Source organism: Herpailurus yagouaroundi, unplaced genomic scaffold (assembly GCF_014898765.1).
Source record: "Herpailurus yagouaroundi ecotype Mexico unplaced genomic scaffold, PumYag 182, whole genome shotgun sequence".
Lineage (NCBI taxonomy): Eukaryota > Metazoa > Chordata > Mammalia > Carnivora > Felidae > Herpailurus > Herpailurus yagouaroundi.
In genome coordinates, this window is record NW_024412413.1 from 60,398,431 (window position 1) to 60,470,519 (window position 72,089).

Genomic DNA, 72,089 nt, shown 5'->3' on the forward strand with positions numbered 1-72,089 from the left:
TTTCAGTCTAGTGCATGTTGCTGTCCAGTTCTCCCAGCACCATTTGTTAAAGAGACTGTCTTTTTTCCATTGGATATTCTTCCCTGCTTTGTCAGACATGAGTTGGCCATACTTTTGTGGGTCCAATTCTGGAGTCGCTATTCTATTCCATTGGTCTATGTGTCTGTTTTTGTGCCAATACCATGCTATCTTGATGATTACAGCTTTGTAGTAGAGGCTAAAGTCTGGGATTGTGATGCCTCCTGTTTTGGCTTCTTCTTCAAAATTACTTTGGCTATTTGGGGCCTTTTGTGGTTCCATATGAATTTTAGGATTGCTTGTTCTAGCTTCCAGAAGAATGCTGGTGCAATTTTGATTGGGATTGCATTGAATGTATAGATAGCTTTGGGTAGTATTGACATTTTGACAATATTTATTCTTCCAACCCAGGAGCACGGGATGTTTTGCCATTTCTTTATGTCTTCTTCAATTTCCTTCATAAGCTTTCTATAGTTTTCAGCATACAGATCTTTTACATCTTTGGTTAGGTTTATGCCTCGGTATTTTATGTTTCTTGGTGCAATTGTGAATAGGATCAGTTTCTTTATTTGTCTTTCTGTTGCTCCCTTATTAGTGTATAAGAATGCAACTGATTTCTGTACATTGATTTTGTATCCTGCAACTTTGCTGAATTCATGTATCAGTTCTAGCAGACTTTTGGTGGAGTCTGTCGGGTTTCCCATGTATAATATCATGTCGTCTGCAAAAAGTGAAAGCTTGACTTCATCTTTGCCAGTTTTGATGCCTTTGATTTCCTTTTGTTGTCTGATTGCTGATGCTAGCACTTCCAACACTATGTTAAACAACAGCAGTGAGAGTGGACATCCCTGTCATGTTCCCCCTGATCTCAGGGGGAAAGCTCTCAGTTTTTCCCCATTGAGGATGATATATGGCTTTTATGATGTTTAAGTATGTTCCTTCTATCCCGACTTTCTCAAGGGTTTTTATTAAGAAAGGATGCTGAATTTTGTCAAATGTTTTTTCTGCATCGATTGACAGGATCATATGGTTCTTATCTTTTCTTTTATTAATGTAATGTATCACATTGATTTGCGAATGTTGAACGAGCCCTGCATCCCAGGGATGAATCCCACTAGATCATGGTGAATAATTCTTTTTATAAGCTGTTGAATTCGATTTGCTAGTATCTTATTGAGAATTTTTGGATCCATATTCATCAGGGATATTGGCCTGTAGTTCTCTTTTTTTTTTACTGTAGTTCTCTTTTTTTACTGGGTCTCTGTCTGGTTTAGGAATCAAAGTAATACTGGCTTCATAGAATGAGTCTGGAAGTTTTCCTTCCCTTTCTATTTCTTGGAACAGCTTGAGAAGGATAGATATTATCTCTGCTTTAAACGTCTGGTAGAATTCCCCTGGGAAGCCATCTGGTCCTGGACTCTTATTTGTTGGGAGATTTTTGATAACTGATTCAATTTATTCACTGGTTATGGGTCTGTTCAAGTTTTGTCTTTCTTCCTGTTTGAGTTTTGGAAATGTGTGGGTGTTTAGGAATGTGTCCATTTCTTCCAGGCTGTCCAGTTTGTTGGCATATAATTTTTCATAGTATTTCCTGATAATTGGTTGTATTTCTGAGGGATTGGTTGTAATAATTCTAATTTCATTCATGATTTTATCTATTTGGGTCATCTCCATTTTCTTTTTGAGAAGCCTGGCTAGAGGTTTATCAGTTTTGTTTATTTTTTCAAAAAACCAACTGTTGGTTTATTGATCTGCTCTATAGTTTTTTTAGATTCTATATTATTTCTGCTCTAATCTTTATTATTTCTCTTCTTCTGCTGGGTTTGGTGTGTCTTTGCTGTTCTGCTTCTATTTCCTTTAGGTGTGCTGTTATATGTTGTATTTGGGATTTTTCTTGTTTCTTGAGATAGGCCTGGATTGCAATGTATTTTCCTCTCAGGACTGCCTTTGCTGCATCCCAAAGTGTTGGATTGTTGTATTTTCATTTTCATTTGTTTCCATATGTTTCTTAATTTCTTGTCTAATTGCCCGGTTGACCCATTCATTCTTTAGTAGGGTGTTCTTTAACCTCCATGCTTTTGGAGGTTTTCCAGACTTTTTTCTGTGGTTGATTTCAAGCTTCATAGCATTGTGGTCTGAAAGTGTGCATGGTATGATCTCAATTCTTTTATATGTATGAAGGGCTGTTTCGTGACCCAGTATGTGATCTATCTTGGAGAACGTTCCATATGCAGTCGAGAAGAAAGTATATTCTGTTGCTTTGGGATGCAAGTTCTAAATATATCTGTCAAGTCCATCTGATCCAATGTATCATTCAGGGCCCTTGTTTCTTTATTGACCGTGTGTCTAGATGATCTATCCATTGTTGTAATTGGGGTGTTAAAGTCCCCTGCAATTACCACATTCTTATCAATAAGGTTGCTTATGTTTGTGAGTAATTGTTTTATATATTTGGGGGCTCCTGTATTCAGCACATAGACATTTATAATTGTTAGCTCTTCCTGATGGATAGTCCCTGTAATGATTATATAATGCCCTTCTTCATCCCTTGTTACAGCCTTTAATTTAAAGTAGTTTGTCTGATATAAGTATGGCTACTCCAGCTTTCTTTTGACTTCCAGTAGCATGATAGATAGTTCTTCATCCCCCCACTTTCAATCTGAAGGTGTCCTCAGGTCTAAAATGAGTCTCTTGTAGACAGTGAATAGATGGGTCTTGTTTTTTTATCCATTCTAATACCCTATGTCTTTTTGTTGGAGCATTTAGTCCATTTACATTCAGTGTTATTATAGAAAGATATGGGTTTAGAGTCATTGTGATGTCTGTAGGTTTCATGCTTGTAGTGATGTCTCTGGTACTTTGTGGTCCTTGCAACATTTCACTCACAGAATACCCCTTAGGATCTCTTGTAGGACTGGTTTAGTGTGATGAATTCCTTCAGTTTTTGTTTGTTTGGGAAGACCTTTATCTCTCCTTCTATTCTGAATGACAGACTTGCCGGATAAAGGATTCTTGGCTGCATATTTTTTCTCTTCATCACATTGAAGATTTCCTGCCATTCCTTTCTGGCCTGCCAAGTTTCAGTAGATAGGTCTGTCACTAGTCTTATCAGTCTCCCTTTATATGTTAGAGTGTGTTTATCCCTAGCTGCTTTCAGAATTTTCTCTTTATCCTTGTATTTTGCCATTTTCACTGTATGTCATGCAGAAGGTCGATTCAAGTTACGTCTGAAGGAAGTTCTCTCTGCCTCTTGGATTTTAATGCCTTTTTCCTTCCCCAGATCAGGGAAGTTCTCAGCTATGATTCATTCAAGTACACCTTCAGCCCCTCTCTCTCTCTCTTCCTCTTCTGTAATTCCTATTATATGGATATTGTTGCGTTTGAATGCATCACTTAGTTCTCTAATTCTCCCCTCATACTCCTGGCTTTTTTCATCTCTCTTTCTCAGCTTCCTCTTTCCCCATAATTTTATCTTCTAATTCACCTATTCTCTCCTCTCCCTCTTCAATCTGAGCTGTGGTCGCCTCCATTTTATTTTGCACCTCATTTATAGCATTTTTTAGCTCCTCCTGACTCTTTCTTAGTCCCTTGATTTCTGTAGCAATAGATTCTCTGCTGTCCTCTATACTTTTTTCAAGCCCAGCGATTAATTTTATGACTATTCTTTTAAATTCATGTTCCGTTATATTGGTTAAATCGTTTCTGATCAATTTGTTAGCTGTCGCTACTTCCCGGAGTTTCTTTTGAGGAGAATTCTTCCATTTTGTCATTTTGGATAGTCCCTGAGGTGGCGTGGAACTGCAGGGCACTTCCCCTGTGCTGTCTGGAGTAACTTGTATTGGTGGGTGGGGCCATAGTCAGACCTGATGTCTGTCCCCAGCCCAACACTGGGGCCACAGTCAGACTGATGTGTACCTTATCTTCCCTTCTCTGAGGGGCCGGACTCACTGTGGAGTGGTGTGGCCCCTGTCTGGGCTACTTGCACACTGCCAGACTTGTGGTGCTGCTTCAGTGGGGTCTGGCATATTAGCCGGGGTGGATCCACAAGGTGCACAGGGGTGGGAGGGGCAGGCTCAGCTACCTTGCTGTAGGTCCGCTGTGGGAGGGGCCCTGCAGCACTGGGAGGGAGGCTGATCCTTCCGAGGGATGGATCCACAGAAGCACAGTGTTGGGTGTTTGCAAGGTGCAAGCAAGTTCCATGAGGGGAACTGGTTCCCTTTGGGATTTCGGCTGGGGGATGGGAGAGGGAGATGGTGCTGGCCAGCGCTTTGTTCCCTGCCGAGCTGAGCTCTGTCTTCCAGGGCTCAACACCTCTCCCTCCCAGTGTTCTCTCACCCTCCACTCTCTGAGCAGAGCTGTTGACTTATAACATTCTAGATGTTAAGTCCCACTGCTTGTCAGAACTCATGCAGTCTGGCCCCTCTGCTTTTGCAAGACAGACTTTGGGATTCCGCCTTGCCTGGCAGGCTGCCCCTTCACCGCTCGGGTTCCCTCCCGCCAGTCCGTGTAGCACCCACTGCCTCTCTGCCCTTCCTCCCCTCTTCTGTGGGCCTCTTATCTTTGCTTGGCTCTGGAGAGTCCATGCTGTTAGTCTTCTGGTGGTTTTCTGGGTTATTTAGGCAGATGTGGGTGGAATCTAAGTGATCAGCAGAATGAGGTGAGTCCAGCGTCCTGCTACACTGCCATCATCTATCCCATAATATTCTCTTATTATTGTTTGTATTTCTGCAGTGTTGGTTGTGATCTCTCCTCTTTCATTCTTGATTTTATTTATTTGGGTCCTTTCATTTTTTTAAAAAATCAAACTGGCCCTGGGTTTATCAATTTTGTTAATTCTTCCAAAGAACCAGCTCCTGGTTTCATTGATCTTTCTACTTTTTTTCCCCTTGGTTTCGATAGCATTGATTTTTGCTGTAATCTTTATTATTTACTGTCTTCTTCTGGTTTTGGGTTTTATTTGCTGTTCTTTTTCCAGCTCTTGAGGTGTAAAATTAGGTTGTGTATCTCAGACCTTTCTTCCTTCTTTAGGAAGGTCTGGATTGCTATATACTTCCCTCTTATGACCACCTTTGCTATGTCCCAAAGGTTTTGGGCTGTGGTGTTATCATTTTCTTTGGCCTCCATGTACTTTTTAATTTCATCTTTAATTTCCTGGGTAGCCCATTGATTCTTTAGTAGGATGTTCTTTTGTCTTCAAGTATTTGTTATCTATCCAAATTTTTTCTTGTGGTTGATTTTGAGTTTCATAGCATTGTGGTCTGAAAATATGCATGGTATGATCTTGATCTTTTTATACTTATTGAGGGCTGATTTATGTCCCAGCATGTGATCTATCCTGGAGAATGTTCCATGTGCACTCGAGAAGAATGTGTATTCTGCTGCTTTAGGATAAATGTTCTGAATATAACTGTTAAGTCCATCTGGTGCAGTGTCTCATTCAAAGCCATTGTTTTCTTGTTGATTTTCTGTTTAGATGATCTGTGCATTGCTGTAAGTGGGATGGTGAAGTCCCCTACTATTATGGTATTACTCTCAATGAGTTTCTTTATATTTGTGATTAATTGATTTATATATTTGGGTGCTCTCTTGTTTGGTGCATAAATGTTTACAATTGTTAGTTCTTCTTGGTGGATAGACCCCTTAATTATGATATAATGCCCTTCTTTATCTCTTTTTACAGTCTTTATTTAAAAATCTAGGTTGTCTGATATAAGTATGGCTAGTCCGGCTGTCTTTTGGTGACCAGTAGCATGATAGATGGTTCTCCATCCCCTTATTTTTAATATGAAGGTGTCTTTAAGTCTAAAATGCGTCTCTTGTAAACAGCATATAGATGGATTTTGTGTTCTTATTCATTCTGTTACCCTATAACCTTTGATTGGAGCATTTAGACCATTGACATTAGAGTGAGTACTGAAAGATATGACTTTATTGCCATTATGTTGCTTGTATAGTTGGAGTTTCTGGTGGTGTTCTCTGGTTTTTTCTAGTCTTTGTTGCTCTTGGTCTTTTTTTTTTTTCCATCTTTTCTCCCCTCAGAGAGTCCCCCTTAAAATTTCTGGCAGGGCTAGTTTAGTGGTCATGAACTCCTTTAATTTTTATTTGTCTGAGAAACTTTTTATTTCTCCTTCTGTTTTGAATGACAGCCTTGCTGGATAAAGAATTCTTGGCTGCATATTTTTCTGATTCAGCACATTGAATATATCCTGCTACTCCTTTCTGGCCTGCCAAGTTTCTGTGGATAGGTCTGCTGTGAACCTGATCTGTCTTCCCTTATAGGTTAAGGACATTTTTTTCCCTTGCTGCTTTCATGATTCTCTCCTTGCCTGAGCATTTTGTGAATTTGACTATGATATGCCTTGTTCATGGTCAGTTTTTGTTGAATCTAATAGGAACCCTTTGTGCTTCCTGGATTTTGATGTTTTTTTCTTTCCTCAGGTTAGCAAGTTTTTCTGCTACAACTTGCTCACATAAATTTTCTACCCCTTTTTCTCTCTCTTCATCTTCTGGGACCCCTATGATTCTGATGTTACTCCTTTTTAATGAGTCACTAAGTTCTCTAATTTTTATTTCGTGCTTTTTTGCCTTAGTCTCCCTCTTTTTTTCTGCTTCATTATTTTTCATAGATTTATCCTCTGTCTCATTGATTTGCTGCTCTGCCTCATCCATCCTTGTTGCCATAGCACCATTCGAGAATGCAGCTCAGTTATAACATTTTTTATTTCTCCCTGACTAGCTTTTACTTCTTTCATCTCCACAGACAGGGATTCTAATCTGTTTTCAACCCCATCTAGTATTATTATTGTGATTCTAAATTCTGGTTCAGACATCTTGCTTGTATCTGTGTCAAGTCCCTGGCTGTCATTTTTTCTTGTTCTTTCTTTTGGGGTGAATTCCTTCATTTCATCATTTTGGAGGAAGAAAAGGAATTAATAAAGTAAAAAAAATTAAAATTAAAAAACTAAAAACAACACAAAGAAATGAAATAACGGATGCTAGATCCTAGGTGTGTTTTGGTCTGGTTGTTGAAAGAAGCTTGATAGATTAGAGAAAAAAAGAAAAAGAAAAAAAGAAGAAAGCAAAAAAAGGAAAACGTTTGAAAATTTGAAAAATGAACACAATAAAATAGAATTAAATGAATGATGAAAGTAAAATAGAATTTTAAACATTTACAAAAATAAAAAAATGTAGTAGAAAATAATTAAAGAAAAATCTTTTTATAAAAATGAAAATAAAAACAGTTTTTTTCTTTCTGTATCCAAGTATAAGAAAATAAAAAGGAAAAGAAATTGAATAAAAGGAACAGTGAACAGAATGAAGTATGATTGAAATTACATCTGGTTTCCCATAGAAGTCAAGCTATGAAGCACTTTATCTCCATAAACTAAGCAGGTGGAGAGACGTGTTTGTGAAGAGCCCTCTTGGCCCATTTGGGCGGGGTTTAGTGTAATGGCTCTGTCCTCCACTAGATGGGCTGCTTAGCATACTGGGGCGAATTGCTGTGGCTTGTGTAGGTGTGTATGCACATGTGTGGGAGGGTGAAAATGGCGTCACCCAGCTACCCAGTCTAGTATCAGAACTTTGTGCTCTCCACGACTGGCAGCCAAGCACCCCCACCTTTGTCTCTGGCTTCCCTACACTCCCTGCTTCTACACTGTCTGTGACCAAGCCATCAGTCTGCGTGGTGGCACCTGTCTCCTGAGTTTTATCCCAAATGGGGCTGTGTTTCCTGACCCCTCACTTCTGAGGACTGCAGCTTTGACATGCTCAGACCTTCAGGGGGAGAGTTGCGCTGAGCAATGGCCAGGTGCCAGCCCACTTCCGGGAAAGTTCGTGAGACTGTGCTGCTGCTGATGCCCAGAGACTGCAGCTGGGTGCCAGCCCGCCCCAGAAAAAGTTTGCATGATCTTCTAGCTGCAGAATTTCAGGGTTTATGGAAAATCACAACACACATCTGGCACCAAGCTTTACACTTAATGTCCTTGTTCCAACACCAGCAAATGTGGTTGTTATTTGGGGTCCGCTGGGACCTTTGCCTTGGGGTTGCTGCATGGCCTCTACCAAAAGTCCTCCCAGCAGGGGAACCGCTTCTCCCCAAGTGGCCCAAGGACCCCTCAGACCTTTCTCTTTGCTCCTGGGGGTTCACCCTTCCCACAGAGCACCACCAGGTACCAAGCTGTGGAGTTTTAGACTACACTCTCCCTGTTTATGGAGTCTTACTGGAATTTAAACCCTCTCCTTTCTGCTTTCTCGTTTAGTCTCTGTGGCTCTTTCTACTTTCCCACTTTCTCTCCAACTGCTTTTTTTTGGGGGGGGGGTGCTTTTCCCATACTCTCCCCCCATCTCTGCTTTTTCTCCCCAAGAAAAAACAGCTCCCTGCCCTCTGTGGCTTCTCTCTCCTCCAGTTCACCTCTCCATGCTGCATACCTGCTGAGTTCTGTGGTTCAGGTTGTGTAGATTGTTGTGTTAATCCTCAAATCAGTTTTCTAGGTGTGCAAGATGGTTTAGTGTTGATCTGGCTGCATTTCAGGGATGAGAGATGAAAAAAAACCTTACATGCTGTTCTGCTGGCCCCTCCCTTGTTTTTCTTTTCAGAATTACTTTGGCTACTTGGGGCCTTTTGTGGTTCCACACACATTTTAGGATGGTTTGTACTAGCTCTAAGAAACAATGCTGTTGGTATTTTGATAACGATTGTATTAAATGTGTAGATTGTTTTGGGTAGTATAGAAATTTTAACAATGTTTTTCCAATCCATGAGCATGGAATGCCTTTCCATTTCTTTGTATCCTCTTTGATATCTTTCATAAGTCTTGTATAGTTTTCAGAGTACAGATCTTTTACCTCTTTAATTAGGTTTATATTTAAGGTCTTACTGTTTTTAGTGCAATTGTATATGGGATTTATTTCTTGATTTCTTTTTCTGCTGCTTTGTTATTGTTGTATAGAAATGCAGCAGTTTTATGCATGTTGATTTTGTACCCTGCAACCCTGCTGAATTCATGTATTAGTTGTAGCAATGTTTTGGTGGATTCATTTGGGTTTTCTACATACAGTATCATGTCATTTGCAAATAGTGAAAATTTGACTTCTTCGTTGTTGATTTGTATGCCCTCTGTATTTTACAAAGATTTTTTTTGGAAAAAGTTTATTTATTTAGAGAGAGGGAGAGAGAGAGGCAGAGAGAGAGAGAATCCCAAGAAGGCTCCACATTTTCAGTGCAGAGCCTGATATGGGGTTGAATCTCACTAACTGTGAGATCATGAACTGAGCCAAAGTTGGATGTTTAACCAACTGAGCCACCCAGGTGCCCCAACCTTTATTTCTTTTTCTTGTCTGATTATGGAGGAGAAGACTTCAAGTACTGTGTTAAATAGTAATGGTGAGAGTGGGCATCCTTGTCTTGTTCCTGATGGTAGGGGAAATGCTCTCAGTTTTCCCCCATTGAGGATGATATTAGCTGTGGGTCTGTATGTTAGCTGTATATGGCCTTTATGATGTTGAGGTATGTTCCATCTATCCCTAGTTTATTTAGGGTTTTTAAAAATTTTTTAACATTTATTTATTTTTGAAATAGAGACAAATAGAATGTGAGCAGAGAATGGTCAGAGAGAGGGAGACACAGAATCTGAAGCAGGCTCCAGGCTCTGAGCTGTCAACACAGAACCTGATGCAGGGCTCGAAGTCATGAATTATGAGATCATGACCTGAGTTGATGTCAGATGCCCAACCAACAGAGCCACCCAGGTGCCCCTGCCACCTATGTCTTTGTCAAGAATGGATGCTATTTTTGTAAAATGCTTTTTCTGCATCTATTTACAGGATCATATGGTTCTTATCCTTTCTTTTATTAATATGGTGTATCATGTTGATTGATTTGTGAATATTGAACCAGCCCTGCAACCCAGGAATAAATCTCACTTGTTCATGGTGAATAATTCTTTTCATGTACTGTTGAATTCAATTTGCTAGTGTCTTGGTGATAATTGGCTTTGTTCATTTTTAAAAAAATGTTTATTTTTGAGAAAGAGAGCATGAGCAGAGAAGGGGCAGAGAGAGAGAGAGAGAGAGGGGGACCCAGGATACAAATCAGGCTCCACACTGACAGTATCTCGAATGTGGGGCTCAAACTTATGAACCATGAGATCATGACCGAGCAGAAGTTGGAGGCTCAACTGACTAGCTTTGTTCATTAAAAAAAATGTATTTACTCTTTTTTGTTCCAGTTGGGTAAATGCTGCTGATCTGTCTCTAGTTCACTGATTGTATCTTCAGTCATGAGGTCATCCAGTGAGTATTCAAAATTTCTGTTATTGTGTTTAAAGTTTTATAATTTCTGTTTGGTTCCTTTCAATAACTTTAATTTCTTTTTGAGAGTTTCTGTGTTTTCATTTATTTAAGAGAAACCACAATTAAGAGAAGCATTTTTATAATGGGTGCTTTAAAATCCATATGAGATAATTCTGAAATTTGATTCATCCCAGTGTTGGCATCTATTAATTGTCTTTTTCATTCAAATTGTGGTATTTCTGGTTCTTTGTGTGATGAGCAATTTTGGATTGTATTTTTGATATTTTATTATAATATTCTGAACCCTACATACTATTTTATTTATTTATTTTATCAGCAGTTGGTCTCTTTGATGAGGTGAAGCACAAGGGCATGTGATTGCTTATGTTCACCCTCTTGCTGAGCCCTGCCAACACCATCCTGAAAAAAGTGAACACTCTACTCATGCTGCCTCATTGCAGATGGGTAGGGTGGAGTGGAAGTTCAGCTTCCTTCTCAGCCTTGATGACACCTTCACACTGAAAGTAGGGTGCTGATTCACACTGTCTTTTTGCCTTTAAGTGGAACTGTACAGTTAACCCCATCACTAGACCCTGCTATCATCAGGGAGAGGCAAACAGAGATCTGACTCATACCACTTTGTTGCTGCAGAGTCGGGCTTCCTAGTTCCATGCTAATCTTTGCTGGCCGGGGAAGTGGGTGAGTGGGGAGGCCAACTAGCCCATCTCACACCACTTCATTCCATATCATTGATGGTAGATAGAGGTGGAGGGTCAGCTCTCCACTGGGCCCTGCTCACACAGGGAAGAAAAAGAAGAGCTCACACTACCTCTGCCTCACACAACATCATTCTGACTTGTTAATGCCAGATGGGAGTGGAGGCTTAGCTCCCCACTGGCTTCACACTGTAGAGGGCCAGAGTGTTGACTAGTCTTATTTAGTACTGCCTCATTCAGTCTTGTTGCTCTCAGGTGGGTGTGGAGTTTCAGTTCCCCTTGGACCCCAATGACAGAAAGGGTGGAAGAAAGTAGAATGTAGCTTCAAATGACACCACCTCCAGGTGGGAGTGGAGGCTGGCTCAACACTGGACCTGCTGATACTACTCTGCAGAGGGAGTTGAAGCATTCCCTATTTCCACTGGATGAGAATGAAAGATCAGCTTCCCATTCAGCCCACTGACAGCATCCTGCCTGGGAAAGCAGAGTGAGATGCTTTCATTGTGTAGGGGATGGATGATCTACTCCACTTTTGGCCCTGCTGATACTATCTGATGGAGGAATTAGAGAACCACCTGCTACAGCCAGTTATGAGATGGAAGATAGCTATCTTCTGAGACCAGCCAACATTGCTAGGTGTGGGAAATCATTGCAATACCACTTATGCAGGGTGGGAAGGCGGAATCGAAAATCAACTCCCTGTCTGGTTCTGCTGAAGCTGCAAAGGTTGGGGTGTGTATTTTTTCTGTTGGTGTTTCACTGGAGTAGGGAAGCTATTCCCCAGTGGTTCTCCATTGTTAGCTCATCTTTCTCCTGGTCCTTTGGTTAGGAGAAATAGCCTTTTTGGGGAGTTTTTATATTTTTGTGCCTGTTGATGGTTCTGGATTGAAAGCTTCTTAAGTTCTCTATCTGGGATATATGAGAGTTGATAGAAAACCCAGGAGTCTCACTGGCATGTTGTTCCTCAGTTCTTGAGGTCCCTAGGTAGTCTTCCTTCTTTCACAGCCTTCTTATGCTTGCTTGTGTTCTCTCCAGGTTTTTTAGTTGTAATATCTGTGAGGAATGCTTCTACTTCATCTTTGCTGGAACCAGAAATAATAATCTTTAGTTTTTTAGGATACCTTAATTGAATATAGATTCTAAGGTGGCAGTTTATTATGTATGTATGTATGTATGTATGTATACTTATTTATGTTGAGGTATGATTAACATACAAAAATGTTATATGTATGTAATGTATTCATCTTGATGAGTTTGAAGTATATACTGTGAAAAGTCACCATGAACAGTGCAATAAGCCTAACTGTCACCTCTAAAAGTATCCTTCTCTCCCTGTTTTTATTTTTTTGCTTGTGATAAGAGTATTTAACATAAGAACTACTCTTTTAACAAATTTTTAAATGTTGTTCACTATTGGTACTATACTGTATAGTAGATCTCTAGGACTAATTCATTTCCTACAACATGAAACCATTTACCCTTAAATTTTTTTTTAATGTTTATTTATTTTTGAGAGAGACGGAGACAGGATGCGAGTGGGTTATGGGCAGAGAGAGAGGGAGACACAGAATCCAAAGCAGGCTCCATGCTCCGAGCTGTCAGCACAGAGCCTGACGTGGGGTTTGAACTCCTGAGCTGTGAGATAATGACCTGAGCCGAAGTCGGACTCTCAACTGACTGAGCCACCCAGGTGCCCCCATTACTCTTTAATAAACACTCCCCCAAATCTCCCTCCTCCCAGTCTCTGGGTTTGTTTTCCTTTTTCAAGGTTGCTTTGGCTCTTTGGGGTCTTTTGTGGTTCCATTCAAATTTTAGGAATGATTGTTCTCGCTCTGAGAAAAATGTTGTTGGTATTTTGATAGGGATTGCATTAAATGGGTAGATTGCTTTGGGTAGTTTAGACATTTTTTTTTTTTTGAGAGAGAAAGGGGGTGCACATGAGTGAGGGGCAGAGAGAGAGAGAGAGAGAGAGAGAGAGAGAGAGAGAGAGAGAACAGAGAGAGAGACAAGTGGGGCTCACCCAAAGCAGGGCTCATGTTTTTTGCCCAAAGCAGGACTCAAGCTAACCCAAAGTGGGGCTCAAACTCATGTGTCATGATGATTGATTTGTGAGTATTGAACCACACTTGCAACCCAGGAATAAATCTCCCTTGATTGTGGTGAATGATTTTTTGTAATGTATTGTTGGATTTGGTGTGCTAGAATTTTGCAAATAGATTCGTCAGAGATTTTGGCCTGTAATTCCCTTTTCCCGTAGTTTTTTTTTTATCTGTTTTTGGAATTAGGGTAATGCTGGCTTCATAGAATGATTTGGAATTTTTCCTTCCTCTTGTATTTTTTGGAATAGTTTGAGAAGAATTAGGTATTAATTTTTCTTTAAACATTTGGTACATTTTTGGTGCATTTGCCTTTGAAGCCATTTGGTGCTGGGCTTCTGTTTGTTTGGAGTTTTTTGATTACTGATTCAATTTTGTTGCTGGTTATTGGTCTGTTCAGGTTTTCTATTTCTTTTTGTTTCACTTTTGGTAGTATATATGTTTCTAGGAACTTGTCCATTTCTTCTAGGTTGTCCAATTTGTTGGCATGTAGTTTTTTACAATATTCTCTCTTTTAAAGTTTTTTTTATTGTTTATTATTTTTGAGAGAGAGAGAGAGAGAGAGAGAGAGAGAGAGAGAGAGAGAGAATGTCTGACAGCAAGCAGGGAAGGGGCAGAGAGAGAGGGAGACACAGAATCGGAAGCAGGCTCCAGGCTCTAAGCTCTCAGGACAGAACCTGATGTGGGGCTCGAACTCACAGACTGCGAGATCATGACCTGAGCTGTAGTCAGCCACCCAACCAACTGAGCCACCCAGGCGCCCCTACAATATTCTCTTATAATTGTATTTCTGTGGTGTTGGTTATGATTTCTCCTCTCTTATTTATGATTTATATATTTGGGTCCTTCCTCTTTTCTTTTTGATGAGTCACGCTAGAAGTTATCAATTTTATTAATTTTTTCAAAGAACTAGTTCCCTTTTTGATTTGTTCTATTATATTTTTTAGTTTCTATATCATTTATTTCTGCTCTAATCTTTATTATTTCCTTGCTTCTTCTGTCTTTAGGCTTCATTTGTTTTTCTTTTCTAGCTCCTTTAGGAGTAAGGTTAGGTGGTTTATTTGATACTTTTCTTGCTTCCTGAGTTAGACCTGTATTAGTATATACTTCCCTCTTAGGACCACTTTTGCCGCATCCCAAAGGTTTTGGACTGTTTTGTTTTCATTTTCATTTGTTTCCATGTATTCTTGTCATTTATTTTTTTATTTCCTTGTTGATTCATTCATTGTTTAGTAACATGTTGTTTAACTTCCATGTATTTGTGGTCTTTCCAGATTTTTTCTTGTGGTTGACTTCTAGTGTCATAGTGTTGTGGTCAAAAAAGGTGCATGGTATGACTTCATTCTTTTTGTATTTGTTGAGCCTAATATGTGACCTAATATGTGATCTTATGGAGAATGTTCCATGTGTATTCTGAAAAATGTGTGCTCTGTGGAAGCATCCCATGCTCATGGATTGGAAGAGCAAACATTGTTAAAATGTCTATACTGCCCAAAGCAATCTACACATTTAATGCAATATCTGTCAAAATACCAACAGCATTTTCTCAGAACTAGAAGAAACAACCCCAAAATTTGTATGGAGCCACAAAAGACTCTGAATGGCCAGAGAAACTTTGAAAAAGAAAATAAAACTGGAGGCATCACAATTTTGAATTTCAAGCTATCTTATAAATCATCAAGATGGTATGGTACTGGCACAAAAACAGACACATAGATATATGGAACAGAATAGAAATCCAAAAATGGACTCACAACTCTATGGCCAACTAATCTTTGACAAAACAGGAAAGAATATCCAATGGAAAAAAGACACTCTCTTCAGCAAATGGTGTTGGGGAAACTGGACAGCAGCATGCAGAAGGATGAAACTGGACCACTTTCTTACACCATACACCACTTTCTTATGCCATACACAAAAATAAAATTAAAATGGATGAAAGACCATAACACAAAGGATCTTTAGACATTAGCCAGACATATATCTGGTGGCTACATGAAGGCATGAAGGGAGTGCGTGTGGTTTCAAGGAATGTCAGGGAGTTACAGCAAGTGTTGTGTATAAGCTGTTTTTTGGGGGATCATGGAGCTCTGTATTTCATAATGCTATTGCATTCAATAGCCTTGAGATCAGAACATTGCTGACATTTTATCTATTACCCCATTCACCCTCTAGGACTTACAATACACTGTCTAGAAATAACTCCACGGCATTTTCTGTCAACTTTTTTTTAAAAAAAGCTTTTATTTTAATTCCAGTTAGTTAATATAAAGTGTTATATTAGTTTCAGGTGGTGTAGAATACAGTAATTCAACACCTCCATACATCACTCTGTGCTCATCACAAGTGCATTTCTTTTCTTTTTAAAAATTTTTTTTAACGTTTTATTTATTTTTGAGACAGGGAGAGACAGAGCATGAACAGGGGAGGGTCAGAGAGAGGGAGACACAGAATCTGAAACAGACTCCAGGCTCTGAGCTGTCAGCACAGAGCCCAACACGGGGCTCGAACTCACGGACCGCGAGATCATGACCTGAGCTGAAGTCGGCCGATTAATCGACTGAGCCACCCAGGCGCCCTGTCACAAGTGCATTTCTTAATCCCCATCACCTATTTAACCCATCCCTCCACCCACCTCCTCTGGTAGCCATTGGTCTGTTCTCTATGGTTAAGAGTCTGTGTCTTGATTTTTCCCTCCCTTCCTTCCTTCCTTCCTTCCTTCCTTCCTTCCTTCCTTCCTTCCTTCCCCCTTTGCTTGTTTGTTTTGTTTCTTAAATTCCACATATGGGTGAAATCATTGGTATTTGTCTTTCTCTGACTGACTTATGTTGCTTAGCTCCAGCTATGTCATTGCAAATGACAAGATTTCATTCTTTTTAATGGCTGAATAAATGTTCTCTTGTGTGTGTGTGTGTGTGTGTGTGTGTGTGTGTGTGTGTGTGTGTATCACACATCTTCTTTATCCATTCATCAATTGATGGATACTTGGGCTGTTTCCATATCTTGGCTATTGTAAATAATGGTGCTATAAACATAGGGGTGCATGTATTCCTTTTTTTAAAGTTCATTTATTTATTTTTGAGAGAGAGAGAGAGGAAGAAAGAGAGGACACAAGCAGGGAAGGGACAGAGAGAGAGGAAGAGAGAGTAAATGCTGTTATCTCAGCACAGAGCCCAATGGGGGGCTTGAACCCATGAACTGCAAGATCATGACCTGAGCCAAAACCAAGAGTCAGACATTTAACTGACTGAGCCCCCCAGACATCCCTATATTTATTCCTTTTATTCAGTGTTCTTGTATTCTTTGGGTAAATACCCAGGAGTGCAATTGTTGGATCATAAGGTAGTTCTATTTTTAACTTTTTGAGGAATCTCCATGCTGTTTTCCACAGCAGCCACACCACTGTGGAATTTCCACTAATGGTGCATAAGTGTTCCCTTTTCTCCATATCCTTGCCAAGACTTGTTGTTTCTTGTGTTTTTGATTTTAGCCATTCTGACAAGTGAAAGATGATATCTCATTGTAGTTTTGATGTGCCTTTTTTTTTTTCTTTGAAGATTCCTTATTTTGCCTTAATTTTTGAAAGATATTTTCACTGGGCATAGAATTCTAGGTCAATAGAATTCTTCCCAGTATTTTAAAGCTGCCATACCATTGTCTTCCGGGTGGAATAATTTCTTTTGAGAAATCTACTGAAATTCTCATGCTTGTTTTTTTTAATGAGTAGTTTGTTTTTTCTTGGAATGATTTCATCAAATATTCTTATTTTGGTTTTTGTAAGTTTTATATGATATATCTAAGTGTGTGCGTGTGTGTGGGAGAGAGAGGGGGCAGGGAGAGAGATGTTTGTGTGTATCATTCATCCTGATATTCTGCAATGGGTTCTCTGGTTTTCTTGGGTCTGTGTTTTGTTTTCTTTCATTACGATTGGAAAATTACCTGACATCACTTCAGATATTTCTTTCTGCCCAATTTTCTCTTTTCTTTTGGGAGTTCTATTGCACATATTTTTGAGTTTTTTATATTGTCCTATTGCTCTGAAATGGTCTACTTTTTTTCCCATACTTTTTTCTCTTTGTACTTAATTTGGATAATTTCTGTTGACTTGTATTCACTTTCACTGATTCTTTCCTAAACTGTGTCCAGTAGGCTTATGAACCCATTACAGAGTTTTTTATTTTTGTTCACGTATATGTTAGTGCTAGCGTTCCATTATGCTAAACACACACACACACACACACACACACACACACACACACACACAAACTTTCTCTCTGTTAAAGTTTCCCAACTGTTCATGCGTGTTGTCCACTTTGCTCATTAAATCTTTTAACAGAGCAATTGTAATTATTTTATAGTCCTTGACTAATAATTCTAACATACGTGTCATCTCAGAGTTAGGTTCAAAATTGTGTTTTGATAATGAGTTCCTTCTTGATTTTTTTGTGTGCATTATAATTTAAAAAATGTTTACTTATTTATTTTTGGGGGGGGGGTAGGGACAGAGAGAGAGGGAGGCAGAATCCCAAGCAGGTACTCTTCTGTCAGTGCAGAGTACATCATGGGGCTCGAATGAACCACAAAATCATGATCTGAGCCAAAATCAAGAGTTGGACGCATAACTGACTGAGCCATTCAGGTGCCCTTGTATTGTAATCTTTGATTGCATGTTGGACATTACATGTAGACAAATAGTAGAGACTGAGATAAATAGTATTTATATAGAGAAGTGGAGAAATGGGTGTGTATTTTATTCTGTAAAGATAATGATAGGTTTATTCATCCTAGTCAGGAGTTGAACTGAATTTAGTTTTTGTTGTTGCTATCAATAATTTCAGTGCACCATAATCTTCAAAATCCTTCCATTATGGGCTTGTAATATCTTGTGTATAGTGTGGTGGCTCAGTTGCTAAATTCACTGATGTTGATCTGGAAAAATGTCTCAGAGAAGGAGAATGCAGTGGCAGATGTGATGATGTAGGCATTTGAAAAATACAGGGAAATAAATGCCTACAAAGATGGTAGAGTTGATTGGTTACTGCCAAGTTATATTGATGCCTTGATGAGGGATAATGAGAGTTAAGGGATGTTAACAAGCAGTTAGTGGCTATGAATGAGAGCCAGAGGGTCTACTTATGTTGTAAATTACAAAGAGGCCCTTATCTCCTGTAGTTGAAGGGCAGACATAGTTGAGTGACATGTTGATCTACTTGTTAGAAGTATAGAACTCCAGAGACATTTCAATGCTCATCCAAGGCAGATCAGTTATGAAACTCAAGTCCCTAATGGGGAAAACATGGGTATTGGAAACATGGAAAAGGCACATATGGATGAATGCTTGTGAGGATTTTGACTTTGTTGCTTGCTATTAACAATTTGGATTTGTAGAGGTGGCCCACTCTTCCCTACCAAGAGTTAGCTGAAAGATGCTTCTGAGGCCTCTCTCTTATAAGGCACCAGATGCTTCTTCCTCAGTTCTTCTCCTGGATGCCAGGCTGGTAACTAGTATTATCCATCTGAGGACATACTGGGCTTGGCGAAGGAGGGAAGAACATATACACTAGAAAAATTGAAAGAGTTGGCTAGCTTGTACTGCCAGAAGTCAGAAAAGTGTCTTTGGGATTCGATTTTGGTCAGGGTCCCAGAATATAATACTGGCTGAGGAAGAATTTAGTGACATCCTCAAGATGTGGGATTTTGCATCTTAGCAACAACCCCATTTCACTGCTGGGGTGGCTTTTAGAACCTGAAAAAGTGATTTCCAACAACACTGAGTGATGTGGAAATACCTGACTTTCCCTGAAGGATGGTAATGGAAGGAATAAAAAGGCTGAAGGAGGTAAGCATAATGGAATGATGTAAGAGCATTAGATTCACTAGATTTGTTCTACAGGAGGGTCAATAGGATACATTCACTGAGGACATAAGGAATATGCTGCTGAGAGGGACATCAGCATCACTAAAAGTTCAATAATGACACTCATTCACTAGGGATGATAGTAGGACAGATGGTCACAGAGTTGGACTTGTTAATTTTCATGGTGATAATGGGCCCTTAGGAGTAGAGGCCATGTGGCTCTACTTGACTGCCAGAAGCATTTACCAGAAGGATTGGCAGAGTAAGAGGGGCAGCCAAGGGACTTGAACTGCAGGAAGTTGTGGAGATAGTTAATAGACCATAGTATCCTAAAGCCTCCCTAAGTAGCATCTGTAACTCTTCCAACTTCCTCAGTCTCATCTACAAATGTACAGTAAAACCTTGGATTGAGAGGAACTTGTTCTGTGAGTGTTATACAAGATGGACAAACATTTCTAATAAATTTTAACTTGATAAATGAGCAATGTCTTGCAATATGAGTAGTATGTGATGCAGAATGTCACATGATCACAACTGAGCCAATGGTTCTTCTCTCTCTCTCTCACTGCGGGATGGTGGGTGATCATCTCCCATGCTTGGATGCTCAGTCTCAGGCCACAGTGTTGGGTAGAAATCAGTGATTTTATAGAACTTTGGAAGGTTCCCACAACTGGCATCTGACTTTTGCTTCCAACTGTTGCATCGTGAGCAACAGCAAGAGGTTATGGAGGAGATCTTGTCTGCAGAGGAGGAGAAAAAGTTGGGGGAATCCCTCACTTCAAATGAGATTAGAAAGATGTGTAAAATGTGGGAAACAGTGAAAAATTTTGTAGAAAAGCACCACCCGAATAAGACCGTAGCAGTGTGAGTGATGAATCTGTTTAATGACAATGCAATATCACTTTTCAACGAAATCTTCAAAAGGAGGCGAAGCAAGTGTCATTGGATAGCTTCTAAAGCTGCATGAAAAGTAAAAGATTCCATTGAGCCAAAAGGTACCAGTGATTCTGTTAGTGATAGTGAAAGTTGTCCTACACAATAGCCCTCCTTTCTCTTGTCTCCCTCATACCAGCCATGAGGGTTTTCAAAGGCAAATTCAGGTTAATTTGTTTATTTTTCTTTATATTTTGTATTTTCTTGATTATTTTGTATTATATTACATTACAGTATTGTAAGAATTTTTATGAATATTTTTGGGTTATAGAACGAATCATCTGAGTTTCCCTTATTTCTTATGGGGAAATTCACCTCGATATACAAGTACTTTGGATTGCAAGCATGTTTCTAGAATGAATTATGCTCAAAAACCAAGGATTTACTGTGTTCTTTAAAAGTCAGGCATACTTTGCCACACTCCAGCTTCTATAGATTTTAATCATTGTCAACATGGCCTGAGATAATCTCTTCGTCTGATTTTTCCTTTAAATGGAATCCAAATCTTTCTGATTTCAGCTCTCAAATGAGTCAGAAATGTCTTTATGAATGATCATGAAATTCCATGCTGTCCTTTACAGTAGGAAGTATTTTCTATAGGAGATGCCAGAAAGAGGCAACCTTTAAGAGCTGCCAGAGGGAGAAACTTCAGAAAGCAAATAGTTGAAAACCTAAGAAAGATGATCTGAAGTATAATTGTGTGTGTGTGTGTGACATCATGAATAATATTTTCTGGGAAGTATGGAGGAATTTCTGAAAAAATGGGCTTACAACTTTTTGATAGTGATTGGTAAGACTAATAGCTTTTCATGGGAAAACAGACTTAAACATTCAGCTGATCACCCGATTTATGATAAGCAAAATAATTTTTAATCAGATTGTTCTTTTTTATATGTAGTCCAAAAATATTATTTTCCTAATTTCCCCTCTTATTTCCCCCTAATATTTCCCCTTAATTTCCCCCTTATATGTACCAGAAAAAGGATCTTTGAATATCTTTCTCTTGCTTGCAAATTTAAAACAAAATTTTGATGCATGCTCACAATCGATTCATATGAGAAATTACTTTAAAAGAGATATCAGGGGCGCCTGGGTGGCTCAGTCAGTTAAGCATCTGACTTTGGTTCAGGTCATGATCTCACAGTTCATGAGTTCGAGCCATGCATCGGGCTCTCTGCTGTCAGCACCGAGCCTGCCTTGGATCCTCTGTCCCCCTCTTTCTTTGCCCCTCCCCCATTTGCACTCTTTCTCTCTCAAAAATAAATAAAAACATTAAAAAAGAGATATCAGAAGCTCAAGTTATCAGTTGGAGTACCTTCAAGAATTTCATTCAAAATTTCTATTGATTTTGAGGCCATTAAAATGAATAAAGATGCACTATTTTTCTGGTCACATCCTTGAAGGCTTGTTTTACTTGTTTGTTCCTTAAGGTGTAAATGAATGGGTTCAATAAAGGAGCAACCGAAGTATTGAGCACAGCTACCCCCTTATTGAAGGCAACTCCTTCTTTAGCTGAGGGTTTTATGTACATGAAGATGCAGCTGCCATAAGAGAGGGAGATGACAATCATGTGGGAAGAACACGTGGAAAAAGCCTTTTTCCTTTGCTGAGCTGAGGGGATCTTGAGAATGGTCCAGATGATGTTTGTGTAGGAGAGAATCACCAGCACCAGAGTGACCACCAAGGTCACAACTGCTAAGATAAAGTCAACCAGCTCCAGGAATCTTGTGTCTGAGCAAGATATTTCTAGGAGGGGTCCATAGTCACAGTAATAATGATTCAGCATGTTGGAGGCACAGAAATCCAGCTGACTGGTCAGGATGATTGGGGATATGATGATTAGGAATCCAGCCAACCAAGAGCAGAGGACCAGCTGGATGCAGACTGTGCTGCTCATAATGGTCATGTAATGCAGGGGTTTGCATATGGCCACATAGCGGTCAAAGGACATGGCAGCCAGAAGGTAAAACTCTGTGGCTCCGAAGAAGATGGCAAAGAAATACTGAGTGAAGCAGCCAGCAAAGCTGATGCTCTTGTTTCCAGTTGTGATGCTGAACAGCAGCCTGGGAGTAAAAGTGGTTGTAAAGGAAATTTCTAAGAAGGAGAAATTCCGGAGGAAGAAATACATGGGAGTCTGGAGGTGGGAATCCAGTAGAGTAAGGGTGATGATTGTCAGGTTTCCAATGATGCTGAATACGTAGGTGAGGAAGAGAAATATAAAGATTACAAGTTGGATCTCCGGGATGTCTGATAGTCCCAGCAGAATGAATTCTGTCAGAAAGGTTTGGTTTTTCATTGCTAACCTTTGCTGCCTGTGAAGCTGAGAAGGAGATAAATGAGTGATGAGAAAGACAAGAAATCTCAGAAATATTGAGTGAGAATGTGGATTTACTATGGAATTTGTTCATGGGAAATTCTTTTGTCCACCTGACCCAAAGAGAATGTTTGTTTCAATCTAGCCCTTCACAAAATTTGCTAAAGTTCCCATATAGGAGGGTTTATTTCTAAGACCCTTTCCTTAGAACAACACATGGCCACTTGGTCTTAATGCATGCTCTGCATTTTAATTTTTATTCTCTTAATCTTACTTTTCCTTTCATATCTATGCAACTCCTTTCCTATTATAGAACAGCCTTAATGCTTTAGCTGTTTGCTTCATTTGCTGTCCTCTCCCACATATTTGGCACCCGTCCTATCCTTTTGCTATCCTTTTGCTCTGCCTGATAACAATCCCCAAACCTCCAATGCAGGAGTGAATAGCTCTTTTTACATGTCCTGGCTTTTGTGCCTGGCAGCAGGGCTTGAGAAAGCTTTGGAATTTTGAGTTCTTTTCTGTATGAGTCCCTTTCTCCTAGTTTTAACTGACAGGAGAGAGATAACAGCTAATAATTCCAATAAAACTTGCTTGAACTCCTTTAAATATTCAGGGAGGAATGTTTATCTGCATATGGATCCCTTCTTATGCTCTTTCACTCTCTAAGACATAGATGCAACTCTGGTATAGAAAACTAGGGAAGAGTCAGCCTGGTTCCTTACAGATTAATGAGGATTCCTCCGAGGAAATAACTTGCTAGATGCAAGGATCCTTTTGGGCATTTCCCTTTTGTTGTGATCTTCCAGATTCCCAGAAACTAAGGAATATCAAAGTGTCTTCTGAACTGGGTGCTTATCTGGAACAGATTCACAGTGGAGCCTATCCATGAACTTGGACCATTGTTATCATTGGACTATAAGGTCCAGAAAATGTCATGTTCTGACTGGGAGGCTCAGGCTTTTGTTCACCAGCCTTTGGTCTTTGAAGAATTTCTCCATATTGTCATTAAAAAACTTACATTCATATTTCACATAAATGCCAGCACAAGTGTACATATTTAATTGTTCAAAGATGTTCATTTTATCACTGTAGTAGTGAAAAGCTATAAATAATAAAAATTCCACCAACGGGTGAATGGCTAAGTAAATTATGATCATTCCTATTTGGAATAAAATGGGAAATTTGATTTGTACTGGCTTGGATATGATTACAATATATTCCTAGTGAAATAAACAGGTTGGTATTCATTATATATAGTGTGATTTTTATCAGTGTAGGGAACTGGAAATTTATATGTATATTTCTAAGTGCACGGAAATAATCTGGAAGAATACCAAATGGTCAATGATAGTTATTTCTGGAATGCTACTGCACAAAGGGTGGAAGATTTTCCCTTTTACGTTATACCCATTTTGGTCATTAACATTTTTTAAAAAACAAGATTTTTTAAAAAGTAGGCTCCATGCCACCCAGGCACCCCTAAAAAACAAGATTTTTAATGTTAGAAAACAAAAGTAGAAATCATAATCAGATTTTCTAATCCATCACCACAGCCGGTAACATTGATGACTGTGGATGTACTCACTTTTTTTTTTTTTTAATTTTTTTTTTCAACGTTTATTTATTTTTGGGATAGAGAGAGACAGAGCATGAACGGGGGAGGGGCAGAGAGAGAGGGAGACACAGAATTGGAAACAGGCTCCAGGCTCTGAGCCATCAGCCCAGAGCCTGACGCGGGGCTCGAACTCACGGACCGCGAGATCGTGACCTGGCTGAAGTCGGACGCTTAACCAACTGCGCCACCCAGGCGCCCCAATGTACTCACTTTTGATACTCAGGAAAGATGATGAGGGATTTTACCTCTCGATGCTATGAATCAAAATTGAGATGTCAGATGTGGATGAAAAAGTAGAATAAAACGTAACATACTTTCTTTTCTAATGCTGATCCATGCTGTGTTTTCTTGCAAAGTATACAAGCTTCTTGAGCACTGGTTTGAAAAGAAATAGTTTCTAGCTCTCACTTGCTACTGCTCTTTCTACAGTTGATTCAAATTAGAATTGGATCCATAATTCTTGAAAATGCTGCCTTATATAAGCTAATGGAAATCTTTATTCTTCAAAGTCTCATTTTCTCCATTTTGTCTAAAGACTTGTGGATTTCTTTGTGATTTTATACCAGTTTGAGTGATACACACTTTATCTACTTTACTCAGCAGAGACATTAAGGGATAAATTATGCCCTGGGGACCCAGGTCTAGAAAATTTTAGTTAGTCCTTAGAAGAAATAATGTTGGGGATTAACATTTGACAGGTAACTGGGGATGATATTCCCAACAGACTCATGAGGAAGTTGCCACAAGAGTGTCATTTACAGGATAAAAGCCTTGTGGGAACTGAAACGATAATGATGATAACAATAGTTTAAAAAAATGCAACAATGTCAGTTTTTTGAGTGGTTTACTTGAGCTGGGCAGGTTTGTAGCAACTTCCATTCCTCTTATTTTATGCTTACAACAACATTTGAGGCAGTAGCTATTATTAAGCTCTCAGGTCACCTACTTTAGTAGGTATGTGATCTTCAGCAAGTTACCTAGCCTGTGTCTCAGTTGCTTCATCTCTAAAATGGCGGTAAGAATAGTATCTATATCATAAATTTGTCATATGAACTAATAAATGTGTAAATGTATGTAGAGTGCTTAGAAAAGTGCTTGGAATATGATAAATATAAGACGAGTTACTATTATTGCTATTACTGTTTTGTCCATTTTGTAGATGAGGGAATTAAATATCCAGAAGTTATGTAACTTTCCCAAAGTCACATAGCAGGTACCTTGAATTATTGGGATTTGAGAACAGGTATGTCTAATTCTGCAGCATGCTCCATTTTTCTTCAGGAGCATGAGGCATGTAGAAGTAGCGTTTGCTTCCTATTGTCAGTGGTATTAATATATTGCCATAGGGAAAGCTCAGGATTTATTTCAGAACAACCTCTTTCCTTCTTGTGTTGGACTATTGTTCTTGATTTCTGTTTTCTGACAGAAGGCAGGATACTCTACATCCCTCTACCTTTTCTCCATGGGATTGAACTTTCCTTCATGGCCCCTCACCATTTCCTTTTGGATTCTGCATTGCTAAGCTCCTTCTGTCCATATATAGTCAGTCCATCAATTATTATTATTTTTTTTTAAATTTTTTTTTCAACGTTTATTTATTTTTGGGACAGAGAGAGACAGAGCATGAACGGGGGAGGGGCAGAGAGAGAGGGAGACACAGAATCGGAAGCAGGCTCCAGGCTCTGAGCCATCAGCCCAGAGCCCGACGCGGGGCTCGAACTCACGGACCGCGAGATCGTGACCTGGCTGAAGTCGGACGCTTAACCGACTGCGCCACCCAGGCGTCCCAGTCCATCAATTATTTACATGGCAATGTCAATAGCAGACTGATCTCCAAGGACCATGTAGTCTGTGAGAGGCCCATGGTATTGTGTTAAGTAGGACTTTGGCTAAGAGACCAGTGGTACTGAAGTTTCTTTTTGCATTTGGGGAGAAGAAAGTTTCTGTTTTCAGGGTTCGTCTGGGGTAAATCTGTGATTTTATGAAGTTTTCCTTTAGTTCTTTATGGTGAACAATTTTTTTAAAATATAGTTTTTAGTCTTAGGTAGAGAGACCTAAGGATAGCTGTTGCAAATACCAAGTTGAGACTGATAATGTGTAATTGACCAAGAGTCTTACATCACTCAGACTCTTGGTAGGGAAGATAAAACAAGCCTATGGGCATGGCTGAAGGACAAAGATGTATCAACCAAGACAGGTGATATATTGGAAATGGATGATGAAGAGGAGGAAAGGATGAGAAGGTAAAGAAAACCAAGATGGTGTAAATTTGTGAAAGAAGAGATAAATGCAGTCCAGTCAGAAGCCTACAAAGAGAGATTATTTTATATTCATTATGTGGGATCAATTCCTCCCATCTCACCCTCCCCTAAGAGAATCTTTCTTGGGCTTATCCTAGAAAGTGCCGCTGTTTGACCAGCAATAATTGGAGCTTTGTTGACATGAGGCTTGAGCTGCCACAATTAGAAGCTCTGTCCTGGGCATTTATACACGGGCTACAGTGTCTGAGTTTGCTGAGGGCAATTGAACTGGAAGAAGAGTTAGACTTCATGGGCAGGTATAAAAGGCCATGTGAGAGTGGACAAATGATCAGGAAGCTAGTTTATGGTGCAAGAAGTGGGTACAGAGCAATAATGAAATAGAGATAGAAATAAAGATGGTAGAGATGGAGATAGAGATGGAGGGGGGCAGGAGAGAGGGAGAGAAGGCAACTGATGGCATCCTAGAATTTGTTATGTTTGGCTGTACCTGGTGAATTTGGCCTCTTTGAGATGCCACTGCAACCATTTCTTATGCTTCTTTGAGAGAGTTTCTTCTGTTTATATCCTAATGAACTTAACTACCAAAAAGTTTGAGAAATTCTGAATATGAGAGCCAGGGTAGCAAGAACACCGGGTGTGTATGCTGGGGATCTAAAAGGAAGTATTTGGTTGCTTTGAAAAATGATGAAATTGTGCCACTTGCAGCAACGTGGATGGAACTGGAAGTTATTATGCTGAGTGAAATAAGTCACTCAGAGAAAGACAGATATCATATGTTTTCACTCATATGTGGATCTTGATAAAGGTAACCAAAGACCATTAGGGAAGGGAAGGGGAAAAAATAGTTATAAACAGAGAGGGAAGGAGGCAAACCATTAAGAGACTCTTAAATACAGAGAACAATCTGAAGAGTTGATGGCGTGGTGGGTGGAGGAGAGGGGAAAATGGGTGATAGGCATTGAGGAGGGCACTTGTTGGGATGAACACTGGGTGTTGTATGTAAGTGATGAACCATGGGAATCTACCCCAAAAACCAAGAGCACAATTTACACACTGTATGTTAGCCAATTTGACAATAAATTAAAAAATTAAAAAATAAAAACCATTTCAAATGGAAATACAAAAAAAAAAAGAAAATTGAAGGATTTCCTTCGATTTATGGCTGAATAATATTCCATTATATATATTTTATATATATACACACACACACATATAGGTATATATATATATACCTATTTATCACATTTTCATTATCCATGCATTTGTTGACAGACACTCGGTTATTTCCATATCTTGCTTATTATGAGTAATGCCACAGTAGTGCACATATTTCTTCAAGATCCTGATTTCAATTATTTGGATATATACCTAGAAGTGGGATTATGGGATCATATGGTAGTTCTATTTATTTTATTTTTATTTTATTATTATTTTTTTTAAAGTATGTAAATTTAGTTTTATTTTTTATTTTTTATTTTTTAAAAATATATGAAATTTATTGTCAAATTGGTTTCCATACAACACCCAGTGCTCATCCCAAAAAGTGCCCTCCTCAATACCCATCACCCACCCTCCCCTCCCTCCCACCCGCCATCAACCCTCAGTTTGTTCTCAGTTTTTAAGAGACTCTTACGCTTTGGCTCTCTCGCACTCTAACCTCTTTTTTTTTTTCCTTCCCCTCCCCCATGGGTTTCTGTTAAGTTTCTCAGGATCCACATAAGAGTGAACACATATGGTATCTGTCTTTCTCTGTATGGCTTATTTCACTTAGCATAACACTCTCCAGTTCCATCCACATTGCTACAAAGGGCCATATTTCATTCTTTCTCATGGCCACGTAGTACTCCATTGTGTATATAAACCACAATTTCTTTATCCATTCATCAGTTGATGGACATTTAGGCTCCTTCCATAATTTGGCTATTGTTGAGAGTGCTGCTATAAACATTGGGGTACAAGTGCCCCTGTGCATCAGTACTCCTGTATCCCTTGGGTAAATTCCTAGCAGTGCTATTGTTGGGTCATAGAGTAGGTCTATTTTTAGTTTTTTGAGGAACCTTCACACTGTTTTCCAGAGCAGCTGCACCAGTTTGCATTCCCACCAACAGTGCAAGAGGGTTCCCGTTTCTCCACATCCTCGCCAGCATCTATAGTCTCCTGATTTGTTCATTTTGGCCACTCTGACTGGCGTGAGGTGATATCTGAGTGTGGTTTTGATTTGTATTTCCCTGATGAGGAGTGACGTTGAGCATCTTTTCATGTGCCTGCTGGCCATCCGGATGTCTTCTTTAGAGAAGTGTCTATTCATGTTTTCTGCCCATTTCTTCACTGGATTATTTGTTTTTCGGGTGTGGAGTTTGGTGAGCTCTTTATAGATTTTGGATACTAGCCCTTTGTCCGATATGTCATTTGCAAATATCTTTTCCCATTCCGTTGGTTGCCTTTTAGTTTTGTTGGTTGTTTCCTTTGCTGTGCAGAAGCTTTTTATGTTCATTAGGTCCCAGTAGTTCGTTTTTGCTTTTAATTCCCTTGCCTTTGGGGATGTGTCAAGTAAGAGATTGCTACGGCTGAGGTCAGAGAGGTCTTTTCCTGTTTTATCCTCTAGGGTTTTGATGGTTTCCTGTCTCACATTCGGGTCCTTTACCCATTTTGAGTTTATTTTTGTGAATGGTGTGAGAAAGTGGTCTAGTTTCAGTCTTCTGCATGTTGCTGTCCAGTTCTCCCAGCACCATTTGTTAAAGAGACTGTCTTTTTTCCATTGGATAGTCTTTCCTGCTTTGTCAAAGATTAGTTGGCCATTCTTTTGTGCGTCTAGTTCTGGGGTTTCTATTCTATTCCATTGGTCTATGTGTCTGTTTTTGTGCCAATACCATGCTGTCTTGATGATGACAGCTTTGTAGTAGAGGCTAAAGTCTGGGATTGTGATGCCTCCTGCTTTGGTCTTCTTCAAAATTACTTTGGCTATTCGGGGCCTTTTGTGGTTCCATATGAATTTTAGGATTGCTTGTTCTAGCTTCCAGAAGAATGCTGGTGCAATTTTGATTGGGATTGCATTGAATGTATAGATAGCTTTGGGTAGTATTGACATTTTGACAATATTTATTCTTCCAACCCAGGAGCACGGAATGTTTTGCCATTTCTTTATGTCTTCTTCAATTTCCTTCATAAGCTTTCTATAGTTTTCAGCATACAGATCTTTTACATCTTTGGTTAGGTTTATGCCTCGGTATTTTATGTTTCTTGGTGCAATTGTGAATGGGATCAGTTTCTTTATTTGTCTTTCTGTTGCTTCATTGTTAGTGTATAAGAATGCAACTGATTTCTGTACATTGATTTTGTATCCTGCAACTTTGCTGAATTCATGTATCAGTTCTAGCAGAGTTCTGGTGGAGTCTATCGGATTTTCCATGTACAATATCATGTCATCTGCAAAAAGTGAAAGCTTGACTTCATCTTTGCCAATTTTGATGCATTTGATTTCCTTTTGTTGTCTGATTGCTGATGCTAGCACTTCCAACACTATGTTAAACAAGAGCGGTGAGAGTGGACATCCCTGTTGTGTTCCTGATCTCAGGGAAAAAGCTCTCAGTTTTTCCCCATTGAGGATGATGTTAGCTGTGGGCTTTTCATAAATGGCTTTTATGATGTTTAAGTATGTTCCTTCTATCTCGACTTTCTCAAGGGTTTTTATTAAGAAAGGATACTGAATTTTGTCAAATGTTTTTTCTGCATCGATTGACAGGATCATATGGTTCTTATCATTTCTTTTATTAATGTGATGTATCACATTGATTGATTTGCGAATGTTGAACGAGACCTGCATCCCAGGAATGAATCCCACTTGAAAATGGTGAATAATTCTTTTTATTCTGTTGAGCTCGATTTCCTAGTATCTTCCTGAGAATTTTTACATCCATATTCATCAGGGATATTGGCCTGTAGTTCTCTTTTTTTATTGGGTTTCTGTCTGGTTTAGGAATCAAAGTAATACTGGCTTTGTAGAATGAGTCTGGAAGTTTTCCTTCCCTTTTTATTTTTTGGAACAGCTTGAGAAGGATAGGTATTATTTCTGCTTTAAAGGTCTGGTAGAACTCCCCTGGGAAGCCATCTGGTCCTGGACTCTTATTTGTTGGGAGATTTTTGTTAATTGAATCAATTTCTTCGCTGGTTGTGGGTCTGTTCAAGCTTTCTATTTCCTCCTGATTGAGTTTTGGAAGTGTGTGTGTGTTTAGGTTTTTGTCCATTTCTTCCAGGTTGTCCAGTTTGTTGGCATACAATTTTTCATAGTATTCCCTGGTAATTGCTTATATTTCTGAGGGATTGGTTGTAATAATTCTAATTTCATTCATGATTTTATCTATTTGGGTCATCTCTATTTTCTTTTTGAGAAGCCTGGCTAGAGGTTTGTCAATTTTGTTTATTTTTTCAAAAAACCAACTCTTGGTTTCATTGATCTGCTCGATAGTTTTTTTAGGTTCTATATTGTTTATTTCTGCTCTAATCTTTATTATTTCTCTTCTTCTGCTGGGTTTAGGGTGTCTTTGCTGTTCTGCTTCTATTTCCTTTAGGTGTGCTGTTAGATTTTGTATTTGGGATTTTTCTTGTTTCTTGAGATAGGCCTGGATTGCGATGTATTTTCCTCTCAGGACTGCTTCGCTGCATCCCAAAGCATTTGGATTGTTGTATTTTCATTTTCGTTTGTTTCCATATATATATATTTTTTTAATTTTTATTTTTTTCAACGTTTATTTATTTTTGGAACAGAGAGAGACAGAGCATGAACGGGGGAGGGGCAGAGAGAGAGGGAGACACAGAATCGGAAACAGGCTCCAGGCTCTGAGCCATCAGCCCAGAGCCTGACGCGGGGCTCGAACTCGGGGACCGCGACATCGTGACCTGGCTGAAGTCGGACGCTTAACTGACTGCGCCACCCAGGCGCCCCTCCATATATTTTTTAATTTCTTCTCTAATTGCCTGGTTGACCCATTCATTCTTTAGTAGGGTGTTCCTTAACCTCCATGCTTTTGGAGGTTTTCCAGACTTTTTCCTGTGGTTGATTTCAAGCTTCATAGCATTGTGGTCTGAAAGTGTGCATGGTATGATCTCAGTTCTTTTATATGTATGAAGGGCTGTTTTGTGACCCAGTATGTGATCTATCTTGGAGAACGTTCCATGTGCAGTCGAGAAGAAAGTATATTCTGTTGCTTTGGGATGCAGAGTTCTAAATATATCTGTCAAGTCCATCTGATCCAATGTATCATTCAGGGCCCTTGTTTCTTTATTGACCGTGTGTCTAGATGATCTATCCATTGTTGTAATTGGGGTGTTAAAGTCCCCTGCAATTACCACATTCTTATCAGTAAGGTTGCTTATGTTTGTGAGTAATTGTTTTATATATTTGGGGGCTCCCATATTCGGTGCATAGACATTTATAATTGTTAGCTCTCCCTGATGGATAGACCCTGCGGTTATTATATAATGCCCTTCTTCATCTCTTGTTACAGCCTTTAATTTAAAGTCTAGTTTGTCTGATATAAGTATGGCCACTCCATCTTTCTTTTGACTTCCAGTAGCATGATAGATAGTTCTCCATCCCCTCACTTTCAATCTGAAGGTGTCCTCAGGTCTAAAATGAGTCTCTTGTAGATAGCAAATAGATGGGTCTTGTTTTTTTATCCATTCTGATACCCTATGTCTTTTGGATGGAGCATTTAGTCCATTTATATTCAGTGTTATTATAGAAAGATATGAGTTTCGAGTCATTGTGATGTCCATAGGTTTCATGCTTGTAGCGATGTCTCTGGTACTTTGTCTCACAGGATCCCCCTTAGGATCTCTTGTAGAGCCGGTTTAGTGGTGACAAATTCCTTCAGTTTTTGTTTGTTTGGGAAACCTTTATTTCTCCTTCTATTCTAAATGACAGATTTGCTGGATAAAGGCTTCTCGGCTGCATATTTTTTCTGTTTATCACATTGAAGGTTTCCTGCCATTCCTTTCTGGCCTGCCAAGTTTCAGTAGAGAGATCCGTCACGAGTCTTATCGGTCTCCCTTTATATGTTAGAGCATGTTTATCCCTAGCTGCTTTCAGAATTTTCTCTTTATCCTTGTATTTGCCAGATTCACTATGATATGTCGTGCAGAAGATTGATTCAAGTTATGTCTGAAGGGAGTTCTCTGTGCCTCTTGGATTTCAATGCCTTTTTCCTTCCCCAGATCAGGGAAGTTCTCAGCTATTATTTCTTCAAGTACCCCTTCAGCACCTTTCCCTCTCTCTTCCTCCTCTGGAATACAAATTATGTGTAGATTATTTCTTTTTAGTGCATCACTTGGTTCTCTAATTTCCCCCCACATACTCCTGGATTTATTTATCTCTCTTTTTCTCAGCTTCCTCTTTTTCCATAATTTTATCTTCCAGTTCACCTATTCTCTCCTTTGCCTCTTCAATCCGAGCTGTGGTTGTCTCCATTTTATTTTGCAGCTCATTTATAGCATTTTTTAGCTCCTCCTGGCTGTTCCTTAGTCCCTTGATCTCTGTAGTAATAGATTCTTTGCTGTCCTGTATACTGTTTTCAAGCCCAGCAATTAATTTTATGACTATTATTGTAGATTCACTTTCTGTTATATTGTTTAAATCCTTTTTGATCAGTTCATTAGCTGTCGTTATTTCCTGGAGATTCTTTTGAGGGGAATTCTTCCATTTCATCATTTTGGATAGTCCCTGGTGGTGCGGAACTGCGGGGCACTTCCCCTGTGCTGTCTTGAATAACTTGTGTTGGTGGGTGGGGCCGCATTCAGACCTGATGTCTGTCCCCAGCCCCCCGTTGGGGCCACAATCAGACTGGGGTGCACCTTCTCTTCCTCTCTCTTAGGGGCGGGATTCACTGTGGGGTGGCATTGCCCGTCTCGGCTACTTGCACACTGCCAGGCTTGTGGTGCTCGGGATCTGGCATATTAGCTGGGGTGGATCGGCAAGGTGCACAGGGATGGGGGGGGAAGGCTCAGCTCACTTTTCCTTTGGTGATCTGCTTCAGGAGGTGCCCTGCTCCACCAGGAGTGAGTCAGACCCGCCTCCGCTGGAGGGATGGATCCGCAGAAGCATAGCCTTGGGTGTTTGTGCCGTGCAAGCAAGTTCCCTGACAGGAACTGGTTCCCTTTGGGATTTTGGCTGGAGGATGGGTGAGGGCGATGGTGCTGGCTCTGGCGAGCACCTTTGTTCCCTGCCAAGCTGAGCTCTGTTGTCTGGGGCTCAACAACTCTCCCTCCCGTTGTCCTCTAGCCCTGCTCTCTGAGCAGAGCTGTTAGCTTATAACCTCCCAGATGTTAAGTCCCGCTTGCTGTCGGAACACACTCCGTCCAGCCCCTCCACTTTTGCAAGCCAGACTCGGGGGCTCTGCTTTGCCAGCCGGCTGCCCCTCCCCCCCGCCCCGCTAGTCCGTGTAGTGTGCACTGCCTCTCTGCCCTTCCTACCCTCTTCCGTAGACCTCTTGTCTACGCTTGGCTCTGGAGAATCCATTCTACTAGTCTTCTGGTGGTTTTCTGAGTTATTAGGCAGGTTTTCTGAGTTATTTAGTTACTTAGGCACCTGCCTAAATGGAATCTTAGTGGAATCTAAGTGATCAGCAGGATGCGGTGAGCCCAGCGTCCTCCTATGCCGCCATCTTCCTAAAGTAGGTCTCTATTTTTTTTAATGTTTATTTATTTTTGAAGGAGAGAGAGACAGAGTGTGAGTGGGGGAGGGGCAGAGAGAGAGGGTGACACAGAATATGAAGCAGGCTCCAGGCTCCAAGTGCTCAGCACAGAGCCTGATGCGGGGCTTGAACTCACAAATTGTGAGATCATAACCTGAGCGAAGTCAGACACTCAACTGACTGAGCCACCCAGGTGCCCCTGGTAGTTCTATTTTTAATTTTTAAAGGAATTTCCATACTATTTTCTATAATGGCTGTACCAATTTATATTCCCACTAAAAGTAAGCAAGTTTTCTCTTTTGCTCACATCCTTACCAATACTTATTTCTTGACTTTTTGATAATAGCCATCCTAACAGGTGTGAAGTGATAGCTCACTGTAGTTTTGATTTGCATTTCCCTGATTAGTGATGATTAGTGATGATTATATATCTTTTAGCCATTTGTATGTCTTCTTTGGAATAAAGCTTCATTTCTTAAAATATAAAAAAAAAAAAAAAAGAAAAATGAGGAGGTGAACCTTAGTTTTCTTCAAGCACAGGGACTCTGTGTGATAGAACTTACTTAGATTGGCACCAAGTAAGTGGAAGCTGAGATTAAAGTATAAACCTAGACAGTGTTTGACTTAAGAGACAGTGTTATATATTAATAATTTGTTTATTTGCTTAAAATTTCAGATGATTCCTACATTGAAATAAAAGAAATAATTTTTAAAGAAGGTGGTTTTTTGACTCATTCACTTTGAGAACAAGTGGACTGGAGAGGAATGACCAAGGTCATGGTGTTCCCAACAGTCATTTGAATTTTCAGACTTAAAACATGTTAACATAACTGCTTTCATGTGATATTTTAACATCATTTTTAAGGCTTCTTTTTTTTTTCTTTTTTGTTGTTTCTTTTCTCCTTTTCCTCTCCCACATCCTTCTTCCCTACCTGATCATCCTTTTTTAATAACTTGATTTGTAACCATCTATGTATTTTTTATCAATGCTTATGTAATCATACTTAAATGCATATACTTAAATATCTAAATATATCATTGTTTTATAAATCTGGAATCTCATCCTACACTTTTTCCACCACATTGATTTTCTTACTGAACAACATTTCCTGGAAATATGCTCAAATTAAATGATAGACCTCTAAATTTTTTCATAGCTGCATAATATCCCATACTGAAGTTGTCTCATTTATTTAGGTAATTCGTTATTAGTGACGTTCACTTTGTTTTCTGTTTTTTTTTCTCTTCTTCCTCCCTACCTCCCTTCCCTTCCCTTCCTTCCTTCCTCTCTCCCTCCCTCCTTCCTTTCATCCCTTCTTTTTTCTTTCTTTTTTTTTTTTTTTAGTGAGGGAGTGCTAGCATGGAAGAAGGGCAGAGAGGGAAAGAGAGAATCTTAAGCAGGCTCCACACTCAACATGGAGCCCAATGCGGGGCTTGATACCATGACCCTGGGATCATGACCTGAGTCAAAATCAAGAATTGAACTAGTGTTTGATCAACTAGTGTTCAGTTAGTAATGGGAAGAAAAGGAAGTTATCAAAAGATCCACTTTCTTTTCAAAGTGTTCTAACCCTGGGTCTTTTTATCTTAATCATTCTTTCCGTCCTCAGAACCAGAGGTTACTGATGTTGCTCATTACAGTAGTTTTGAGGATTATGAGATATAACATTGAGATGGTCTCAGTTTACCCTCTTGCCAGCTCGGAATTTTGTTAAATCATTTACCATTTGTCTTCCTGATTTTCAGTTTCTAATATTTTGTTGATGTTTTCTTTTTTCATTTTTGTGAGTTTATGCATTAAAAAAATCAATTATTATAGTTTTAGTGCAGTCTTGGGAAGAAGCAATATTAAATACTTTTGATAGAAAAAAATATTTTCTCCTAGGCAAACAGTAATTGCTTTTTATGTGATGGATGAGGGTATAGGTCTAATAAACCACGAATCCAAACTGCTCTTGAAGGTTAATTGTTATAAGTCTGTTAGATGGATGGCCTAAGTTTTACAATGTGACTGGTCAAACATTGTTGTGGGCCCCTCATCAAACTTTTATAAGACACACTCTGTCTTGTCAAGTTGTTGAATAAAGTCACTTTGATCATTGGATTTTTGGTTGTGTGACTTATTTCTGGCCTCTGGTTGGGGGAAACTAAGGCTGTTTATAAGCACAGACTTCATTAATAATCTTTCTTGTTCATCATCATGAACTCATTTATGTTAAAACCACAACCTTTTCATGGCAGAACTCTCATATCAATCTATTTCCTCCCACACCCCCATTATGATTCTAATTCTTGTGTTACTTTGATAAATGACAAAATTTCAGTGTCACAGGTATATGTGTATGTCAAAAATGATCATATTGTATACATTAAACATTTGTATTTTTTTGTTCTATCAGTTATATCACAATACAAGAGTTAAAAAATTCACTAAGGCTGACTCAGAATTAGACTGGTCATTATAAGGAGCTTATGACATGTCAAAATTAATTACACATTTTATTTTTATTTTTTAAAAGTTTTAATTTAAATTTAAGTTAGTTAACATACAGTTTTATATTAGTTTCAAATATACAATATAGTGATTCAGTAATTCCATACATTGCCTGGTGCTCATCATGACAAGTGCATTCCTTAATCCCTATCACTTATTTCACCCATCCCCCCCACCCACCTCCCCTCTGGTAACCATCAATTTGTTCTCTGTAATTGATTTGTCTGTCTGCCTGTATTTCTCTCCCCCCTCCCCCTTTTCACTTTGCTTGTTTGATTTGTTTCTTAAATTCCACATATGAGTGAAATCATATGGTATTTGTATTTCTCTGACTAATTTCTCTTAGCATTGTACTCTCTAGAACCATCAATGTTTTTGTAAATGGCCAGATTTCATTCTTTTTAATGGCTGAATAGCATTCCCATGTGTGTATATGTATGTGTATATATATATATATATATATATATATATATATATATATATTTATATATACACACATCTTCTTTATCCATTTATCAATTGATGGACACTTGGGCTGCTTCCATATCTTGGCTATTATAAATAATGCTGCTTTAAACATAGGGGTGCATGTGTCCCTTTGAATTATTGCTCTTGTATTCTTGGGGTAAATACTCAGTAGTGCAATTGCTGGATCATAGAGTAGATCTATTTTTAATTAAAAAAAATTTAATGTTTATTTATTTTTGAGAGAGAGAGACAGAGTGTGAGTGGTGGAGGGGCAGAGAAAGAGGGACACACAGAATCCAAAGCAGGCTCCAGGTTCTGAGCTGTCAGCATAGAGCCTGATCCAGGGCTCGAATTCATGAACCATGAGATCATGACCTGAGCTGAAGTTGGATGCCCAACTGACTGAGTCACCCAGGTGCCCCACTATTTTTAATGTTTTGAGGAATTGCCACACTGTTTTCCAAAATAGCTGCACCAGTTTGCATTCTCACTAACAGTGTAAGGGGAATCCTTTTTTTTCACATCCTCACCAACACTTGTTATTTCTTATGTTTTGATTTTAGCCATTCTGACAGGTGTGAGATGATTATCTCATTGTAGTTTTGATTTGTATTTCCCTGATGATGAGTGATGTTGAGCATCTTTTCATGTTTCTGTTGGCCATCTGGATATTGTCTTTGGAGAAATGTCTGTTCATATCTTCTGCTCATTTTTAATTGGATTATTTGTTGTTTGGGTTTGAGTTTGATAAGTTCTTTATATACTTTAGATATCAACCCTTTATAGGATATGTCATTTGCATATATCTTCTCCTGTTCCACAGTTTGCTTTTTAGTTTGGTGGTTGTTTTCTTCACTGTGCAGAAGCTTTTTATTTTGATGTAGTCCTAATAGTTTTTTTTTTTTTTAATTTTGCTTTTGTTTCCTTGCCTCAGGAAACATATCTAGAAAAAAGTTGCTATGGCTGATGTCAAAGAAGTTACTGCCTGTGCTCTCTTACAGGATTTTTATGGTTTCAGGTCTCACATTTATGTCTTTAATCTAATTTGAATTTATTTTTGTGTATGGTGTAATAAAGTGGTCCAGTTCCTTTCTTTTGCATGTTGTTGTCTAGTTTTCCTGAAATCATTTGTTGGAGAGACTGTCCTTTTCCCATTGGGTATTCTTTCCCGCTTTTTTGAAGACTAATTGACCATATAGTCATGGATCCATTTCTGGGTTCTTTATTCTTTTTTATTGATATATGTTTCTATTTTTTTGTGCCAGTACCATAGTGTTTTGATTACTACAGCTTTGTAATATAACTGGAAGCCTAGAATTGTGATGCCTCCAGCTTTGCTTTTATTTTTCAAGATTGCTTTGGTTATTTAGGGTCTTTTTGGTTCCATACAAATTTTTGAATTGTTTATTCTAGTTATGTGAAAAATGCTGTTGGTATTTTGATAGGGATTGCATTAAATGTGTAGTTTGCTTTGGATAGTATAGACATTTTAACAATGTTTGTTCTTCCAATCCATGAGCCTCAAAATTATAGATTTTAGAGGAACTCTCCAAAGTAGGGTACAAATGACCAAATATTTAATGGGTTGGGACCCATTAAATATTTATTCTGGGACCCAGAATAAAATGTTGGATTCAAGATAGTCTCTCCAGATGATTCCTAACAAGGCCAAACAAAATCGCTTATCCCTTTGCAATCCTGAATTCTGCTTCTCTGAACCATTTACTCTGCCCAGCCATATTCTTGCTGCCCACTTATACCTTTTCTCTGCTTTCTCTGCTCCTCTTCCTAACCACCAAAATAAGCTTTTAATATTTTATATTTAAATTAGTACTTTAAATTATTTGAATCAGAAATTAGATTTACAGAAGATGAATTAAAACCCTGATTTAGAACTGAGTCAAAAGATGTAATTAAGGATTTTCTAAACCTCAGGAAGATAGAAATTTGCTGCAGAATTCATAATTTATTAGATACTTATTATCCCAGATTACCATATCTACACTAGCTGATTCTATTAGTTGTTAGTTACAAGCTGCAGGAAGGGAAAGACCAGAAAAGGACTTAAAAATCCTAGCTGTGGAAGGAACGACATCACCAGGGTGGTAGAATTAAGAGGTCCCCCACTAGTATCCTTTCTCATCAGTGATAATTTGGCAATCATCCTTGGACAAAAATGCCTATATGGGAGCTTTTGGATCCAGGTAGGGGATTGTGAAACACTGTCAGAGTCCGAGACCAAGGAGAACTGTTTTGAGAAGGGAAGCCCACATCCATGTGGCTGATTTGCCAGTTGTGGTCCTAGCCATAGACTTGGAAACAGCTCTATACCCCATTTGGCTTACCCCTTAGCTACAGCCCCATTTGGCCTTGGTCCTGTTACCAGCACCATACCTAAAGGAACCTGGGAAAGAGTCATGCCACCTGTACCTTGGGTAATAGACATATAGAGTTTGGTTCTGGGTATGGACTCTGAAGTGACCTGTTAACTGTTTCCAGCCCCTCTTGACCACAGTCTGGAAGCCCCTGGGGGTAAGTCTACCAAACAGTCCCTCTGTAGATTCTGAAACTGTGACTGGGTTCCAATGCCTCCCAGTCTGGGAGTAGTCCCATTGGTACAAGAACCTGGCAGGAAGCACTTCTATCTCTACCCCACAGATCCTGAAAGGGCCCTATGATCATCCCCCAAGTGCTCCCAGTTACAGTTTATTAGTCCTTCTGGCACAAGGACCTGGCAGGAGGCACTCCAGTCTCTACATCTGGAGATCCTAAAATGACTCAGAACTGGTCCCTCTAACTGTGATCAGTGAACAGTCCAGCCCTCCCAGTGATGTGGCAGGAGACAAGACTATATGTGTCTCAAGAGCCAGGTCTACAGACCTCATTCTTGGCAGCCTTGGGACTCAGTTCCAGTATTTCTCAGCCATAATCTAAGGACAGTTCTGCCCATCCAGACACCCACCCAATCACTTAACAGGAACCCTCACAGGGGCCTGGCAGGAGCCACACCTATCTGTATCTGTGGTAACAGACTTGCTGTCTGAGGACCAAACTGTGAACTCTGAAGCAGACCCTGGTCCCAGTACCACCCTACTGAACAAGGTCCCGGAGGCAATCCCATCTACCCAGGGGCCAGACAGGATCCCCATCCACTTGAGCCCCTGGTAACCAGCCCATCAGCTGCAGAACCCACTGCAGACGCAGCAACAGGCTCCAACCCAGCACAACTGTGGAAGTCACCCCACCAGCCTAGGAAATTGACAGGAGAAGGTATTTACCAAATGAAACCAGTCTGTAAAGAATGGAAGAGATGTTTGCTCCTTCAAATGCATGGGCATCATCTTAAGGCTACATGGATCACAAAGAATCAGGCAAATATAGTACCACCAAGGGATAAATAAAACTCCAAAGAAATGGAAATCTACAAATTGCCTGACAAAGAATTAAAAATAGTCACCTTAAAGAAACACAATGAAATAAAAAAAGAACACACATAGATAACTAAACGAAATCAGGAAAATAATGCATGAACAAAATGAAAAATTTAATAAAGAAATACACACACACACAAGAATATTGTTCAGCCATTAAAAAAAAGGAAATCCTATCGTTTGCAACAACGTGGATGGGGCATGATGGCATTATGCTAAATAAGATAAGCTAGGCAAAGACAAATACTGTATGATCTTACTTATGTGTGGAATATAAAAACAAAACAGTGCACCAAATTCATAGAAAAAAGGATCAGACATGTGGTAACTAAAGGTGGAGGGTGAGGGATGTGGGTGGGAACTGGAGGAAGATGATCAAAAGGTATGAATTTCCATTTATATGATAAACAAATACTAGGAATGTAATGTACAATGTGATGACTGTAGTTAACACTGCTGTATGTCATATAGGAAAGTTACGAAAATACATTCTGGGATGCCTGGGTGGCTCAGTCAGTTAAGTGTCCAACTCTTGATTTTGGCTCAGGTTATGATCTCATGATTTGTGAGTTTGAGCCCTGTGTTAGCACAGAGCCCGCTTGGGATTCTCTTTCTATCCCTCTCTCTCTGCCCCTCTCCTCTCACTTAAATAAGTAAATTAAAAATAAAAGAAAATACATCCTAAGAGTTCTCATAAGAAGTAGAAAAAGGTTTTCTTTTTGTTTCTTTTATTCTTTTCTTTATATTGTATTTATATGAGATGAAGGACTTTAGTTGAATCTATTGGGATATACATCACACAATATATGTGAAATTTGATTAAATTTGATTAAATTTTATTTGTGATATTTGATTAAAATCAGCATGCTATACACCTTAAACTTACACAGTGATGTATACCAACTATTTCTCCATAAAACTCGAAAAAATTAGACACCACAAAATAGAACCACACAGAAATCCTGAGGCTAAAAATACAATGAGAGAACTGAAAAATTTAATAGAAAGCTTCAACAGTAGACTCAATCATGCAAAAGACAGAATCAGTGAATTCAAAGACAGGTTATTTGAAATTGGGCAGTTATTTGAAACAAAAATGAAAATGAGTGAAGTAAGTTTATGTGATTTGTAGGACACCAACAAGCAAAGTAACATTCCCATTAAGGGAGTCTGAGAAGCAGAGGGAGGGAAAGAATGCTTATTTAAAGAAATTACAGCTGGGGTGCCTGGCTGGCTTAGTTGGTAGAACATGCAACTCTTGATCTTTGGGTTGTGAGTTTGAGCCCCACGTTGGGTGTAGAGATTACTTACAAATAAAATCTTAAAAAAATTATAGCTGAATACTTCCTAAATCTTAGGAAGGACATGCACACCAGGTACAGGAAGCTCAAAGAACCCCAAGCAAGATCAACTCAAAGAATACTCCAAGACACATAAAAATGTTAAAAGTCAAAGACCAAGAGAATCTTGGAAGCAACAAGAGAAAAATAATTCATTACATATCTAGGAACCATAAGGTGAACAGTGGATTTCTTTGCAGAAAACTTGTAGGCCAGGAGGGAATGGGTTGATGTGTTCAAAGTGCTAAAAGAAAAAAAAAAACTGCCAATAAAGAATGCTATATCTGGTAAAATTGTCCTTTTGAAATGAAGGAGAGGCATTTCCAGACAAACAAAAGCTAAGGGAATTCATCATCACTAAATGGTTTTTATTTTGTTTTGTTTCATTTTTTTTTTTTTACAAGAAATGCTAGGAGATATTTAAGTTGAAATGGAAGGACTCTAAGTAACAACATGCAAACATATAGAAGTATAAAAATTATTGGTAAAAGTAAATATATGGTCAATTCATAATACTTTAATGCTATAATTGTGGTGCATAAATCACTTTTATCTCTAGCAGTAAAAGATAAAAGATAATAATATTAAAAAACAACTATAGCTACAATAACATGGGGTGTTCTCTAATTGTCAGTTTATATCCAGTTGATTGACGGTGTTGTTCAGTTCTGCTATCCTTGCTTATTTTCTGTCTACTAATTATACCTATTACTGAGAGAAAGTATGGAAGTTATCAATTCTAATTGTGGATTTTCTCTTTCTTCTTTGAGATTTACAAGCTTTTACTTATATAACTGTGTTAAGTACATATACATTTAGGATATCTTTTTGGTGAATTGACTTCATTATGATTATGAAACATTTCTCTTATCCTTTGTATTTTCTTTGTTCTGAAGTCTATTTTGTTGTTATTAATATGGTCATTACAGCTTTCTTTTGATTAGTGTTTATACTTTTTCCCATTCTTTACTTTTAACCTACTAACTATAATATTTTTTTTAATATATGAAATTTATTGTCAAATTGGTTTCCATACAACACCCAGTGCTCATCCCAAAAGGTGCCCTCCTCAATACCCATCACCCACCCTCCCCTCCCTCCCACCCCCCATCAACCCTCAGTTTGTTCTCAGTCTAACTATAATATTTGAAGAGAGTTTATTGTAGACAGCATGTTATTAGATTATTTAGAAAAAATCCATTCTGACAATCTCTATTTAATTAATTAATTATTATTATTAGTTTTTAATTTACATCAAAGTTAGTTAGCATATAGTGCAATAATGATCACAGGAGTAGAAACCAGTGATTCATCCCCTACTTATAACACCCAGTGCTCATCCCAAGTGTCTTCTTCAATGCCCCTTGCCCATTTAGCCACCTACGAGCCCTCCAGCAACCCTCAATTTGTTCTTGATATTTAAGAGTCTCTTATAGTTTGTCCCCTCCCTGTTTTTATATTATTTTTGCTTCCCTTCCCTTCTGTTCATCTGTTTTATATCTTAGAGTCCACATATGAGTGAAGTCATATGATATTTGTCTTTCTCTGACTAATTTCACTTAGCATAATATGTCTAGTTCCATCCACCTTTTTGCAAATGGAAATATTTCTTTTTTTTTGATTGCTGAGTGATACTCGATTGTATATATATATATATACCACATCTTCTTTATCCATTCATCTGTCGATGGACATTTGGGCTCTTTCCATACTTTGGCTATTATTGATAGCACTGCTATAAACATTGGGGTGCGCATTGTCTTTTCAAACCAGCACACCTGTATCCCTTGGATAAATATGTAGTAGTGCAATTGCTAGGTTGTAGGGTAGTTCTATTTTTAATTTTTGGAGCTACCTCCATATTGTTTTCCGGAGTGGCTGCACAAGTTTGTATTTCCACCAGCAATGCAAAAGGTTTCCCCTTTCTCCACATTCTCACCAACATCTGTTTTTCCTGAGTTGTTAATTTTAGCCATTCTGACTGGTGTGAGGTGGTATCTCAATGTGGTTTTGATTTGTATTTCCCTGATGCTGAGTGATGTTGCACATTTTTTCATGAGTCTGTAAGCCATCTGGATGTCTTCTTTGGAGAAGTGTCTATTCATGTCTTTTGCCTGTTTCTTCACTGGATTATTTGTTTTTTGGGGGGTGTTGAGTTTGATCAGTTCTTTATAGATTTTGGACGCTAACCCTTTATTGAATATGTCATTTGCAAATATTTTCACCTATTCAGTTGGTTGCCTTTTAGTTTTGCTGATTGTTTCCTTCGCTGTCCAGAAGCTTTTTTATACTGATGAGGTCCCAATAGTTCATTTTTGCTTTTGTTTCCCTTGCCTCCAGAGACGTGTTGAGTAAGAAGTTGCTGTAGCTGAGGTCAAAGAGATTTTTGTCTGCTTTCTCCTCTAGGATTTTGATGGCTTCCTGTCTTACCTTTTATCCATTTTAAGTTTATTTTTGTGTATGGTGTAAGAAACTCATCCAGATTCATTCTTCTGCATGCCACTGCCCAGTTTTCTCAACAGTATTTGCTGAGACACTGTCTTTATCCATTGGATATTATTTCCTGTTTTGTCAAAGATTAGTTAGCCATACGTTTGTGGGTCCATTTTAGGGTTCTCTATTCTGTTCCATTGATCTGAGTGTCTGTTTTTGTGCCAGTACCATACTCTTTTGATGATTACAGCTTTGTAATACATTTTGAAGTCTGGGATTGCCATGCCTCCAGCTTTAGTTTTCTTTTCAGGATTGTTTTGGCTATTCAGGGTCTTTTCTGGTTCCTTACAAATTTTAGGATTGTTTGTTCTAGCTCGGTGAAGAATGTGATAGGAATTGCATTAAATATGTAGATTGCTTTGGGTAGTATTGAGATTTTAACAGTATTTATTCTTCCAATCCATGATCATGGGATATTTGTCCATTTTTTTGTGTCTTCTTTGATTTCTTTCATAAACTGTCTATAGTTTTCAGTGTATAGATTTTTCACCTCTTTGGTTATGTTTATTCCTAGGCATTTTATGGTTTTTGGTGCAATTGTAAATGGGATCAATTACTTGATTTCTCTTTCTGTTGCTTCATTATTGGTGTATAGAAATGCAACCAATTTCTGTACATTGATTTTATATCCTGTGACTTTGCTGAATTCATGGATCAGTTCCAGCATTTTTTTGATGGAATCTTTTGTGTTTTCCATATAGAGTATCATGTCGTCTGTGAAGAGTGAAAGTTTGACTTTCTCCTTGCCCATTTGGATGCCTTTTATTCCTTTGTGTTGTCTGATTACTGAGGCTGGGACTTCCAATTCCATGTTGAATAACAGTGGTGAGGGTGGACATCCATGTCATGTTCCTGACCTCAGAGGGAAAGCTCTCAGTTTTTCCACATTGAGGATGATATTAGCAGTGAGTCTCTCATATATGGCTTTTATGATCTTGAGGTATGATCCATCTATCCCTACTTTCTTGAGTGTTTTTATCAAGAAAGGATGCTGTATTTTGTCAAACGCTTTCTCTGCATCTGTTGAGAAGATTGTGTGATTCTTGTCCTTTCTTTTATTGACGTGATGAATCACATTGACTGATTTGTGGATGTGAACCAGTCTTGCATCCCACTTGATCCCACTTGATTGTCGTGAATAATTCTTTTAATATTGTTGGATCCTGTTGGTTAGTATCTCGTTGAGGATTTTTGCATCCATGTTCATCAAGGATATTGGTCTGTAGTTCTCCTTTTTAGTGGGGTGTTTATCTGGTTTTGGAAGATAATCTCTATTTTAAATGGCATGTATGGATCAATTACTTTTTTTTAATCAATTACTTTTAATGTAATTATTGGTGTGTTTTTAGAAGTAACTCCAAGCATATCAATAATTACATTAAATTTAAATGTAATTATTTACATTTGTTTCCTCTGTTTTAGTCCTTCATTTCTCATTTCATGCCTACTTTTGCATTATTTGAAAAATTTTTTAATATTCCATTGAAATTCATTTATTTATTATGATTTTGACTATCTCTTTCATATTTTTATTTAAATTCTAGTTAGTTAACATACAGTGCGATATAGCTTCAGCAATAGAATTCAGTGATTGATCAATTATATATAACACCCAGTGCTCATTATAAAATGTGCCCTCCTTAATACCTGTTATCTACTCAGCCCATCCCTCACCCACTTTCCTCCATCAACCCTCAGTTTGTTCTCTATCTTTAAGAGTCTCTCATGGTTTGTATACCTCTCTCTTTTCCCCCCTCCCATATGTTCATCTGTTTTATTTAATGCCACATATGAGTGAAATCATGAGGTATTTGTCTTTCTCTTACTGACTTATTTCATTTAGAATAATACACTCTAGCTCAATCCAAGTCATTGCAAATGACAAGATTTCATTCCTTTTGATGGCTGAATAACATTCCATTGTATATCTATACCACACCTTCTTTATACATTTATCAGTATGTTTTTCAGAGTACAGATCTTTAACCTCTTTGGCTAGGTTTATTTCTAGGTATCTAATTGTTTTGGTGCAATTATAAAAGGGATCAATCCCTTGATTTCTTTTTGCTGCTTAATTATTGATATATAGAAATGCAACCTATTTCTGTACATTGGTTTTATATCCTGTGACTTTGCTGAATTCATGGATCAGTTCTAGCAATCTTTTGGTGGAGTCTTTAGGATTTTCTGCATAGTGTATCATGTCATCTGTGAAGAGTGAAAGTTTGACTTCTTCCTTGCCAATTTGGATGTCTTTTATTTCTTTTTGTTGTCTGATTGCTGAGGCTAAGACTTCTGTATCTCTTTGTTTAATTAAAAATTAAAAAAAAATGATTATTTATTTTTGAGAGAGAGAGAGAGAGACAGAGAGAGACAGAGCATGAGTAGGAGAGGGACACAGAGAGAGGGAGACACAGAATCAGAAGCAGGTTCCAGGCTCTGAGCTGTCAGCGCAGAGTCCAATGTGGGGCTCAAATGCATGAGCTGTGAGATCATGACCTGAGCTGAAGTCAGATGCTTAACCGACTGAGCCACCCATGTGCCCATCATTGTTTAATTTTTTTAAAGTAAGTTCTGAGGAATTACAATATACATGCTTAACTTTTCCTGGGCTACCTAGAATCAAGATATTACCACTTTAAATAGATGTGGATACCTTAACATCATATAGGTTTCTTTGTCTTCTCCACTTTACCCTTTGAAACACTAATCCCTTGGCTTCCCAGGGGAATTCTACCAAGCAGTTAAAGAAGAGTTAATACTTAATTCTTTTGAAATGCAATTCTTCTGAAACAGTTCCAAAGATAGAAATGAAAGGTAAAGTTCCAAACTCATTCTATGAGGCCAGCATTACCTTGATTCCAAACCAGATGAAGGTGTCATTAAAAAGGAGAATTACAGACCAATATCCCTGATGAACATAGATGTAAAAGTTCTCAAAAAGATACTAGCATATAGAATACAACAGTACATTATAAGAATTATTCACCACAATCAAGAGGGATTTATTCCTGGGTTGCAGGTCTGATTCAATATTCATAAATCAATCGATGTGATAAAATTAATAAAAGAAAGTATAAGAACCATATGATTCTCTCAACTGATGAAAAAAAGCATTTGGCACAATACAGCATCCTTTTTCGATAAAAACCCTCAAGAAGGTAGGGGTAGAAGAAACATACCTCACCATCATAAAGGCCATATATGAAAGAGACCCATAACTAATATCCTCAATGAGGAAAAACAGAGCTTTTCCCCTAAGGTAAGGGATGTCCACTCTCACCACTGTTGTTCAGCATAGTATTGGAAGTCTTAGCCTCAGCAGTCAGACAACAAAAAGAAATAAAAGGCATCCAGATCAGCAAGGAAGAAGTCAAACTTTCACTCTTCATAGATGACATGATACTCTATGTAGAAAACTCAAAGACTCCACCAAAAGATTGCTAGAACTGATACATGAATTCAGCAAAATTGCAGCATATGAAATCAATGTGCTGAGATAGGTTGCATTTCTATACACCAATAATGAGGCAGCAAAAAAGAAATCAAGGGATTGATCCCTTTTAAAATTGACCAAAACAATTAGGCACTGAACCAAAGCAAAATATCTGTACTCTGAAAATTATAGAACACATAAAAGAAATTGAAGAAGGCACAAAGAAATGGAAAAGCATTCCATGTTCATGGATTGGAGAACAAACATTTTTAAGATATTTATACTACCAAAGCAATCTACACGTTCAACACAGTCCCTATTAAAACACCAACAGCTTTGGGGCGCCTGGGTGGCGCAGTCGGTTAAGCGTCCGACTTCAGCCAGGTCATGATCTCGCGGTCCGGGAGTTCGAGCCCCGCATCAGGCTCTGGGCTGATGGCTCAGAGCCTGGAGCCTGTTTCTGATTCTGTGTCTCCCTCTCTCTCTGCCCCTCCCCCATTCATGCTCTGTCTCTCTCTGTCCCAAAAATAAATAAACGTTGAAAAAAAAATTAAAAAACAACAACAACACCAACAGCTTTTACACAGAACTAGAACTAACAGTTCTAAAATTTGTATGGTACCAGAAGAGACCCTGAATAGCCAAAGTAATCCTGAAAAGGCAAAGCAAAGCTGGAGGCATCACAATTCCAGACTTCAAAGTGTATTACAAAGCTGTAATCTCAAGACAGTACTATACTGGCACAAAAACAGACACATAGGTCAATGTAACAGAATAGAGAACCCAGAAATGGACCCACAACTATATGGTCAACTAGTCTTTGAAAAAATGGGAAAGAATATTCAAAGGGAAAAAGACAGTCTCTTCAACAAATGGTGTTGGGAAAACTGGATGGTGACCTGGACCATTTTCTTATACCCGACACGAAAATAAATTAAAAATGAAAAAAAAATTCTAAATGGATGAAGGACCTAAATGTGAGATAGGAAACTATCAAAATCCTAGAGGATAACACAGGAAGCAACCTCTTTGACCTTGGCAGTAGCAACTTCTTACTAGAAACATCACCAGAGGCAGGGGAAACAAAAGCTGAAATGAACTTTTGGGACTTCATCAAGATAAAAAGCTTCTGCACAGTGAAGGAAACAATCAACAAAACTAACATGAAACTGATGGAATGGGAGAAGATATCTGCAAATGACATATATGATATAGGGTTAGTATCCAAAATCTGTAAAGAACTTATCAAACTCAATACCCTAAAAATAAATAATTCAGTTAAGAAATGGGCAGGAGACTTGAACAGACATTTCTCCAAAGAAGGCATACAAATGGCCAACAGACACATGAAAAGATGTTCAACATCACTAATAATCAGGGAAATACAAATCAAAACCATAATGAGCTATTACCTCACACCTGTCAGAGTGGCTAAAATTAACAACACAAGAAACAACAGGTGTTGTGAGGATGCAGAGAAACGGGAACCCTCTTGCACTGTTGGTGGGAATGCAAACTGGTGCAGCCACTCTGGAAAACAGTATGGAGATTCCTCAAAAAGTTAAAAATAGAACTACCCTATGACCCAGCAATTGTACTACCAGGTATTTATCCCAAAGATACAAATATACTGGTTCGAAGGAGCAGATGCACTCCAATGTTTATAGCAGCACTATCAACAATAGCCACATTATGGAAAGAGCCCAAGTGTCCATTGACTGATGAATGTATAAAGAAGGTGTGGTATAGATATACAATGGAATATTATTTGGCAATCAAAAATAATGAAATCTTGCCGTTTGTAATGATATGGATGGAACTAGAGAGTGTTATGTTAAATGAAGTAAGCCATTCAGAGAAAGACAAATTCTATATGATTTCATTCATATGTGGAATTGAAGAAACAAAACAGATGAACATAGGGGAAGGGGAGGAAAAATAAAATAATATAAAAACAGAGTGGGAGGCAAACCAGAAAAGAGTCTTAACTATAGAGAACAAACAGGGTTATTGGAGGCAAGGTATGTGGGGGAATGGGCTAAATGGCTGATGGGTTTTAAGGAAGGCGTTTGTGATGAGCACTGGGTGTTACATGGAAGTGATTAACTGGATTCTATTACTGAAAACAATACTTATACTGCATGTTAACTAACTTGAATTTAAATAAAATCTTGGAAGAATAAAAAAATTGGGAAGTAGTGCAGATTATATCTAGTACATTTAATATATAGAAAATAAAAAGAAAATACAATAAAAATAAAACACCAATTCTTAAAAACTTTGGATACTGTTTCTTTTTAACATTTATTTATTTTTGAGACAGAGAGAGAGCATGAACAGGGGGAGGGGCAGGGAGAGAGGGAGACACAGAATCTGAAACAGGCTCCAGGCTTTGAGCTGTCAGCACAAAGCCCGACGCGGGGCTCGAACTCACGGACCGTGAGATCATGACCTGAGCCGAAGTCGGACGCTTAACCGACCAAGCCACCCAGGCTCCCTGGATACTGTTTCTTAATTAAGGCATGCCCATCTTTAGGCATCCCTTTCATCTCAGCCTCCTTAGGTTCATCAAAATGATGCTAATGCTAAGGCACACTCATAGAGTCCTATAGGTTTTGACTCTTGCTAACTTGGTTCATGATTCCCACTCGTCTGAATCGTCCCTTAGGAGGAGACTGGATATTCACTCTGTTAGGGATACCTTTGGTAATAGTTTTCATTTTAATTTCCTGACTGGAAAGAGAGATAGAGTGAGAAATATTAACCCTACAACTGGAAACCCTACAACTGGAACTCCTAACCCTAAAGGAGACAGTTTCAGAATTGTCAGAGCAATAAGGATGAGAAAGAAAATTGTCTCAAACTTGAGAAAAGATGCCCTTTATTGCAAGAATGGAACTTTATTGAAAGATGTAATTACTAGCCTCTTCTGGAAAGAGTGTGGTATTTCTGATAATTTGGACAACTTTTTGAAAGACTTTGATTAAAGTAAGAGCTTCACATATACAGCTAAACTTTACCAGAAGCCCAGGATCATCAGTCTTGTGACATCCTAGTAATTTTTATTCAGCTATTCCCTTCTTGTACCCAGACTAACAATGTTATCCAGTGACATCTTTTTCCTATAAAAATTTATCTACTAAGGGGTTACATTTATATCTTTAAAAATCATATTAGAAATTAAAACAGAACTTAAAAAAACTATATATTAATTTGCTTTAAGATAACTATAATAAATACATTTCTTCTTAGCACAAATAATGTATTTTTATTTTAAATAACTATATTCTCAAAATGTGAAGAGTTGAATTATCTTACATTTTTGCAACATTTTAAACTGTCAAGTTAAAAAATCTATTAACTAGAAATAAATATGTGAACAATATTTTTGGGAAGAGTTTCCCCTCATTGGCAAGCTTGAAATATAACTTTGGTAACTCTTTACAATGAATTCATTTGAAGCATTGCTTTAATAAGGAGAGGATTAGAGAAGCTTTCTCTATGTTTTCCTGGGGAGAAATTTCATGCATATTGTTCAGATTTTCCTTTGAGTTTGAGGTTTTTACATTCATTAAATACTCATAATCTTTCTGGCCACATCCTTGAAGGCTTGTTTTACTTGTTTGTTCCTTAAGGTGTAAATGAATGGGTTCAATAAAGGGGCAACTGAGTTATTGAGCACAGCTACCCCCTTATTGAAGGCAACTCCTTCTTTAGCTGAGGGTTTTATGTACATGAAGATGCAGCTGCCATAAGAGAGGGAGATGACAATCATGTGGGAAAAACACGTGGAAAAAGCCTTTTTCCTTTGCTGAGCTGAGGGGATCTTGAGAATGGTCCAGATGATGTTTGTGTAGGAGAGAATCACCAGCACCAGAGTGACCACCAAGGTCACAACTGCTAAGATAAAGTCAACCAGCTCCAGGAATCTTGTGTCTGAGCAAGATATTTCTAGGAGGGGTCCATAGTCACAGTAATAATGATTCAGCATGTTGGAGGCACAGAAATCCAGCTGACTGGTCAGGATGATTGGGGATATGATGATTAGGAATCCAGCCAACCAAGAGCAGAGGACCAGCTGGATGCAGACTGTGCTGCTCATAATGGTCATGTAATGCAGGGGTTTGCATATGGCCACATAGCGGTCAAAGGACATGGCAGCCAGAAGGTAAAACTCTGTGGCTCCGAAGAAGATGGCAAAGAAATACTGAGTGAAGCAGCCAGCAAAGCTGATGCTCTTGTTTCCAGTTGTGATGCTGAACAGCAGCCTGGGAGTAAAAGTGGTTGTAAAGGAAATTTCTAAGAAGGAGAAATTCCGGAGGAAGAAATACATGGGAGTCTGGAGGTGGGAATCCAGTAGAGTAAGGGTGATGATTGTCAGGTTTCCAATGATGCTGAATACGTAGGTGAGGAAGAGAAATATAAAGATTACAAGTTGGATCTCCGGGATGTCTGATAGTCCCAGCAGAATGAATTCTGTCAGAAAGGTTTGGTTTTTCATTGCTAACCTTTGCTGCCTATAAAGGTACAGAGGAATAAATCAGTGATGAGAATTGAAGAGGAGCTCAGGAACATTTAGGAGAAGCTAAGTCTTTTCTGTTGAGTCGGTTCAAATATCTATTTTTTGTCAATTTGATTCAAATGAGAGATTTTCTATTGGACAGAGAGGCTGGATCTTCACAGGAATTATTATTTTAAATTTTCATGCAGGAAAATTTTCTCCTTGGTTCCAATTTAGGCTCTTCAGGCACTTTCCTAGCCTACCTTCTAAACCAACTCCCAAGTTATCATTCTCTCCATTTTCTATTTTTATTTTCACTTTGAACATTGAGTCTACTTTTGATCTTTCACTATACCTGGTAACTTGGCAGTGATGTCTCATTTCCATCACTCTCTTGGCCTCAGTGTGAGAAGAAAAGCTGTGTTAGTTCACAGTTGAGGAGGCTTTAGGAGGGAATCAGCACTATCATTATAATTGCAGTAACCAAAGATGCCCTCAACTTCCCTTCAATTTTTTGAATTTGTGGACTGTTGTAACTAACATCATCGGTCCGTAAATCTTTGTTGCCAGTGTCAGCTTTCTTTCGGTCTCAGGACTCCTGTCTTAGATGGTTTTAGCAGTGGACCAGGTGCTATATATCCAAGAAGATACCTGATATCATTTTCTTTCATATCTATTGGTACTAATAACCATGTAATTTTACTCTGGCTAGACAAAGAGAACTGAAATCAAAAGTTGCAAACCTCATTTAAGAGTTTGGTGCTGGCACAAAAACAGAGACATATGTCAATGGAACAGAATAGAAAACCCAGAAATGGACCCACAACTATATGGTCAACTAATCTTTAACAAAGCAGGATAGAATATCCAATGGAAAAAAGACAGTTTATTCAACAAGGCTGTTGGGAAAATTGGACAGCAACATGCAGAAGTTGCTTGCGACTAGTTATATCATACTTCAAGAGGTTGAGTATTTTTTAGTTTATTTGAGTAGTTTAGTTGAGTATTTTAGTTTATAGGTGAAGAACATTGTTCTGAATAGTTACATAGCTATTATGATAAAATTTAACTTAAATTTAAAATTCAGACTAAATTTTATTTAACCTTCTCTATAGTTCTCAAATTCTCAGAGCCTTTTTCAGCAGGTAACATACTTACAGTTTATTAATAAGTAAAATTTTCTCTGGCATGATCCTCCACATCTACCTTTCTTTTATCAAGACATTTCTGTCCCTGTACTCATCTTCTCATACCTCTTTTCAAAAGAGTAGATGACTCTTCTTGTGTCAGAGGCCAGTCTCTTTCTAACTCTTGAAAATACAAACAAGTAACAAACATATTTATTTTACCATCTTCTCCATTAAAAATAATTTTATGTACATTTACTTGGTTATAACTATGATAATAACTGTCATCACTTGAGTTGCCAAACCTTGTCATTATTTTATTTGATTCCCATAATAACTCTTTGAGATAGACTATCTCCATTTTGCAGATGAGGAAAGGGAGCTTTGGAGCAGTTGATAAATTGTTCCAAATCCCACTAGTGTCTTGTGGGGCCAGAATTATGTCCCGGTACTGCCTGATCCTTAGTCTGCACACTCAACTACCAGGTTGTGCTGCTTTCCCATCCTCATTCAGGAACAGAATGATTTGAACTATTATCTGAATCTTACAGATGAGATAATGTGCATTAATGATATTGTGAGGATAATAGTGGTGATGATGATCAACTGAGGCTGGTAAAATTTTAGTGGTTTGGCCAAGCACACATAGCTGCAAATTCTTCTATTTTATAATACACATGCACCAGACATGCTTCTTTGTTTTTTAACATATTTATTAAGCAGAGATTGCATATTCTTAAAAAAATTCTGTATTTTTATATTTTGTCTCAATATTGTCTTTGATTTTTTTCCTTCTAATATTTTCTTAATTTCTGCCTTTAACTAATGGCTTCTTCCTAATTTTTCATCCTTTATTGAGATTCTAATGATGTTTTCTTACTCTGGCTTTACATTCCTCTAAACACATTTTTCAGAAGTTGTTGCTGGCTTTAGTTTTAAAATGTGTGAAACGATTCTGTCTTATACTTGCCTCATACTGTTAGGCCTGGATTCCTGTTTCATTTTCAGTCCCATATTTTTAACTCTCTATAATACATTTTCTTTTGGACATATTCCCCTCAAATTAAGCTTAGGGGAAGTTAGGGAACTAATAGGAACTTCCAAGAGCCAGTTTAGGATAAAGTTGCTTGAATACAAAAATTGATTTTTTTCCATTTCCTTTCTCTCTTCCACTGATGAGTGGAACACATCAGGACACATCATGAGTCTTACCTGGTTCTGCTGGAATTTTGAATGTTAAAATATATCTCAGCGTCTTATTTTTTTCCTTGTGATAAAGCCTATTTAAATTTCCAAACTCCTTGATAGGTTTTTTGGTTAAATGTCAAGAAATTTAATTTTGAAAAATAGTAACTCTTAAGAGTCAGGGTTCAGTAAGCATTGGTTCTCTTGCCCTTCCCCTGCTTTTAAGGAACTTACAGTCTATTTTTAGAAAGATGTCATATACATAAAATAGAAAATGGTTAGTTATTGAATAGAATGCATCATTACATTAATTCTTATTTAAAAAATGTTATTTTATAAAAACTGACAGTTTTATCACTCCCAAGTTTTCTTTCAGAAGGTAGTTGAAAAAGTTCTGTTTATAGACCATTGATCTAAATTTAATTTCATGTATATTTATCCATATAAATCCTAAAGGAGATTTCTAGTATTTTCAGGCAAACTTTTAATAGGAAGATAGTCCTTACATTAACCCTGGAAAACACCTGGCTCAAGCTACTAGAGTCTTTCTCTGTTTCGATAGCCAAGACACTATAGAAATGGGAGTTTATCTCTTCCTCCACTTCTGGCAGATCTCCTTGTGCAAATAGAGACAGAAAATCAGTAAACTGAGTCCATTTGCTAGGCACTATCATCTGAGTAAGACAACCCATAAAGAGTGTAATTAGCATTTGTGAGATGCTTTGTGGAATTAAAAAAATTGTGGTAAAAAACATGGAACATAAAATTTACCATCTTAATCATTTTTAAGTTCAATAGTGTTAAGTATATTTACTTCAGTGTGCAACAGTCTCCAGAACTTTTTATCTTGTAAAACTGAAACGCTATAGCCATTTAACAACTCATTTTCCCCCTTCTTTCCTGCCTCTGGCAAGCACCATTCTACTTTCTGTTTTTATGAATCTATTTTAGTTAGCACATATAAATAAAATCAGACAATATTTGTCATTTGTGACTTTTATTTTGCTTAGTGTAATTTTCTCAAGGGATGTTCTCCTTTTTAAAGGCTGAATAATGTTGCATCATGTATACATATCATATTTTGCTTACCCAGTCATATATTGATGGATGTTTGGGTTGCTTCTATTTTGGTTATTGTGTATAATGGTGCTATAAACATGAGTGTGCAAATATATCTTCGAGATCCTACTTTCGGTTCTTCTGGGTATATACCCAGCAGCCTGTATTGTTGGATCATATGGTAATTCTATTTTTAGTTTTTTGGGGAACCACCATGCTGTTTTCCATTGTGGCTATACTCTGTGGAATTTTTACATCAAAATGAACACCTGAATATCTGTCACACAGCATAAATGCAGAGAGATGCCTGATTCTAAGATAAGAATTAATGTAAATGATGCATTTTATTCAGGCATTAACTATTTTGTTATATATATTAAGCAGATATATAATTAAGCATATATATCTGTATATATCTATCTCTGTATATATCTATCTCTGTTTTCTTACACACACACACACACACACACACACACACACACACACACACCATCTTTCTAAGAATGGACTATAAATTCCTTAAGAGCAGGGGGAGGACAGGAGAACCAACACTTATTGAATGATTGTAGTGTTGGTTTATGCTAGGCATATTATAAATATATTATTCCTCTTTTTTGGTATTCTTTTATTCTCCAATAACAGTGGCAAAAACACACAGTATGGTCAAAATACATAGTTGTTAAATAAATGAAAAAAAGATAGTGCTCTTTTTTCTCTTCCCCTCCTTAGTTTGTTCTCTTTGGTAATTTACCACATAAATTGTATATATGTTTTTGCTTTTTGGTCTAGTAACTAACAGGAACTTCCAAGAGCCAGTTTAGGATAAAGTTGCTTGAATACAAAAATTGATTTTTTTCCATTTCCCTTCTCTCTTCCACTGATGAGTGGAACACATCACGACACATCATGAGTGTTGCCTGGTTCTGCTGGAATTTTGAGCTGAGAGCCAGGCCTCTATTGGCAAGGTGTTTTTTTAATTTTTTTATTTTAATTTTTTAGAGATTATTTTTTTCATAGTTTGTGCTCTTCCATCACCAAATAAGAAAAATCTGTATTTCTTTTATTTGTTATTGAATTTTGAAATGCTTTAATAAATGTAGAGTTTGGGCACACAACTCCCTCATGCTTTGTTTTCATGATACTTATCTGTCTCTCATGGAAAGAGAAACCTCAGACATCAAATGATTTCAGGGGGGCTTTCATGAACTACTTTAAATTTTTAACACTGAGTCTACTCTTAGGGAGAAGTGTTCATCTGCACCTGGACTCCCCCATCCTGTCTATCTAAGCCTCTTGGATAGGCTGAGTCATTTCCTTGGCCCCAATACAGAACCAGGAATTCCAGATATTTTGTTGTAATATTCTTTTTCAAAAAGGTCAGTGATTGTTCTAAGAAAGAGGCCTCAAATGTCTTTGGGCATCCTATTTTTGTTCTGATCTTCTAGGTTCCCTGAAATAAAGAAATCCTAAGACCCCGAATCCTAAGCCCTCTACCCCTGGGCTGTGTGCCTATCTGGGACACCAGAGAGCCATCTTTGCTGTTGTTCCCAAGAATGTACTAATCTCGAGGATGTGTAGAATGAGCTAATGTCATCCAATGATGTGAATGTGCAAGCTCTTGTGCTTCCTTGCCTTCATTTTCGGTCTTTGATGAACAACTTTATGTTATCATTCAAAAGTTCACATTTACATTCCATATAAATTCTGTAATAAATTCACTTCAATAGTTTTATAATATTGTTTGTAGATGTAAAAAGTTGGAAACAATTTGAATTTCCACCAATAAGGAAATGATGAAAAAATTTTGGGATATCCAAACTACAAAATGCCAATAAAAATGAATGGCAAAGATTTATGTGAACTCATTTGGAAAGATATATTTTTTATATTGCTATGTGAATAAAGCAAGCTGCTGAACTATAGTGTATTGTGTGATCCCCATTGGGTAAAAAAAGATATATCTCAATATCTCTATATCTTATATATGATATAAAAGTATATTTTTATATGCATAGTCACATAGATCTGGGAGAATAAAGGATCAGTATTATCTTTATGAAGTTAGATGAGGAAGTGAGGGACATAGGGAAAGCTGTCTGTTTATACTTTGTACTGCATGAATGCTATAAATTATTTTTAAAAATTGAATTTTAGGTGACATACAATGTTATATTAGTCTCATATATAACATAGTGAATTGACCATTCTATACATTACTCAGTGCTCACCACAATGAGTATAGTTACCATCTGTCATCATACAATGTTTTCTCAATATTATTGACTATATTCCCTATGCTCTACTTTTCAGCTCCATGACTTATTTATTTTATAACTGAAAGTTTGTACCTTTTAATCCCATTCACCCGTTTCACCCATTTTACCAATCCTCCCTGCTGGCAACCATAGTTCTCTACTTATGAGTCTGTTTCTGTTTGTTTTTTAGACCCTGCGTATAAGTGAAATCATATGGTATTTGTATTTCTCTCTCTGATTTATTTCATTTAGTGTGATACTGTCTAGATTGGAACCATCAGCAAAATGAAAAGGCAACCTAGTGAATGGGAAAAGTTAGTTTTTAATAGAAACCCCCACACTCATATGATTTCATGCTCCATAAGCACAAACAGGTAACATTGATATAGCGATAAAATGCAAATATACTTACACTTGACTTTCAGGGCAAGTGTGAGATATTACCCATACATGTCCGTGGGATGAATCACAATTTAGGAGTCTTAAGTGGATGAACGGTGGCATAAAATTGAACTTGTTTGCTTTCCCACCTGTACTTATTGACCTAATTGTCCACAAATTTCACAAACTTATGAAAATTTAGTAGGAAAAACCCTACTCATCCTGCTCTATATCAGCTTAACTGTGCCACTTTTTCATTCTACATTAATTTAAAATGCACCCTGGACACCCTTGAGATAAGATTTATTTAAATTAAGCATAGTTAAGTAGTGATAATGGGAAGCATCCTTCTTCAAAGCCTTTTTCCTTTGTTCTGACTTGTTTGAGCCTGGGTATGTGCTCCTTATGATTTTATAGCAGAATGAAGCATATTTTAAGTGTTCTATTCAGAAGAGACCTCAGCACGATCATTTGAGGACAGAAGTTAAAGATCCCAGGAGACCAACATTTAGAGCATACTAATAAACTCTATTTTGTTGAAAACTCTGGAATTGAACTTTTAATAAAGGGTTGGGGAAGAAGTCCAAAGGGACTCTGAGGAAGCTAATAGGAGAACATCGGTGTAGTACAAAAGCCTTGTGGAAACTGCAGTAATGATAGTAATTAAAAATAATAACAGGCAATAGAAAACAACATGTTTTTTGAGCAGTTTACTACATGCTGTGCATAATGCTAAATAAGATACCTTTATTACATTTATGTATAACTCTAGACAATATAACGTAATTATTTGCTTGATGTGTAGAACACTGTATGTCTTCCCAAAGGTAAGATAGTAGCACTTGGGGCATTTGCTTTCTGTTGCTGTGGTGATCTTCATATTCGTCAAATAACATGAGATATGGAGGAGAGGTTAATATTTTTCCCAGTAGCCCCCTTTCTTTCCCGTCAGTATTTTGTGCCCTGATAACTATTCTGAGATGGAAGACTGGAGGCCCTGTATCCTTCTTCCATTTCCTAAGTCTTGAAAAAAATCCCTCTTCTACTTCCTGACTGACACTCTTGCTCAAACTTCTTCAAATCCATTATCAAAGTCTAAATATTTTATTTTATTTTAATTCCAGTGTAGTTAACATACAGTGTTATATTAGTTTCAGGTGTACATTATAGTGACTCAGCAATTCCATATATTACTCGGTGCGCATCAAGATATTTCTTAATCTTTCTTAATCCTCATCACCTATTTCATCCACCCCCCACCCACCTTCTCTCTGATAACCATCAGTTTGTTCTCTGTAGTTAGAAGTCTGTTTCTTGGTTTCTCTCTCTCTTTTTCTCCTTTGTTCATACGTTGTGTTTCTTTTTTTTTAATTTCTTTTTTCAACGTTTATTTTATTTTTGGGACAGAGAGAGACAGAGCATGAACGGGCGAGGGGCAGAGAGAGAGGGAGACACAGAATCGGAAACAGGCTCCAGGCTCTGAGCCATCAGCCCAGAGCCCGACGCGGGGCTCGAACTCACGGACCGCGAGATCGTGACCTGGTTGAAGTCGGACGCCTAACCGACTGCGCCACCCAGGCGCCCCTACGTTGTGTTTCTTAAATTCCATATGTGAGTGAAATCATATGGTATTTGTTGTTCTCTGACTGACTTATTTCACTTAGTGTTCTACTCTCTAGCTCCATCCATGTTGTTGCAAATGGCAAGATTTCATTCTTTTTATGGCTGAATAATAGTCCATTGCATATATATACACACACCAGATCTTTATCCAGTCATCTATTGATAGACACTTGGGCTGCTGTCATAATTTGGCTATTGTAAATAAGGTTGCCATAAACTTAGGGATACCTGTATCACTTGGAAATAATGTTTTTGTATTTTTGGAGTAAATACCTCGTAGTGTGATTACTGGATCATAGAGTAGATCTATTTTTACTTTTTGAGGAAACTCCACATACTTTTTCCACAGTGGCTGCACCAGTTTGCATTCCCACCAATAGTGTAAGAGGGTTCCTTTTTCTCCACATTCTTGGCAACACTTGTTTCTTGTGTTTCTGATTTTAGCCATTCTGACAGTTGTGAGGTGATATCTCATTGTAGTTTTTTAAAGTTTATTTATTTTAAGGGGAGAGGGGCAGAGAGAGAGGAGGAAAGAAAATCCTAAGCAGGCTCTGTGCTGTCAGCGTGGAGTCCCATGTGGGGCTCGATCTCACAAACCATGAGATCATGACCTGAGTCAAAATCAAGAGTTGGATGCTTAACTGACTGAGCCACATAGGCGCCCCACCCCTCTTTGTAGTCTTGATTTGCATTTCCTTGATGATGAGTGATGTTGAGCATCTTTTCATGTGCCTGTTGGCCCTCTGGATGTTTTCTTTGGAGAGATGTGTGTTCATGTCTTCTGCCCATTTTTTAATTGCATTATTTATTTTTTTGGTGATAAGTTTTATAAGTTCTTTATATATTTTAGATACTTCGCAAATACCTTTTCTCATTCTGTAGGTTGCCTTTTAATTTGGTTGATTGTTTTCTTCAGGTGCAGAAACTTTTTATTTTGATGTAGTCCCAACAGTTTATTTTTGCTTTTGTTTCTGTTGCCTCAGGAGACATACCTAGAAAAATGTTGCTACAGCCGATGTCAGAAAAATTACTGTCTGTGCTCTCTTCTAGGATTTTAATGGCTTCATGTCTCACATTTAGATCTTTCATCCATTTTGAATTTATTTTTGTGCATGGTATACGAAAGTGGTCCAGTTTCATTCTTTCATATGTTGCTGTCCAGTTTTCCCAACACCATTTGTTGAAGAGAATATCTTTTTCCCATTGCATAGTCTTTCCTGCTTTGTTGAAGATTAATGTGCCATATAATTGTGGGTTTATTTTTGGGTTTTCCATTCTGTTCTATTGATCAACGTGTCTGTTTTTGTGCCAGTACCATACTGTTTTGATTACTGTAGCTTTGTAGTATAACTTGAAGTCTTGAATTGTGATACTTCCACTTGTATTTTTCTTTTTCAAGCTTGCTTTGGCTATTAGAGATATTTAGTGGTTCCATACAAATTTTAGGATAGTTTGTTGTAGCTTTGTGAAAAATGCTGTTGGTATTTTGATAGGCATTGTACTAAATGTGTAGATTTCTTTGGGTAGTATAGACATTTTAACAATATTTGTTCTTCCAATTCATGAGCATGGGATGTCTTTCCTTTTCTTTGTGTCATCTTTAATTTCTTTCATGAGTGTTTTATTTATTTATTTTTTAAAATGTTTTTGTTTTTGAGAGAGAGAGAGAGAGCTCGAGTGGGGGAGGGTTAGAGAGAGAGAGACCCAGAATCCAAAGCAGGCTACAGGCACTCAGCTGTCCACAGAGCCTGATGTGGGGCTCGAACTCATGAACTGTAGGATCATGTCCTGAGCCAAAGTCAGATGCTTAACCGACTGAGCCATCCAGGTGCCCCTCTTTCATCAATGTTTTATAGTTTTCAGGGTACAGGTCTTTCACCTCTTTAATTAGGTTTATCCCTAGTTATTTTATATTTTTGGTGCAATTGTAAATGGGATTGATTCCTTGATTTCACTTTCTGCTGCCTCATTATTGGTGTATATAAATGCAACAGATCTCTGTACAGTGATTTTGTATCGTGTGACTTTACTGATATCATTGATCAGTTCTAGTAGTTTTTTGGTGGAGTCTTTGGGATTTTCTATATAGAGTATCATGTCATCTGAAAATAGTGAAAGTTCTACTTCTTCCTTGCTGATTGGGTGTGTTTCTTTTTGTTTTCTGATGGCTGCACCTAGGACTTCCAGTACTCTGTTGGATACAAGTGGTGAGAGTGGACATCCTTGTTTTGTTCCTGACCTTAGGGGGAAAGCTCTCAGTTTTTTCCCATTGAGTGTGATGTTCCTTGTGGATTTTTCCTCTACGGCCTTTATTATGTTGAGGTATTTTGCCTCCAATTTTACTTTGTTGAGGGTTAGAGTGAATGGATGTTGTACTTTGTCACATGCTTTTTCTGCATCTATTGAAATGATCATATGGTTCTTATCTGTTCTCTTACTGATGTGATTTATCACATTGATTGATTTGTGAATGTTGAGCTACCCTTGCCTCCTGGGAACAAATCCCAATGAATCGTGGTGAATGATTTTTTTAATGTATTCTTGGATTCCGTTTGCTAGTATCTTGTTGAGGATTTTTGTTATTTATGGTTCATCAGAGATTTTGGCCTGTAGTTCTCTTTTTGCTTTTTGGTACCTTTATCTGGTTTTGGTATCAGGGTAATGCTGGCCTTGTAGATCGAATTTAGAAGTTTTCCTTTCTTTTCTATTTTTTGGAAGAGTTTGAGAATAGATGTTAACTCTTTAAATGCTTGGTAGAATTCACCCATGAAGTTCTCTGGTTATGTATTTTTGTTTGTTGGAAGTTTTATGATTACTGATTCAATTTCATTGCTGGTAATCAGTCTGTTCAAATTTTCTGTTTCTTCCTGGTTCAGTTTTGGTAGTTTATATGTTTCTGGAATTTATTTGTTTCTTCTAGGTTTTTCAGTTTGTTGAACAGGCATATCATTTTTCATGCTATTGTCTTACAGTTGTTTGTTATTTCTGTGGTGTTGGTTATTTCTCCTCTCTCATTTCTGATACTGTTTTTTGGTTTCTCTCTTTCTTTCTCTCTTTTTGATGAGTCTGGCTAGACGTTTATCAATCCTGGTTTCTTTGATCTGCCTATTGTCCTTTTGTTTGTTTGTTTCTATATTATTTATTTCTGCTCTAACCTTCATTATTTTCTTCCTTCTCCTGGTTTTGTGTTTGTTTGTTGTTTTTTTTCTAGATCCTTTAGGTGTAAGGTTAGGCTGTTGAGATTTTTTTTTTGCCTCTTGAGGTAGGTCTGAATTGCTGTAAACTTCCCTCTTAGACCTGCTTTTGCTGGATCCCAAAGGTTTGGGACCAATGTGTTTTCATTTTCATTTGTTTTCACGTAACTTTTGATTTCTTTCATTTCTTAGTTGACCCATTCATTGTTTAGTAGCATGTTATTTAATCTCCACGTATTTGTGTTCTTTCCAGGTTTTTTCTTGTGGTTGATTTCTAGTTTCATAGAGTTGTGGTCAGAAAAGATTCATGGCATGACTCGGATCTTTTTGAATTTGTTGAGACTTGTTTTATGGGCTAACAGGTCATCTATTTTTGAGAATGTCCATGTGCACTTGAAAAGAATGTCTATGCTACTGTTTTAGGATGGAATGTTCTGATTATATCCGTTAAATCCATCTGGTCCAGTGTGTCATTCAAAGCCACTATTTCCTTGTTAATTTTCTGTTTCAAGGATCTGTCAGTTGATGTAAATAGGGTGTTGAGGTCCCCTATACTATTGTATTACTGTCAGTCAGTTCCTTTATCTTTGTTACTAACTGCTTTATGTATTTGGGTGCTCTTATGTTGGGTGCATAAATATTTACAATTGTTGTATCTTCTTGTTGGATTGTTATCTTAATGATTATATGGTGTCCTTCTTTGTCTCTTGTTACAGTCTTTATCTTAAAGTCTGTTTTGTCTGGTATATGTATTGCTCCCCTGGGCTTCTTTTGACATCCATTTGCATGATAAATGTTTCTTTTTCCTTTCACTTTCAGTCTGCAGGCATCTTTAAGTCTGAAATGTGTCTCTTACAGGCAGCATATAGATGGGTCTTGTTTTTTTTTTTTTTTTTTTATCCACTCTGTCACCTTATATCTTTTGATTGGAGCATTTAGTTCTTTTAAATTCAAAGTAATTATTGATAGATATGTATTTATTGCCATTTTGTTACTTGTTTTGTGGTTGTTTTTTGTAGTTTTTTCTGATTCTTCTTTGCTGACTTTCATGGTTTGTTGGCTTTCTGTAGTGATATATTTGGATTTCTTTCTCTTTATTCTTTGCATATCTATTACTGGATTTTGATTTGCGGTTCCCAGTAGGTTTGTACACACATTAGAGTCATTATTAATTGTGATGATTCAGTTACCCCAAGTTTGGTCAGTGGGAGCCCCTACAAACTGGCTTCTGTGAATTTTTTAGTTTTTCCCAATATTCTTTGGGAGACTTCTTATTTTATAATTCAATAAGATGTCCTATCTTATTTGTACTTTCTTTTTACTAGCACTGAAATCAGTTATTCATCCTAAGAGCCCTAGTTTCTTTTGGTGGAGGATGGTTTTTAGAAATCAAGATTTGGGTGGTTTAGATGTGAGGTGTTCTCATTGCTACCAGAGTGCCATTGCTTATAACAGACAAAGCTAGGAAATATATATATTGACACACATATGTACACGTGTGCACACAGATACATATTCATAACTCTTTCTCTCTTTGTTTATATATATTAAACACCATGAGTTCTAGCCCCCAACTTTCTGTATTTGTAACTCACTTTTATGATAGTGAGAAAACTGGTTCCTACTATTCTTAGTATATTTACTTTGCTCAGTTCCCTGGTATGTAACCAATTTCTTTGCTGGCTGAAAGCCCAGCCCTAGACATGCTGCCTCCTTCTCCAAGTTATTTCTGACTTTGACAAAGATTATGATGTTTTAAATGAAAGATTGAGGAAGTTGAGAGCAACCAATGTATGTGTTGAGTGTCCAAAGTGAAGCTATTCAGTTTGTGTGATAGGACAGACATACTATTGTTATTCAAAAATATCTGTTATTCCTTTCTGGGTATTATAATATCCCACCCTGTTGACATCAGGCTTGGCCTTATGGCTTGCTTTAATTAATGTTAATTAATTAAATGTGAGTGGAAAGGGTATGAATTACTTTATCACAGTGTTCCAGACAGAAGCTTCTCCATTAGTGTGGATACGTGAGTAAAAATAATATGCAGCAGAGCTTCAGTTGTTCCACAGTGGACTTGCATAATGAACAAGAAATAAAGCTTTGTCTTTGTCCAGGTTGTTACTGCAACATAATGTTTATAGTCAGACTGATATGTCTGGATTTGTATATTGGAGCCCAGGGAGAATTTTGATAGTCATTGCATCAAAAATGTAGATTACTATGGGTACTATGAATATTTTAACAATGTTAATTTTTTTATGCCCATAAACACAGAGGATCTTATCATTTATTTATGTCTTCTTCAATTTCTTTCATTAGTGTCACATAATTTCAACATGTAGTTCTTTCATATCCTGGTTAAATTTGTTCCTAAGTATTTTATTGACTTTTATGCCATTATAAATGGGATTATTTTCTTAATTTCTCTTTTTTTTTTGAAAAAAATTTTTAATGTTTATTTATTTTTGAGACAGAGAGAGACAGAGCATGAATGGGGAGGGGTCAGAGAGAGGGAGACACAGAATCTGAAACAGGCTCCAGGCTCTGAGCTCTGTCAGCACAGAGTCCGACACAGGGCTCGAACCCACGGACCGCGAGATCATAACCTGAGCCGAAGTCGGCCACTTAACCGACTGAGCCACCCAGGCGCCCCTCTTAATTTCTCTTTTGATAGTTCATTGTTAGTGTAGAGAAATGCAACTAATTTTTGTATGTTGGTTTTGTATCTTGCAACTTTACTGAATTTATTGATTAGTTCTAACAGTTTTTTGGTGGTCTTAAGGGTTTTCTATATATAAGATCATATCATCTGCAAACAGATCATTTTACTTTTTCCTTTCTGATTTTCACACCTTTTCTTTCTTTTTTCTTTTCTTCCTTCCTTCCTTCCTTCCTTCCTTCCTTCCTTCCTTCTTTTCTTGGTTATTATTATTGTTATTCTTGTTAATTGCTCTGGCTAGGGCTTCCAGTGTTATGGTGAATAAAAGTGGTGAGAGCAGGCACCAGGTCTTGTTCCTGATTTTAGAGCAAAAGTTTTTAACATTTCACTGTTGAATATGATGTTAGCTGTGGGATTGTCATATATGATTTTTACTATGTTGAGACATGTTTCTTCTTTACCCACTTTGTTGAGAATTTTATCATGAAAGTATGTTGTATTTTGTAAAATACCTTTTCTGCATCTATTAAGCTGGTCATATTACTTTTTATCCTTCATTTTTGTTAATGTGTTGTATCATATTTATTGATTTGTTTGTGTTGAACCACCTGTGTGTCCCAGGAATAAATCCCACTTGATAATGGTATATGATTCTTTTTAGTGTCCTGTTGATTTAGTTTGCTAGCATTTGATAAGAATTTTTGCACCTAAAGTCGTCAGGGTTATTGGCTTGTAATTTTCTTTTTCTGTAGTGTCCTATCAGTGTAATACTGACCCCATAAAATGGATTTGGAGTGTTCCATCCTCTTCAATGTTTTGGAAGGGTTGAAAGGGATTGGCATTAATTGTTTAAATGTTTGGTAGAATTCACCCATAAAACCATCTGGTCCTGGGCTTTTTTTGTTGGGAGGTTTTTGATTACTTGTTATTGGTCTGTTCATATTTTATGTTTCTTTATGATTTGGTCTTGGTAGACTGAATGTTACTAGGAATTTATCCATTTCTTCTAGGTTGTCCTTTTTAATGGCATATAATTTGTCATAGTAGTTATTCTAATCTTTTGTATTTGTGTGGTGTCAATTATAATGTTTCTTCTTTCATTTATAATTTTATTTATTTGAGCCCTCTCTCTTTTTTCTTGGTTAGTGTAGCTAAAGCCTTGTCAATTTTATTTATCTATTAAAAAACTAGCCTTTAGTTTGGTTAAATTTTTCTACTGTTTTTCTTGGTTTGTTTCATTTATTTCTGCTCTGATATTTGATAGTTCCTTCCTTCTGCTAATTTTGCACTTAGTTCTTTTTCTAGTTTCTTGAGGTGTAATGTTAGTTTTTTCTATTTGAGACCTTTCTTTTTTCTTAATGTATGCATTTATAGTTACAAATTTTCTTCTTAGAATTGCTTTGCTGCATCTTTGCTGCAGTTTTAGAATGTTGTATTTCAGCATTATCTAATTCTTTTTTTTGATCCATTGGTTGTTTAGGTGTGTATTGTTTAATTTCCATGTTTCAGTGAATTTTCTAGCTTTTATCTTGTTGATTTCTAGTTTCATACTATTGTGGGTGGAGAAGATAATTGATACAATTTCCATCTTCTTGAATTTGTTGAGAGTTGTTTCTTGGCCAAACATATGATCTATCCTAAAACTGTTCTGTATAAATTTGTGAAGAATGTGTATTCTGCTATTATTAGATGGAATATTCTGTATATATTTGTTAGGTCTAGTCTATTTGGTTTATAATTTAGTTCAAATCTGGTGTTTCTGAAAGATCTCTCTTTGGATGATCTATCCATTGTTGAAAATGAGATATTAAAGTTTTTAAACTGTTACTGTGTTGCTGTTTATTTCTTTCTTCAGTTTTTGCTTTATATATTTATGTGCTCTGATGTTGGGTTCATATGTATTTATAATTGTTATATCTTCTTGATGAATTGACCTCTTTATTATAACATAATGACCTTTGTGTCTTGTTAGTTTTTCACTTAAAGTCTATTTTGTCTTATATAAGTATATCTACCCCTGATTTCTTTTGGTTTCCATTGCATGGACGATTTTTTTCTATTCCATCACTTTGAGACTATGTATTGTCTTAAAGTTTAAGTGAGTCCCTTGTAGACAGTAATATAGCTTTGCCCTTTTTTCCCTTCCCCATTCAGCTTTTTGGTTGGAGCATTTAATCCATTTATATTTAAAGTCGTTATTGATAGGTAAGGACTCAATAATGCATGTTATTAATTGTTTTCTGGTTGTTTTGTCATTCTCTTGTTTCTTCCTGTCTTGTTCTTTTCTATAGTGGTATGTTTTGATTCTCTTCTGTTTATATTTTGGTGTACCTGGTGTATATTTTTGTGGTTAACATAAGGTTTAACATAAAACATTTTATAGACATAACTGTCTATTTTAAGCTAATAACAGCTTATCTTTGATCATATACATGAACTATACCCTTTTACTCCCTTTCCAATTTTATGTTTTTAATGTCATAATTTACTTCTTTTATATTGTGCATCCATTAAGAAATCATTGCTGCTGTAGTTATTTTTAATACCTTTGTCATTTAATGTTTATGCTAGAGTTAAGTGATTACCATATCACTGTCTTATAGTATTAGAGTGTTCTGAATTTTACTATACACTTACCTTTACCTTTTATGTGTTTTACATATTCCTGTCTTTTCATGTTATTAGTTACACCCTTTCATTTCAGCTTGTAGAACTCCTTTAGTATTTCTTTTAAGACATATCTGGTGGCATGAACTCCCTCAGCTTTTGTTTCTTGGGTGGGAAAGTCTTTATTTCTATTTCATTCCTGTTGGACAAACTTGTCAGATAAAGTTTTCTCAGTTGGCAGTTTTTTTCTTTCAGCACTTTGAGTATATTATCTCATTCTCTCCTTGCCTGTAAGATTTCTGCTGGAAAATTGCTTATAGTGTTATGGGGATTCCCTGTTTTTTTAATGTTTATTTATTTATATTGAGAGAGAGAGAGAGAGAGAGAGAGAGAGAGAGAGAGAGAGAGAGAGAAAGAACAGGCGAGGGGCAGAACCAGAGAAGGAGAAAGAGAATCCCAAGCAGGCACTGTGTTATTAGTGCAGAGACTGACATGGGGCTCGACCTCATGAACCATATCAAGAACCATGAGATCATGACTTGAACTGAAATTAAAGTCAGATGCCTAACTGATTGAGCCACTCAGTTGCTCCAGGGATTCCCTAATTTTTGAGGATTATTTTCTTTTTCTGCTTTTAAGCTTCTTTTTTTGTTCTTGGTTTTATCATTTTGTTATAATGTGTCTTGTCAGGATCATTTTAGGTTGAAATTTTGGGGGATCTATGAGCTTTATGAACTTGAATGTCCATCTCTCTCCCCAGATTTAGAAAGTTCTTAGCCATTATTTATTTACATAAACTTTCTACCTCCTTTCCCCTCTCTTTTCCTTCTGGAACTCCAATAATGTGTAGATTGTTTCTCTCAATGGTATCTTACAATTCATGTAGGCATTTCTTCACTTTTTTTCATTCTTTGTCCTTTGGCTTCTCTGACTGGATAATATCAAGTGAACTGTCTTGAAGTTCACAATTCTTTCATCTGCTTTGTCATGCTTGATTTTGAAGCTCTCCATTGAATTCTTTGGTTCAGTAATATTTGATTCTAGGTTTCTATTTCTTTGTTGAACTTCTCATTTTGTTCATTCATAGTTTTCCTATTTTCTTTTAATTGTCAATCTGTGGTTTCTTGTAGTTCACTAAATTTTTTAAGATGATTATTCTGAATCTTTGCCAGACAGACCATAGATCTCCATTTCTTTTTTTCTTTTTCCAAGTTTTTTTAAAAATTTATTTTGAGAAAGAGAGAAGGGAGCAAGTACACACAGCAGAGGAGAAGCAGAGAGAGAGAGGGAGAGAGAGAGTCCCAAGCAAACTCTGCACTGCCAGTGCAGAGCCTGATGTGGGGCTCAAACTCATGAACCTGTGAGATCATGACCTGAGCGGAAATCAACAGTGGCATACTTAACTGACTGAACCACCCAGGTGCCCCATCTCTTTCCAAGTTTTTATTTACATTCCAGCTAGTTCACATACAGTGCAATATTAGTTTCAGGAGTAGGCTTTAGTGATTCAGCACTTACATACAACACCTGATGCTTATACAAGTGTCTTCCTTAATACCCATCACTTATTTAACCCATCCCTTATGTCCACTACCCCTCCAGTAACAATCAGTTTGTTCTCCATAGTTAAGAGTCTGTTTATTGTTTGCTTCTCTTTTTCCCCCATGTTCATTTGTTTTGTTTTTAATTTTGTTTTTAATTTTTTTTTCAACGTTTATTTATTTTTGGGACAGAGAGAGACAGAGCATGAACGGGGGAGGGGCAGAGAGAGAGGGAGACACAGAATCGGAAACAGGCTCCAGGCTCTGAGCCATCAGCCCAGAGCCTGACGTGGGGCTCGAACTCCCGGACCGCGAGATCGTGACCTGGCTGAAGTCGGACGCTTAACCGACTGCGCCACCCAGGCGCCCCTGTTTTGTTTTTTAAATTCCACATATGAGTGATATCATATGATATTTGTTTTCCTCTGGCTGACTTATTTCACATAGCATTATACTGTTTAGCGACATCCACACCATTGAAAATGGCAAGATTTCATCTTTTTTTTATGACTAATGTTCTGTTATATATGTTATATATGTATATGTATCTATATATCCTATATCTTTTTAAAACTTTTAAAAAACTTTTTAATGTTTATTTACTTTGAGAGAGAGACAGAGAGTGAGCAGGGAAAAGGCAAAGAGAGAGGGAGACACAGAATCTGAAGCAGGCTCCAGGCTCTGAGCTGTTAGCACAGAGGCTGACATGGGGCTTGAACCCATGAACTGTGACATCATGACCTGAGCTGAAGTTGTATGTTTAACCAACTGAGCCACTGAGGTGCCCCTATCCCACATCTTCTTTATCCTTATCAGTTGATGGATTTCTTCAGGGTCAGTTATTGAAGCTTTATTAGTTTCCTTTGGTGGTGTCACGTTTTCTTGATTATTCATTATCCTTGTGGCCTTGTGTTGGTGTTTGCACATTTGAGGAAGTAGGCACTTCCTTCAGTCTTTATAGGCTGGCTTTGGCAGGGAAAACTCTTCACCAGTCAGCCCATCTAGAGATTTGGGTGAGCCATCTGCTGGAGTCCCTTTGGCAGGCAAGACTCTTGTCTGGTTCATCAGGTGGGCTGGACTGGTGCCTGGGTCCATGAGAGTGGGGCTGGGTTCCCTGGGTTGAGCCTTGGTACCTGTCTGTAGTAGTGTTGCTGGGGTCTGGGTCTGTGTGGGTGGGACTGAATCCTGGGTTTGAAGAACTGACTAGGGGCTGGGACCACTGGGATGCGCCTGTGTCTGTTGGCTGGCTGGAGCATGGGTCTGTGAGAGATAGCCTGGAGGCTGGGTACATGGGGCTGGCCTGGTTCTAGGGTGGGCTGGGTGCATGGGTCTGTATGAACTGGTCTATAAGAAGAGTTATGAAAGCTGGCTTGGTGCTGGTGAGTACCAGTGGTGCATCATCAGTGAAACTGTGCACTAACTTCACTCTCTCTTTCCCTTGGGAAGGGTGTCTCTGTCAACTGGGTTGCCCAGTCTTGGGGGATGGATGATGGGGGGTACATGAAATTGCTTTCCTACCCTTTCAGTGTGTCTTTTCTTTTTAAAAAAATTTTTTTTCAACGTTTATTTATTTTTGGGACAGAGAGAGACAGAGCATGAACGGGCGAGGGGCAGAGAGAGAGGGAGACACAGAATCAGAAACAGGCTCCAGGCTCTGAGCCATCAGCCCAGAGCCCGACGGGCTCGAACTCACGGACCGCGAGATCGTGACCTTGCTGGAGTCGGACGCTTAACCGACTGCGCCACCCAGGCGCCCCCAGTGTGTCTTTTCTTATTTCTGTGCTTCATCTAGGTGCTGTAAATCCTTACGGAATTCTTAGTTCTTTGAATGTATTTTTGCACATGGGGTTGTTCAAATTGATGCTTCTGGGAAAGGATGAACCCTAGAAAATCCTATACCACCATTTTGCTGCTGTCATTCTCGAATGTTGATAGAGAAGAGAAGAGGACTAAAAGCTGAACCTTGGGATGTGCACTTCAACTTTAAGAGATTGGAGAAGAGATGGAACCGTAAAGAAGACTAAGACGCACAGTGAGGTAGGAGGAAACTAAGGGAATTGTGTATCTTGGGAGGCAAGTTTATAGAGGAGAAAGTGATTGGTTATGTCAAATGTTGCTGGTAGGTAATGTGAGATGAGGACTGACCATTCGATTAGTAATATGGCAAGAGATAGACCATGGAGATTTTCAATTTCTTACAGCAACTCATTTAAAAAAAAGTTTACATATTTATTTTCAGAGATGGAGAGTATGCAAGTTGGGGAGAGGGGCACAGGGAGAGAGAATCCCAAGCTAAGCATGGAGTTTGACACAGGGCTTGATCTCATGACTGTGAGATTATGATCTGAGCTGAAATCAAGGGTCGGGCACTTAACCAACTGAACCACCCAGGCGCCCCTCTTACAGCAATTTAACTTGTAGTCTCACTTTTGTAGCTCCAAAGCCAGTAACTCGTAAAAACTGCAAAGAAGTCTGAGAAGAGGTAAGTAGTGAAAGTAGGAAAA

General features: G+C 37.9%; 2 protein-coding genes across 2 annotated transcripts; both read right to left on the reverse strand.

Moving 5' to 3' along the window:
• Positions 1-11,256: 11,256 nt before the first annotated feature.
• Positions 11,257-22,206, reverse strand: LOC121040090 (olfactory receptor 6C4-like). The gene is made up of 2 exons (XM_040490435.1): positions 21,289-22,206; positions 11,257-11,412 (listed from the first exon to the last, which is right to left on the reverse strand). The coding sequence occupies exons 1-2, from the start codon at positions 22,204-22,206 to the stop codon at positions 11,257-11,259; spliced, it is 1,074 nt and encodes a 357-aa protein (XP_040346369.1).
• A 28,815-nt stretch (positions 22,207-51,021) lies between these two features.
• On the reverse strand, positions 51,022-51,951 carry LOC121041094 (olfactory receptor 6C4-like). The gene has a single exon (XM_040491845.1). The coding sequence runs from the start codon at positions 51,949-51,951 to the stop codon at positions 51,022-51,024; it is 930 nt and encodes a 309-aa protein (XP_040347779.1).
• Positions 51,952-72,089: the final 20,138 nt, after the last annotated feature.

Excerpts from the sequence above, each read along its gene's own strand:
- LOC121040090 (XM_040490435.1), bottom strand. The coding sequence starts at position 22,206 with ATGAAAAACCAAACCTTTCTGACAGAATTCATTCTGCTGGGACTATCA. Across the intron at positions 11,413-21,288 it reads AGGATGTGACCAGAAAAATA|AGTAGTATCAGCAGGTCCAG; the intron begins GTGCATCTTTAT and ends CTCCCTCTGCAG.
- LOC121041094 (XM_040491845.1), bottom strand. The coding sequence starts at position 51,951 with ATGAAAAACCAAACCTTTCTGACAGAATTCATTCTGCTGGGACTATCA.